Source organism: Peromyscus californicus, unplaced genomic scaffold (genome assembly GCF_007827085.1).
Source record: "Peromyscus californicus insignis strain IS unplaced genomic scaffold, ASM782708v3 Scaffold_4__1_contigs__length_199733344, whole genome shotgun sequence".
Taxonomy (NCBI): domain Eukaryota; kingdom Metazoa; phylum Chordata; class Mammalia; order Rodentia; family Cricetidae; genus Peromyscus; species Peromyscus californicus.
This window is the reverse complement of record NW_026294562.1, coordinates 186,949,142-187,021,230: the sequence shown is the minus strand read 5'-3', so window position 1 is coordinate 187,021,230 and position 72,089 is coordinate 186,949,142. Positions and strand designations below refer to the sequence as shown.

Below are 72,089 nucleotides of genomic sequence, written 5' to 3'. Positions count from 1 at the left end.
AATAACTATTTTCATCAGAAAAAGACAGAAGTATTTAGAGTCAGTAATGGACATAATATATTCATTCAGACATACATTTTGTAGAAGAAAGAATATTCTGTGACTCATGGAACCCTGGAAGGCAAAACAATTGATAGGCTCTAGTCTACAGAGCATTGTGCCTGGTATTGGGACTTGGTCAGGCCTGCCATGGGCCTATTCTGATCCTTTTCCCTTTCTTCTACTATTGGTTCATCTGGTTTCACATGTTTGTATCATCATAAATGGCTTTTTCAAAAGAAGTTTCTTGGTTCACATTAGTGACTAAATCCAACATGAGAATTTCATGCCTTGGGACAGATTCTCTTTGATCTTGGATGAGTCACACTGCCTTTGGCTGAAGAAGATTTAAAAAAATGTTTTTCACCTGTCTTGTGATTGTTAATGTGGGGCCTGAGATGCAAAGCCCGAGGGAAGAAATTATTGGATAATTCCACAGGGGAGTGAAGAGTCTTGTCAGGAAGAACTTGGGAGGTTTCAAGGGATAGCTCCAGTCACCAATAAAATTCTAAACAAACATGCACTCACATATGAGCTATGTATATTCATGCTGGATGCTTGGAGTTCACATTAACATGGTCATGAATGTCCAGTTACTTTGTTGATATGCTGTTCTCTTGGATTTTTATCTCTTCCTTCTACAGATTCCTATTCTTCTGTGCTCCTACTACAGCAGTGAGTGCTTACTCAGAATGAAATACCGATTAATTGAGAAAGGAAATGTGATGATTACTGGTTTTTTTCCTGCATATGCTGTCTATCCACTCAACAAAACAATTGATTGGCGGATGATTAAATTTAACAGAGATTATATGGTTGAGTATGTCTTTTTTCCATTTATTCATTATCTAAATTTGGCATTTATATATCTTGGGGGAAGTATGGATTCCAACATCATTATTCCTCTCTTCCATTCCTAGATCTCTTCTGTGGTGCTGTCTTCTTAGTGACTCATCTTGTGCTTTCAAGGGGGAAATGGGAATTTGGGTTTTATTCATTTTCTTTTCTACAGTAGACACTGGGAATATCCCCCATATTCTCAGCTAAGCCCCTAACTCCTCAGGATTTGGATGTTTTCAATATTAGCTCTACTGTAGATGGATTAGATAATAGAAGGATGATAGAGTATTTGGTGGGACTCTAGAAGTCTAGCTGTGATCCTGTGAGAAGAAATGAATGCTACTGAAGTTAGTTGTTGTGTGTGAGTGACAAGTGTTATCTGTATTTCCTGCTCAAAATTTGGGAGCAAGGATGTCAGAATTAGACACTGGGACCAACTTTCTGCTTTAGAAATGCCTTCATCTGTCTTAGATTCTTTGATCTGACTTCTAATAATTGTATTATCTGATAAATTAGATGCTTACATGTTAGTTCCATGAAAATGCAATGTGTACTTCTTTATTATTATGAATCTGTTTCCCTGTGCCGCTTAATGTGATGAGACCTTGGAATACTGCTTTTAGTTATTCTCAAAGATACAAGATTAAAACGTAGTGTCAGACAAGTCCAAATGAGTATCTTAGGTCCTGCTAAAAATAAGCATTCATGTGTGTTAGGGTTTAGAAGAAGTCAAGGATATTCTACCCAAGCTGTCATGATATCTGTGGGTAATTAGACAGTAAATGTCTGAAAATGAGAAGTGCAGCTTGCTCTCAAGTCTGAACTCAACAAAGGCAACATGGAAATACATATTCAAGAGTTAGACTGGAGGCAATGGGTGGAAAATCACCTAAAATAAACGTAGGACGGAAGATGAATAATTGTCAATAAGGCAATACTGTGTCTGCTGAAATGTGGCGGTGGAGAGCAGTGGAAGAGAAAATGTTCAAGCGTGGAATGTCATTTTACATGAAGGTTATTGTAATATTGTAATAGGTTAATTCTTCATTTGATACAATGAAGACACACGGAAAATTTTAAAAGATAAAATATTCTGTGGAAGAGTCTACTGGCTCCAGAGATCATTGCTTACTTCAAGTTAGGTTAAGAAGCTGTATGGTCTACCAGACATTTGACCTTGTATGCAGGAAGGAGATTTGTCTGCTTTACAGCAGATGGTGTCCCTGTTCCTCCCTGTTCCTCATCTTCTCTGTTCTCCAATCTCAGCAGCTCAGACAACACTGTGCATTAGCTTATACAGTCCCTCTTGAGCTTATACAGCAGCAACCCCATGCCTGCAAAGGGACTGTAATAATGTGAGTTCCCTGTGGCTGGGTTGTCTAATATGTAAATGAAGAGAATGTTGTGTAAGTTTGATTTTATATCTTATGATGTATTAAAATGAAACTAAAGTATATTTGCGATTACAGAAGTTATAAAAACCAACATGTTTGATTTAGACAACACAAATTCAAATTATACTTTGCATAGAAAGTGAGGCACATGCAAATATATACACTGCAAGGATCACAACTGTTTTCATGCTTTTGATAATCTTTTACACAGGTGTGGGAAAGTATGTATGTAATTAGAAAAGTTTATTGTTCTGGCCTTCTCCAGTTAAATTTTCTCATGTTCCAATGGTAGCACTATAAGTATATTTATCTTCATTGCCAGAACTACAAAAGATCATGAGTTGTGGGGCCAGCGTTATTTTCTATTTCTCTAGATTTTGTGTGGACTAATTTTCTAACTGGATTTTACTTTCTTGTTGAAAGATGGTGAGTAAAAATTTGATAGGTACAGAATTATGTCTAATAGGTTCAAAACATGTCTACCATCTGATTAAAGCAGATTAATCTACATAAGCACCATGTTATGCATGGTGGTTAATTTTCCTGCAAAGCAATAATGACAGACAGTTTCTTTCACTGTGTATGGGAATGCTTTTCCTAAATGATAACTCAGAAATATGGCTGACTTAGTATGTCCAAGCTGCATTGTATCCGTTGTGTGTGCATTTTTGTATTAATAACTTGAAACAATTCACGTACTAGATGAATATGAATAGTCAGAGTTTAAGTTTTTTTCTAGTATACTATGGATATTCACCATTTTTCAGTCTTTTTCAAATTGAAGGACATAAATATCTGATTACAGATTATTTGAAAATATTTTAGAATGTAAGGTTTATTTTAAATATTTTCAATATATCATCCTGAAGGTGTAAAAAACAGGAACTTTTCATTGTACAAATTCTATTTATCTTTTTTATTAAGGAATTTTTAATATATTTTTCATACCAACCACATATCCCCCTCTCTTCTCTCCACCCGCACTTTCAGCCTTCCACCTCTCTCCCTAGCCCCCAAATCGTCCTAAAACAAGGTAAGGCCTCCCATAGGGAGTCAGCAGAGCCTGGTGTAGGCAGTAGAGGCATGTCCTTGCCTCTCCCTTTGAAACAAGGCTGTGCATGTTCTCCCACCATAGGTAATATGCTCCAAAAAGGCAGCTCATCTGCCAGGGATGGTTCCTGACCCTATTGCCAAGGGGCCTGTTAAGCAGATCAAGCTACACAACTGTCTCACTTATGCAGAGGGCTTACTCCAGTACCATGGAGGCTTCCCAGCTGTTGTTTTAAAGTTCATGAGTTCCCACTAGTTTTGTTTGTTTGTCTCTGTAGGTTTCCCTATCATGATCTTGATGCACCTTGCTCCTAGAATTCCACTTTTCTCTCTCTTTGAATGGTCTCCTGGAGCTTGGTTCTGGATCTCGGCATCTACTTACATCAGCTACTGGATGAAGGCTCTAAGATGACACTTAGGGTATTACCTGTCTGTTTATCTTTTAATTTTGTTCGTCTTTGATCATGAATCCCTAATCTAAAATAACAGGGGGAAAAGCATGTTAACTATATTACAGCATTTTCCTTCCATAATGCTTCAGACTTTCAATGATTGTGTTTTCGCTGAAAATAAAAAGATTAGGTGAATATCAAGTTGTACACTGAGTTACCTTCATCTATTTTATTCAGAAGAATGAATATTTAATGAATCTCTTTTGCTATAGAGTGCAAATGATGTTAGGCTGGAAACACTTAGCAACCCACACAGGATGTTGAACCTTTCCTGCTTTTCCTACTGACCAATCTGTGAATTATGACACCATTGTCATACTTCATAAAATATTAATATTTATCAATTATCAAAACTGTATTTTTCAGTAACGGCATATCCTTTCTGTTTAATGCTCAATTATTTGCACTGATTTCTTTAAGCTTTGAATTGCCATAGTTCTCAGTAATGTTATACAAGCTCATAAAAATTTAAGCAAGTTTTGAATATATTTATCATCGTGACATCAATATCTATTTATGGGGTAGAGGATGATAATTCATCATGTGTAAAGATGTACAATGATTAAATTATGGAGTTTAATATATCCTCCTTTCAACTTTAATCATAATAATTATATGTTTTCTGGCAAACCATGAATCATGTGCTCTCCAAACCAAGTATGTTGCTGCATATTGTGGTGGTGCACACCTATAATCTGAGCATTTGTGTGACACAGACAGGTTTTCAAGGCAGGCATGGACTATATAGAAAGTTTAAGAAAACCAAAAGAAATATTTATATATTTAATAATAGCTTTCTTTTAGAAAAATCTTTCTTGATACTCTTAAGTGCAAGAAATACTTTGTTAGTAGACCAAATAAAACAACACAGTTTGTGAATAACTTTTAATAAGAAATATATTTAATAATTTTGGGTGAGGATATAAAATCCTATGTATTTGCCCACAGTGTATTTGTATCTTGGTTTCCATGAGAACAAAATGCCAAGCTCCACATCTGTGTGCTCACAGTGGAACAGAGAAACATTCTCCCATTTTTTTTGCATTGATGTGTACATAATGCATAGAAACATAAAGGAGTCCTTATTTACATCAACTGAGCTCTATAGAATTTTTAAAGCTTTTAAACAAATATGTTTTATGTTGAAATTGTCTTCTCAAGATTTTGAGCATCATAGCTCATTGGTTTGTATAAAATAAAGTTTCTGGGCCAGAATGCCCATATTTTGAAAGTATTTGAGTGCATTTTGAAAGTATTGTTTCATGTGGGTGTGTTATTGAAGGCTGCTGTATGCATAGTGGACAAGCAGTAATTTCTGTAAACACATCAGCTATCTAGAGGTTTAGAAATGCACTAGGTGTGTTCAATATAAAGATCGAGTTTACTTATGATGTTCTTTGACTTCAGAATTTCTCTATTTATGTTTTTTGATCCATATTACTTGTCTGTTTCTGAAAATGGGGAATTGAAGTCACTCACCATCTCTGTTTTGGGGTTGATCTGTGCTTTTAAATCTAATACTGTTTCATTAAGGTATTTGGGGACTCCTATGTTTAATGTGTACATGATTAGAACTGTACTGCCCCATTGTTAGATTTTTTTTCTTTAATGAGTAGAAAGTATGCTTCACTATTTCTTCTGAGTAGGATTTGTTTGATGCCTTAGTTGTCACACCTTAAGAAATATGCATGCTAAGTTTTTACTTGAATTTGCTTGGGATTCTTTTTCCTTCCTTTAACTCTAATTGAGGTCTATCATGGTTGTGAAATGTGTTTCTTGGAGACAGTAAAATCCTGGGTATTGTTTTCTGATTGAATCTATTTCTGTTGTCCATGAGATCATAAATATTGAGTTAATATTGGATGATATGTATTACTTCCTGTCATTTGTTGTTGTTGTTTTTAATTGTTCTATTAGATGTATATTATTCAGTGTTCTGGAATTGTTCATTGTTCCCAGCCATCTCAGATATATTTAGCCTTTTCTTTGGATCTAACTAATCCTTCCTGTTTCCTTTGCAGAACTGGTTTAGTGGTGATAATTTTCTTCCTCTTTTATCATGAAAAGTTTACCTTTCCCTCTTACTATGAGTGACAGTTTTGCTTTTTATATTAGTCTGCTGGAGCATTGGTGCTCATTTCATGACTTGTAGAGCATCCATTCTGGCTTTCTAGCCTCTACTGAAAGAATCTGCTGCTATTCTGATGGGTCTCCCTTTAAATGTGACTTCATCTTTTTCATTTGCAGCTTTCTGCATCTTTCTGTGGCTCTGTATACTAACTGTCACTACGATTTTATTACATTGTAAAGCTTTTTTGTGGTCCTCTACATTTGGAGTTCTGCAAAATCAAATAGATGCAAGATATACCTGTAGAACATTGCAACCAAAAGCTAAAGAATACACATTCTTCCTTGCAGTTCATAGGACTTTCTGCAAAATAGACCACATATTGCAATAAAAGCAAGTCTCTGAAATACAAAAAAATTAAAATCACATCCTGCATTCTATCAGTCCTCCATGGACTACATCAGAATAGAAACAACAAAAGAAAAGAGTGAAAAAATAAATTTATGGAAGTTAAGTTATGTAAAACTGAATCAATCTCACTTGAAGGAAGAAATAAAAAAGGAACTTGTAAAATTCTAAGAGTTGAGTGAAAATTGAATCACAAGACACCAAAACCTGTGGGAAAACTGAAAATGGTCATAAGAGGAACGTTTTGGGCACTGTGAACCCATATCAGAAATTATGAGAAATCACAAATTAATAACTTGATGAGATACCTGAAAGCCTTGAAAATATAAGAACAAGTAACAGTTCATAAAGGCAAGTGGGAAGAAATCATCAAAATCAGGTCAGAAATTAATGACCTACAAATGGAGAAATCAATACAAAGAATGAATGAAACTAAAGATAAAAGACTGACAAAACTTAAGCCAATTAACAAAATTATAAGCAATCAAAATTATTAAACTTTATAATAACTATATTATTTTATAATAATTATAATACTATCATAATAATAACCACAATTAATACAATTAGAGATGGATGGGAGACATTATAACAGACACTGAGGATATTTGGAGAATTATAAAGTGACATTTAAAAACTTATAGGTTTCTCTGAATTGGGTAAGATTTAAGAAATGGGTAAATTTCCAGATACACATATTTTCTACCAACATTAAATCAAGATGACATTATTAAGTTAAATAGACCCATAACATCCAGTGTGATCAAAATATTAATTACAAATCTAAGTAAAAAAAACCCTCAAGATCAGATGGAGTCAGTGCAAAATTGTACAAAGCTTTCAAAGATCTTACACTAATATATCAAAAAAGGAGAAGAAGGAACATACACTTTATGAAGGCAGTATTACTCTGATTTCAAAAACATATAAAGACCCTACCAAAAAATGGAAAATTAATCGGTTAATGTCTGAAGAACATAGACACAAATCAAATGCTTGAAAACTAAATTCCAGAACACACCAAAATAGTTATATGCCATAATGTTGTTGTCTCATCCAAGAATGTTAGGCTCGTTGAACATCCCTAAATTAATTAATGTAAGACACCATATGAACGGAGTAAAGTACAGGAAAAATTGATGAACTGATTAAAAGGATTAAAGGCTTCTGATAAAATCCAACACCATTTCATGATAAAAGTCCGGGAGAAAAGAGGGATACAGAGAATGTACCTTAGTACTATAAAAGCAACATATAGTAAACCCACAGCCATCATCAACAGGTATAAAAAATAACTGAAAATGTTTCAATAAACTTCTGAAAACGACAAGGATGTCCATCCTCACTACTTCTGTTTAACATAGAACTTGTATTCCTACCAAGAGAAATAAGGGAAATGATAGAATCAGAGAGGTTACAGATAGGAAAAGAATCAAAGCATCTTTACTTGCAGATGATGCAGTGAAATACAAGAAAAGATCCTGAAGACTGTCTCAGAAATCTATACATTTGATACAGACATTCGGTAGCACAGCAGGATACAAAAGCCTCACAGAAGATGTGATGGACAAATGCTAAACATACTGAGAAAGAAATCAGGAAACCAATCCCTCTCAGAATAACTCCCCAAATAAAGTATCAGTGGATAAGAGTAACCAAGGGGGTGAAAGACACATGCAATAAAATCTTTAAGACAATGAAAGATTTAAAATAGATACTGTTGTGTGGTATTCACTAGAGAAGGCTTCTCAGACACAGGTTTAAGCCAAATGAAGTCTTTATTAGCTGGGCAGGACTGCACCAGGTGTTTGGGATCACAGTGTAGCGCGAAGTCTTCTCCTGGTGAGCTGTTATGCACAAAAACCATGTTTTCCATTGACACACTTCAGTTAACAAGAACAGTTAGTCAGAAGCAGAACTACAGGAGCAAAAAAGCAAGATGAGTACATTTTGAGACTTTCTCGGAATTATGTGGGTTTGACATATTATGTCTTTGTTTTAGTTTTGGTAGGTGGTGCTGTCTACATGCTGAGATTTACAGTCTGAATGGCACTTCCATCATGGAGTCAGTTGTTTTTAGGACTGGGGCCCTGTTACAATACCAGATGATGAAAGACCTACTAAACTCATAGATTGCTAACATTAACTATTGTGAAATACACATCCTACCAAACCAATCTCCTGACTCAAGGAAAGCCTCATCAAATTTCCAGTGTCAGTTATCACAGAAATTGAAGAATAATTTTAATTTTCCTGTGGAAGCACAAAAGACTAAATATAGACAAAAACAATCCTGACCAACAACAACACTGCAGAAGGAGTCATAACCCCAGATTTCATGTTATATTTTAGAGCTACACCTATAAAAACAGAGTGGGCATGGCATAAAAACTGAATTATTGACCAATGGAATAGAATTGAGAATACATAAAAACATATAAATCCACACTCATAAAGTCACCTGATTTTTGTCAAAGAGAGAATACTACTATTGGTCAAAATATGGAAATTTTTTTAAGAAGTGCCAGCCATACTGAATCAATACTGAATAGGATAAGGAAAATTTATTCCTGTATTTCCACCTATGCAAACTTAAATTTCATGTATCAGTGACCTCAACATAAGACCCAACTATTACAGAGTATTACTATTGCTCTTGTTTACCGTCAAGAACTTAATGGTAAGGCTCCATTTCTGTAGAAAACATATTTGAGTCAATGAATATAGAAAAATCAAACTGGAGAGGAACAGGAAGCTGCAACATTGCTGGCTAGCTTTCATAATGCTAAAAGTTGCTGTGCACACTCCTAAAAACAAAGGAGGACACAGGACCACAGATTTGGGGAAAAGGGAAACTTATTCACTGCTGGTGGGATGGAAAACTGGTGCAACAATTGAGTTTCTACTTTGGTAACTCTTCCTTCACATAACATCTCCTCAATTCAACTGTTTGGGGATTCTTGTTACTGGGTGTTATAACTGTATTAGGGACTCTGATGTGATCCTTTGATTGAGGAAGAGTTTGCAAAGCACTTCCTTTTCTGCAGGGGTTCACTTGTCTAGGTACCTTCTAACTCAACTCCAAAGACTTTTTGAGACTACTGGAAAACTACTGTCAAGTCCTGTTTTGTTTCCTGTGACTTTTAATTCCACAAAAGTGAACAAAAGATGTCTAGATGTGTTTCCCATTTTTATGTTCATGTTTTTGACATGTTTTGAGTAGATTTTTACCATGGGATGAGAAACTAGGGATAAACTACAACTTTGTCTGTTATGGTCTAGTTGCCCCACAATCACATTGTGGGAAGAAAGTACTTGGTCCAGTTCACATAGATGACATTTCTTGCTCTTCCTTTTCTTCTTCTTTCTTCTTCTTCTTCTTTTCTTCTTCTTCTTTTCTTCTTCTTCTTCTCCTTCTTCTTCTTCTTCTTCTTCTTCTTCTTCTTCTTCTTCTTCTTCTTCTTCTTCTTCTTCTTCCTCTTCTTCTTCTTCTTCTTCTTCCTCTTCTTCTTCTTCTTCTTCATTTTTTTTTGAGACAGGGTTTCTCTGTGTAGTTTTGTTGCCTGTCCCGGATCTCACTCTGTAGACCAGACTGGCCTAGAACTCACAGAGATCTGCCTGGCTCTGTCTCCCTAGTGCTGAGATTAATGGCATGTGCCACTGCCTCCTGGCAATTCTTGCACTGCCGTGATGAAGCACAATATTCTATGTATGTGGGTGGCACTTTATGCTTTAATTTGTCCTACTGATGTATGGATAACATCATCTGAGTATATTATCCTTTTGGTTTCTTACCCTTTCTGCTTGGATTACCATTTCCATGCTTTTGCTGTCAGATTGTCTTTCACTGGTGGTGGGGTGGATATTTTTTTAGAAGGTGGCATTGGTGTAGATGCACATTTGTGTCAGTGTACATACACAAGTGTGTGCCAGAATGTGGGTGACAGCAGTCAACCTAAATTGTTTTCCTTGTGGACCCAGCCACATTCTGGGGACACAGTCTCACACTGTCAGAGAGTTTACTGAAATGGCTAAACAAATATGAGAACAAGATTTAGGGATCCAACCTACCCATAACTCCAAAACTGGAACTGAAAGTATTCACTACTGTGCCCTGAGTGAAGCATGAGGGATCAAACTCAGGTCCTCATGCTGGAATGGCAAGCCCTTTCCCTAGTGATCTCTATCCCAAGCCCTGTGTTCATACTGTTAGACAAAAAGTGTGATACACATTTACTATTTTATATTCCTAACTGACTTGCATTTATAATTTTATTTATCCTGTTCTAGTATTTCTTACAAATATTGCTCCCTTTCCATAATTATGTATTGATTCATATCATAACTATCTCAGTAGTTAGTTTTTATGGGTTTAAACTGTTACTGAACAGCCAGGGTTCCTCTGAATCATTCTGTACACACAGATGCCAGGCCTGCTCTGTTGTCTCATGAGTTTAAGAAGTTATTCATCTCCTTTTCTACAGAGCCTACCAACATGAAGAAAATAGCATTGCATATTTATGAATCACTAAAAGTATGGGAATGAACTTTGGCACACAAATCAAAAAATGATTTACAAAACACAACCGGAATGAAACAAAACTTTATGACTCTTATATTTTTGATGTGAAATGCCATAATATTCCCCCATGTGTGTGGACATTTGGTCATTACAGAGTGCAAGTTATTTTTCTTTCCTAGTGACTAATATTAAGAGAATGAGTAAATATATCAGAAGTTAACACTCTAGCATTCCAACTGTGAGAACTGAGTTTACTTCTGCAGATTGCAAATGGGGAGGAGGGAATTACAGGGAATTACAGGGAATTACACAAATTACAGAATTTGTGTAAACCTGTTGCTCCTTTGGTGAAATGAGCGACAAAGGCAGGAGAATTGCTGTCATCCCATGAGCTACAAAAAGACATAGTATTAAATAAGGTGCATGATGATGATGCACATATCAACTTGTTTTTGATCTAGCATCCATTTGTGTATACACACCACACAGAGTAATAAGTACACATATTACACAAACACTCATATAAAAATGAACTGTTACAGAAATGTCAACTGTTGTTCAGACATGTTGAATAACCTGATATCCTTGAATTAAGCAGTGTCTTATTAACTGGTGGCTTGACAAAGAAACATTTATTTCTTGTAGTTGAGCAGATTGCAAGTTGAATACCAGGATATTTGAAGATCTCATCCTAATTTTTGGTCAGAATTTAACACAGGAACAAAATAACTACATTAGTCCCTTTTGGAGCTCAAGTTATTGAGAGCCTGGGGTTCTACAACATCCTAAAGAAATGAAACAAAGGGCAATTTTAGTCATATGGAAACAATACAGTAGAAGCTTCTTAAAACACACATACATACAAATAAAAGGGGAGACACAATCACAACTAGACATTTCTTAACACAAAATGAAACTTATAGATCTGGGAATAGGTTAATTGAATTGTTGGCCAAATGTGTCCTATGGAAATGCGCAAACACCCCCGCTACTGCCAAGGCTATTGGTTGCTCTAAACAAAATTCTGAGAGGTGTACAATGGTATCTCAGAGTTGTTTTGATTTGCATTTCCCTGATGACTAAGGATGCTGAGCAGTTCCTTAAATATCTTTCAGCCATTTGTGATTCTTCTGTTGAGAATTCTCTGTTTAGCTCTGTAGCCCATTTTTAATTGGATTGTTCAGTATTTTGATGTCTAGTTTCTGGAATTCTTTATATATTTTGGAGTTCAGACCTCTGTCAGATGTGGGATTGGTGAAGATCTTTTCCCATTCTGTAGGATATCATATTTGTCTTATTGACCATGTCCTTTGCCCTATGAAAGCTTCTTGGTTTCAGGAGGTCCCATTTACTAATTGATACTCTCAGTGTCTGTGCTACTGTTGTTACATTTAGGAAGTGGTCTAGCGTGCCAATGCATTCAAGATTACTTTCTACTTTCTCTTCTATTATCAAGTTCAGTATAGCTGGATTTATGTTGAGGTATTTTATCCACTTGGACTTGAGTTTTGTGCATGGTGATAGATATGGATCTATTTGCAATCTTCTACATGTTGACATCCAGTTATAATGGCATCATTTGTTGAAGATGCTTTCTTATTTCCATTGTACAGTTTTGGCTTTTTGTCAAAAATCAGGTGTTCATAGGTGTGCAGATTAATGTCAGGATTTTCAATTCCATCCCATTGGTCTACATGTCAGATTTTCTTCCAGTACCAAGATGTTTTTATTACTATAGCTCTATAGTAAAACTTGAGGTCAGGGATGGTGATGCCTCCAGAGGTTGCTTTATTGTACAGGATTCTTTAAGCTATCCTGGGTTTTTTGTTTTTCCATATGAAGTTGAGTATTGTTCTTTCAAAGTCTGTGAAGAATTGTGTTGGGATTTTGATGGGGACTGCACTGAATCTGTAGATTGCTTTTGGTAAGATTGCCATTTTTACTGTTATTCCTACCTATCCATGAGCATGGGAGATCTTTCCATTTTTTGATATCTTCTTCAATTTCTTTCTTCAGAGACTTAAAGTCCTTGTCTTACAGGTCCTTCACTTGCTCAGTAAGTGTTACCCAAGGTACTTTATATTCCTTGTGGCTATTGTAAAGGGTGATGTTTCTCTGATTTCATTCTCAGCTCATTTATCATTTGTATATAGGAGGGCTACTGATGTTTTTTGAGTCAATCTTGTATCCTGGCACATTACTGAAGGTGTTTATGAGATGTAGGAGTTCCCTGGTAAGATTTTTTTGTCACTTATGTATACTATCATATCATCTGCAAATAGTGAATGTCTGACTCCTTCCTTTCCAATTTGTATCCCCTTGATCTCCTTTTGTTGTCTTATTGCTCTAGCTAGAACTTCAAGTATTATATTAAATAAATATGAGGAGAGTGGACAGCCTTGTCTTGTTCCTGATTTTAGTGGAATTGCTTTGAGTTTCTCTCCATTTAATTAGATGTTGGCTGTCGTTTTGCTGAGAATTGCCTTCATTTTGTTTAGGTATGTTTTTTTTGTATTCTTGATCTCCCCAGGACCTTTATGATGAAGGCTTGTTGGATTTTGTCAAAGGATTTTTCAGTATCTAGTGAGATGATCATGTGTATTTTTTCTTTCAGTTTGTTTATATCGTGTATTTCATTAATAGGTTTTTGTATGTTGAACCATCCTTGCATCCCTGGAATGAAGCCTACATGGTCATGGTAGATTATTTTTTTAATATATTCTTGAATTCAGTTTGCCAATATTTTAAAAATGTGTATTTTTGCATCAATGTTCATGAGGGAGATTGGTGTGTAATTCAATTGCTTTGTTTCATCTTTATGTGTTTTGGATATCAGGGTAACTGTAGCCTCATAAAAGGGTTTGGTAACATTCCTTCTGTTTCTATTATGTGGAAAAATTTGAAGACTATTGGCACTAGCTCTTCTTTAAAATTCTTGTAGAATTCAGCACTGAAACTATCTGGTCCTGGCCTCTTTTTGATTAGATGACTTTTAATGACCGTTTCTATTTCCTTAGTGGTTATTAGTCTATTTAAATTGTTTATCGGGTCTTGATTTAACTTTGGTATGTGGTACCTATGCAGAAAATTGTCCATTTCTTTTATATTTTCCGATTTTGTGGAGTACAGGTTTTTGAAGTGACCTGATGATTCTCTGGATTTCTTTGTTGTCTGTTGTTATGTCTCCCTTTTCATTTCTGAATTTGTTAATTTGGGTGTTCTTTTTCTCTCTGCCTCAAGAGGTTTGGATAAGGGCTAGTCTGTCTTGATTTTCTCAAACAACCAACTCTTTGCTTCATTGACTCTTTGTACTGTTCTCTTTGTTTCTATTTTATTGATTTGGCCCTCAATTTTATTATTTCCTGGCATTTATTCTTCCTGGGTGAATTTGCTTCTTTTTGTTCTGGAACTTTCACATGTGCTGTTAAATTGCTAGTGTGAGATTTCTCCATCTTCTTATTTGTGGGCATTTACTGCTATGAATTTTCTTCTTAGCACCTCTTTTGTAGTGTCCCATAAGTTGGGCTATGTTGTACATTCATTTAAGTTGAATTCTAGAGAATCTTTAACTTCTTTATTTCTTCCTTGTCCCAGTGGTGATTCACTTGGGCATAATTCAGTTTCTATGTTATTGTAGGATTTGTGTAATTTTTGTTTTTGAAATCTAACTTTAAGCCATGATGGTCAGATAAAATACAGGAGGTTATTCCAATTTTTTTCATCTGTTGAGATTTTCTTTTTGTCCAAGCATGTGGTCAAGTTTCCATGGGGTGCTGAGAAGAAGACATATTCTTTTTTCTTAGGGTGGCATGTTCTGTAGATATCTATTAAGTCCATTTGAGTCATAACATCTTTTAGTTCACTCATTTCTCTGTCAAGTTTCTGTCTGACAGACCTGTCCATTGGTGACAGTAGGGTGTTGAAGTCTGTAGCTAGAGTTTTCCTGCCTGGCCCATAGTCAGGACAAATGTCTGACACCCGCCAGACCCACAGCCATTCAGACCCAACCAAATAAACACAGAGACTTATATTGGTTACAAACTGTATGGCCGTGGCAGGCTTCTTGCTAACTGTTCTTACAGCTTAAATTAATCCATTTCTATTAATCTATACCTTGCCACGTGGCTTGTGGCTTACCAGTACTTTACATCTTCCTTGTCCTGATGGCGGCTGGCAGTGTCTCCCTCACCCAGCTTCCTGTTCTCTCAATTCTCCTCTCTGTTAGTCCCGCCTATACTTCCTTCCTGGCCACTGACCAATCAGTGATTTATTCATTGACCAATCAGCAACACATTTGACATACAGACCATCCCACAGCAGAAGTCTCTCACTATTAGTGTGTGGGATTTGATGTGTGATTTAAACTTTATTGATGTTTCTTTTACAAATGTGCATGCCCTTGTATTTGGGGCTTAAATGTTCAGATGAACTTCCATAATAAATAAATAAATTTGGGGCATAAATAAAACTTCATCTTGGTGGATTTTTCTTGTGATTAATATGTAATGTCCTTACCGATCTCTTTTGATTGATTTTAGTTTAAAGTCTATTTTGTTAAATATTAGCATAACTACATCAGCTTGCTTCTTAAGTCCATTTGATTGGACAGTGTTTTCCCAGGCTTTTACTCTGAGATAATGTCTGTCGTTGAAGTTGAGATGTGTTTCTTGTATGCAGAAAGATGGATCCTGTTTTCATATCCATTCTGCTAGCCTGTGTCTTTTTATAGCTGAATTGAGTCATTTGATATTAAGGAATATCAATGACCAGTGATTGTTAATTCCTGTTATTTTTTGGTGGTGGTATTGTGTGTTTCCCTTTTTTGGTATTTGTTAGTGTGCGATTATCTATTACCTGCTGTGGGATGGTTAGTATGTCAAGTGTGTTGCTGATTGGTCAATAAATAAATCACTGATTGGCCAGTGGCTAGGCAGGAAGTAGAGGCGGGACAAGGAAGAGAATAAAGCTGGCAAGAGAAAGGCTGAGTCAGAGAGACACTGCCAGCTGCCCTCATGACAAGCAGCATGTGAAGATGCCCGTAAGCCACGAGCCATGTGGCAAGGTATAGATTTATAGAAATGGGTTAATTAAGTTATAAGAACAGTTAGCAAGAAGCCTGCCACAGCCATACAGTTTGTAAGCAATATAAGTCTCTGTGTTTACTTGGTCAGGTCTGAGCGGCTGTGGGACTTGCAGGAGAGAGAGATTTGTCCTGACTGTGGGCCAGGCAGGAAAACTCTAGCTACAATTACCTATGTTTTCATGTGTGTATCTAACTTCTTTAGGTTGGATTTTTCCTTCTAGTGCTTTTTGTAAAGATGGATTTGGGAATAGGTATTGTTTAAATCTGATTTTATTATGGAATATTTTGTTTAATCTGTCTATGGAGGGTTAGGAGGGCTTGTAGGTTACAGGATCTGGTGGGGGATGGATGTAGACCATCCTGCCTGCAAGAAACTTTCCTGCAGGCCTGAAACTGGGGCTGCAATGGGTGGTGGTGTGGGGTGCGGTGTTGTGCCCCTAGGCTCAAAGCCTACAGGCTGGGCTATGAGGACAAAGACTTATTTATCTCTTAGTCCAATTGGTGCTGGCAGACTCTGTCTCAGGGCTACAAAGTATTCTTAAGGGCGGGCCCCAAGCTCAGTAGTAGATGGGGAAAAAAGTAAAAGCTCAATGGAGTTTTTTGGAGGTTAATTTTTTTCAACCTTATAAGTCTTTTGTGCGCATATTATAGTTTCTAACATTTTTATACTCATTCAGCTTTACTAGACCATGAGATGTTTTAGAAAGGCAAAGTAACACAGATTCACAGAGTTAAACAATTACAACACAAACAAAAGTAAAATACCTTAATATATTATTCTACAACATTTCCCCATTTTTTTAAATAAAAAGAAAGGTCTTAGATTTAACATAGTATAACTAAATAAAACAAAAAGTTATCAAGTAAGAATTATGTTTACAATATTCAGTCCATTTACATTTAGCAAATTCAGAGAAAGCACTCCACCATCCATCCATCTTAGTGACTCCAAAGATTTACACATAATCTACTTTTATCATAACTAAGGAAAACTGCAACTGTAACTATCTAGTCTTCAACTCCATCAAAGTCCCCAGAAAGACATAACATCATTTAAGTAAACAAAAGTGCATTGCAAACAACTTCCAAACAGCCTAGACATGACAGAGACATCTTACTGCCTGAACAGTCACCCAACGTTCTTCTGCAACACTGGAGCATCCATCTTCAGCCTACAAGCATAGAGTATAGGCATACTTTTCAGTGAAGCAAGAAAGTTGAAGGACCGAGTTTCTAATGTTTTCTTTTTATGGTTTCTGTGTATTAAAACATGTGTGTGCCTCTGCTTCCTTATGTGTTCTTTTTTCTTTAGCACTTATTCTTCTCTTTGTTTGTTTTGTATGATACTGGCTTGTTTATTTTTATTTTAACTTATTTTTATTGTTTTGATATGCCTGCTTGTTTTCTAAAAAGAGAGAAAAGGGTGTGGATTTCTGTGGGAGAGGATGTGGGGAGACATGGGAGGAGTTATTCAGGGGTGTGGTAATTAGAATATAATGTATGAAAAAATCTATTTTCAATACTAGAAAAAGAAACAACACTCCCATTCAAATTCTAAAAAATGCTGGGAAGATATTTAAACATGTACTTTTGGAAACAGAATCAGTCAAACTGTAAAACCCACTGCCCTAAACTTACACCCATACCAGGAGTTTTGTGGTGTGAGTCTTCATCCTAAACATTGTTCTACTGTCTCTGCAGGTTTAAGTTGAGGAACTACCAATGTATTTTGGCCATGATGTTTGCCATTGAGGAGATCAACAGCAATCCCTATTTTTTACCAAACATGTCACTGGGATTCATTATCCAGAATGTCCCTGATGGTCAAAGATACACTCTGGTCAACCTCATAGGTACATTTTCAGGCCCTGGTTATGCCACCCCTAACTACAGATGTGCAAGAGAGGGCATGTCAGCTGACATTCTTACAGGACAATCATGGGCAGAATCAGAATACATAGGGACACTGCTGGATCTTTACAAATATCCACAGGTGAGAGAGGGTGATTAGATAGGACATGATGTCAGTTCTACTTGGTGACATTTTGGGCAGCTGTGGGGAAAAACAAGGAAAATTAAATCACTCTGAATGGGTAGGGAAATGATGCAGACAGATGGTGATGCATCTATATATTTCTAGCTTAGAATGGAGGGAAATGAAAGGGTGGAGTAGTGACAGCACACTATTGAACCTCTGAATATTTTCTGGACTTCTTGGAAAACACATAGGAAGGCAGGTTTGACCTTCAATGCATTGTTGTCCTACAGTCTTCAAACCATTGCTGTAGAATGGAGTTGATTTTCATGACCATGTTCTTCTTTCTGATTGTTTCTCTCTACAGCTTACTTTTGGGCGTTTTGATACTACCCTCAGTGAACAAAGAAAGTTTTCTTCCCTGTACCAAGCGGCCCCCAAGTACACATCTCTGAAACTTGGCATTGTATCACTGATGCTTCATTTCCACTGGAACTGGGTTGGGCTGTTCATCATAGATGATGACAAAGGTGCCCAGATTCTGTCAGATTTGAGAAGTGAGATGGAGAAAAATGGAGTGTGCATAGCATTTGTGGAAATGATCCTAGCCAACAGGGGTTCATTTCTGACCACATCCTGGAAAAATCAGGTGCAGATCCTGGAATCATCAGCGAATGTGATTATTATTTATGGGGACACTGATTCCCTATTAAGCTTAATAGTAAATATTAAGAAGATATTACTCACATGGAAAGTCTGGGTCCTGAACTCACACTGGGATCATACCCAATTTGATATCTAATTGCTGTTAGATTTATTGCATGGGGCCCTTATTTTTTCACACCATCAGGAGGAGATCATTAATTTTACAGATTTTATTCAGACAGCCAATCCTTTCAAATACCCACAAGACATTTATCTTCATGTATTGTGGCACTCATTCTTCAATTGCTCATATTTGAGGAAAGATTGTAAAATTGTGGATAACTGTCTGCCTAATGCCTCCTTGGGATTCTTGCCAGGGAACATATATGACATGACAATGAGTGAAGAGAGTTACAATGTCTAAAAAGCAGTGTATGCTGTGGCCCACAGTGTGCATGAAATGATGCTCAATCAAGTACAATTTCAGTCTCATGGAAAAGAGAAAGAGATGAAATTCTTCCCCTGGCAGGTAACGCTAATGTTGTGTATTATAACATCAGCAATATCAAACACCTAGAGTAATAAATGTCATCAAACTAGACAATATGTATTTTAAATTATTTTGTGAAAAATCTACAAGAGAGACTGTGCAAGGAGGAGACTGTTTTAAGTTTTTATGTAGTTGTATTGCAAAGAGTCATACAATGTTTCCAGGAAAACTTTTCAACATAAAAAGTCCATTTATCCCAGAGATTTCACACAACAGAAAAGTCAGAGACAGAGATGGTCTCAATGGATATGAAAACTTCTAAGATGCTTATTTTATGTAAATTATCACTCATAAAATCATTCATTTTACATAGTGAATCTCTAACTTTTTTCAGAACTTAGTTGGGTATGACTGTATTTTCAACAAAGGGGAAGTTTTCTCTATGCACACCATGAGTGCTTGGTTCTAAGTTTTCTAATGGAACTGATTCAAATGTTTTAGAAGCACAATAATGCTTCCATTATCCTAGGGTATCATTTGTTTGATGTGATTGGTACCTATATTAAAGGTGCTTTTCACAATAGGGATTAAAATCAATAAGAGATGTTTCCTGATTCTTCCTCTGTTGTACTTCTCTGGAGATTATGTAATAACAGCATGCATCTCTTTTAGCTTCATCCTTTCCTAAGGAAAACACAGTTCATCAATCATGCTGGAGACTTTGTGGTTCTGGATCAGAAAAGGCATTCACATGTACAATATGACATTCTCAATTTTTGGAATTTCCCAAAAGGTCTTGGGATAATAGCAAAAGTAGGAACATTTTCTCCAAATGCTCCAGAGGGCCAGAAATTGTCCTTATCTTCTCACATGATACAGTGGGCCACAGGGTTAACAGAGGTGGGTTTCATCTTCCTTCAGTATTTTGACCTGTATGTAAATTTCAAAAACTCTATTTCTGTGTGTCATGACCCTTAACTGCTCACACAGGGCCCATTTATTGACACATAATGACCACCAATATAAAGAATTGTCTTCATACCTAATTTTGCTGGATGAACTATTTATTTTCCAGTCTGCTCATTTATTTAATGCCATAAAGTATCTGTTTCATGGTTATTTCTCTCATTGTTATGAGTCACATGACAGATTTATTTTGATCCCATCTTGGAAGGTTTCCGTCAGTGATCAATGGGTGTTTTGCTTTTTGAGCACTGTCAATGTAGAAAAACATGATTTGAATGTGTAGATGTATTAGTTGTTGATTTTGCTGTTGCAAAAAAAAACTACCTGTTGAAAAATATAGGATCATTATTCTTGTTTCACAGTTTGAAGGTATATTCAGTCACTTCAGGAAGCCATGTTTTTAGGGCGTAGAGGTAGCTATTCACATTGCATCAACAGTCAGGATGCAGAGATAGCTGAATGTTACTCTGATCGTCCTTTCTTCCATTTCATTCATTCAGGGACCAGGGCCATTAACTCGGATCCACCTACTTTAGAGAGGATTTTTGACCACAAGTATCATAACCTGGAAAACCTTTGCAATAATCCTCATTTATTTGTTTCCATAGTGGTTCTAAGACCTATGAAGTTCACAAGATGAACCATTACTATGGAAGACGAATATATATGCCTTTGTATCCAGGAGTCAAGAGACAGTAGATTTTTAGTGTCACCAAGACATGCTACCTTGGACCTGAATTTTTACCTCTATACTTTGCTTCATTATCTTTCAACAATTTTCCAGCAAAGTTGTGTTATTAAGGCCAAGTACTCACCACATGGACCTTTGAATGACTCATTCTACTAGTAGAAACAATTCAACTATCTGCATTTAGACAATAGAAACAAATTAATGATTCCATATTTGAAAACACTCTGCCTATTACATATTCCACAAAAACCTGAATATTTGCTTCCATTCATTTTATTTTTCTTAGATTCCTCAGTCTGTATGCAGTGAAAGCTGTGATCCCGGATTCAGTAAAACTCACCAGGAGGGCAAAGCTGCCTGTTGCTTTGACTGTACCCCTTGTCCAGAGAATGAAATTTCCAATGAGACAGGTAAATGCCAATCATTTCATTGATAAATAGACAGATACATAGATACATAGATACATAGATAGATAGGAAAAAATCTAAATCCATTGCATGTGAGTATAATTGTGTCATTATGTGGAATAAGAAGATAAATCACACAGATTTATCTTGCTAACATTTTTATGAATAATTACTTTTTATAATTCCTGGAATATTTTAATTGAATAAACACTATTTAGAAAATACTTGTGGACTTACATTATTTACCTCTATAATAGGGACTCTTTAAATTTTATTTTTTTATAATTGGAATCCTTTCACACTATATATGTACATAGATCTAGTTGTTTTAGCAAATATATTGAGGTGGACAAATGAGGGAACACTTCATCATTACCTTGAATGTGTATGACTTATACACACTGGACATGTACAAGGTTCATATGCTTGTTGCATTTGCACAAAGGTGGAGCACTTCACCCACCATAGGCAAATTCCATAGGACTACATGTTAATAACTGGACTTGAAAAGATAATGAAGGCCAAGGATGAGAAGAACATACAAATATCAGACAGGTGAAAATTCAATATGCTACTCACTCAAAAACTGTAATCTAAATCTTTTCCATGAAGGAGCATGTTTAATACTTATGAAGTAATTTGCATAGCTTGCATATTACATGCCTTTCTTTAAAAAGAGATGGAGTTCTGCATATGAAGCTTTTATTATGACCTAGGACATTAAGAGCAAAATAAATACTCCAAATACAGAAGAGAAGGAGTAACAGTGGAGGAGCGAGACTTGAAAGTACAGTGTAAAAGTATAACTTCAGAAACTAATGATGTGGATTTGAGAGATGGCTCCAATGTTCAGAGCACTGGCTACTCTTCCAAGGATCCAGGTTCAGGTTCCAGGACACATATGGTGGCTCACAGTCTTCTGTAACTCCAGTTATGCCCTATAATGGTCGCTTCAGGGCCGGGATGCTCATGGTTTCTAGATCTGTAGGAGACACACACACACATGAATTAAAAATAGATTTTTATTTTCAAATAAATAAAATGAGCATAGCTTTTTAAGAAGAAGTGGAAGAAAAACAAGTGTATTTTCAAGAGATTTAATGCTTCTAAAAATTGAATTAATTCTTTAATTCATTAACAATATCAACAAAAGTAAAAATAAAGTCTACACAACAGGACTGAGGCACATAAGAACCCACAGGTGGTAGCATGTACAGGGCCTGCCCAGGGTAAATCCAGATGGGATCAAAGCATACAGATGAAGAAGTGGACATGAGCTCCCACTCCTTACCAAGACCATTTCTGCAATTGATGCCCACTTGTAAAGGAATACTAAGTTTTCCCAATGAACTATCACTGGGTATAGTAATAACCCTTAAGGATAGGACTGTTGCCCAGGGGTAGATGGCCAACACGAAATGACCTCAGATGTATTTTTGTATCATTTGCTTTCTTTGACCTCAGTTTTGTTTGTTTTGTTTTTATTGGACTTTTCCTTCATAGTATATTTTGCAACTTCATGTTTTATAGTTTGAGTGTGTATATGTGTGTGTGTGTGAGAGAGAGAGAGAGACAGAGACAGACAGACAGACAAAGACAGAGAGACAGAGAGACAGAGAAAAGAAGACAGAGAGGAAGAGACAGAGAAATAGACAGAGAGAGATCTTAATTTTTTGGCTTGGTTTTTTGAGTTCTGTTTCACTTCAAAGAGAAAGAAACTGTGGACTTGTATGTTCATGGAGGTCAGGAGGATCTGGGAGAAATAGACGAAGGGAAAATCAAGATCAGAATGTATTATATAGCAAGTATGAATGGAAATGTGATGATATAAAGACAGTTAAATATATATTGAAAACAAAATGGTATGTTGAAATATTTAATGAAATATGAGAGAAAAGTCCATAGCATGCAATAATCTAAGAAAACTGACAAGATGTCAGGAACCAAGTGTTAAAATACTGTTCCATGGATACTTTAGAATATATGAGCAGTTCTTATTTACTCATTACATAGACAGTGTTGTACAGAATTATGAGAACAGTCTCACTCGTGAAGTGCTTCAAGGCCCTAATAATTTAAAAATACTAATTCACTCAGGATCCTTCAAAGAATGAGGAAATACAGAACACCGTGGACTTTATGAATATAGGTACATTTGGGATACATCTAAAAGAATATCGCTGTAAGAATACGATATCAAAGCACATTCTCTCTATCACACTGAATTCCCATGTCCTCTTAAGAATGGAGATGTATTGATGAAGAGGCAATCTCAGAGTCAAATTAGGTTCATGCAATGTATATCAATGCTCTAATGATTATAAAACAGATACCACAGTGTCACTATGGTGAGGATACCTTCTGAGTAACAACAGAGAAAGCACTGGGGCTGTTTAATTTCTGTCAGCATGAAGCAGAAGGCAAATGGAGTTTAATCCTTCTATATTTGTATCTGATAACATTTCAATGTTCTGGAGCAGAGAAGAAAGTGGTTTAGGATAAAAGGGAAAACCTGAGTATGCACTCATGATCACCTGCATTTCTGCCAGATGTGGACCAGTGTGTGAAGTGTCCAGAAACTCACTATGCAAATACAAAGAAGAGCTACTGCCTACAGAAAAGTGTGACATTTCTGGCCTATGATGACCCGTTGGGGAAGACACTCACCTTCATGTCCATGGGTTTCTCATCACTCACAGCTGTTGTTCTTGGGGTGTTTCTGAAGCACAGAGACACTCCCATTGTCAAGGCCAATAACCGGGATCTCAGTTACACCCTGCTCATCACTCTGACCCTCTGTTTTCTCTGTCCCTTGCTTTACATTGGCCATCCTAGCAGAGTCACCTGTATCCTGCAGCAGAACACATTTGGACTTCTGTTCACTGTGACTCTTTCCACTGTGCTGGCCAAAACTCTCACTGTACTTATAGCCTTCAAGATCACTGCTCCAGGGAGAATGAGGAGGTGGCTACTCATAGCAAGGGCCCCTAATTTCATCATTCCCATCTGCACCCTGCTGCAAGTTGTTCTTTCTGGAATCTGGCTTGCAACCTCTCCTCCATTTATTGACAAAGATGTTCATTCAGAACATGGGCACATCATCATCACTTGCAACAAAGGCTCAGCTATTGCCTTCTACTGCATCCTTGGATACCTGGGAAACACTGGCTCTAGGGAGTTATCTTATGGCTTTTTTGTCCAGGAATCTGCCTGACACATTCAATGAAGCCAAGTTCCTGGCTTTCAGCATGCTGGTGTTCTGCAGTGTCTGGGTCAGCTTCCTCCCTGTCTACCACAGCACCAAGGGGCAGATCATGGTGTCTATGGAAGTCCTTTCTATCTTGGCTTCCAATGCATCACTCTTAGGCATCATCTTTGCCCCCAAGTGCTACATCATATTATTAAGACCAGAAAGGAACTCACTTCATCACATTAGGGAGAAAACATATGCTAGGAGGAAATACCTTGAAACTTAGCTACCATGTTTTTAAATTAAAGAGTTTTGAAACATGATTGTTCTTCACTATCTGAACACTCACATATGAAGTTGTAATTTGGTATTTGATCCCGTAGGCTGTTATTTCTTTAGGTGATCATATTAGACTACATTAATTCTGTATCCATCTTTTTGTCACATTGAAATACAAGTGGCATGTTGAGTCCTCCTCTTGCATTCACTATTGCTTTTGTGTTTTGGTTTCATTTGGTGATGAAATCTAAATTTGTGAATTCTTCCACTTGGATCATTCACATATTTTATTAATTTGAATACAAGATTCCAAAAAATATTTACTCTATCAACTGTGGTTGCTCACAAACATATTCAAATCATGTATGTAAATATTCTTCAACGTTTTGTTTTGACATTCAATACAGCAAATTTGTGTCAATATAATGTTTTGTTTCTGAAGCCATTAAGACATTTCACCAATTTATCATGCTTTCTTATGGTATACGATTATATTCCAAAGAAATCCAAATTCTTTACATGCTATGTAAACTTCATGATTCTGCTATACCAGATTACTACATACTAACTTAGGACCTCATTTTATAACCCAACTACAAACATCAACCAGAACAGCCAATTTGCAGTCATTGTGTATAGGCACACTTTGAATTATGGTGATGTATATAAAATGTGCAGCTATAACTACTCCTATGGTGATGTTTTATTTGTATTAAAATGTTATTTGTGTGTTAATAAATGAAGTTGCCCGGGGGTCAGAGTTATTAGCAAGCCATAGGAAAGCAGGGCAGTGGTGGCGTATGCTTGTAATCCCAGCACTTGGTAAGCAGAGCTGGGTAAGTCTCTGTGTGTTCAGGGATACAGCCAGTACTGGATACACATGTCTTTAATCTCAATACCAATCATAGAAAACCTGGAGGTCTATACAGACAGGCCGTGATGAGGCAGTCATGTGGTTGGGTTTACAACCAATGAGAAGGCAGAACAGGAACTCTATATAAAGACTTTAACACAGGGGTAGCTCTGGTTCGGAGAGGTAGGACCACCGCAGGAGGAAGGGGAAGGTTTTAGCTCTTAGCTCTGACCTCTTGGCTTTCTTCTTTGCATTGGTTCTGTGTTTCTTATTTAATAAGAAGGTTGGTTACATCTACATACTCCCACTATGTTTTCATTTCTTGTTTTGACTCTAAATATTTAAGCAGCCTTTATCTCCTCAATTCTCCACTGATCATCACCTTTTATTAAATTGGTGCATATTCCTTCAACTTTACACCATGGAATTGGAAAGGCTTTCAATCCAGAAGGGCATTATCAGCCACAAAAGTGGAGGCTTCTCTGTACCTAGGACTTCAGATGAAATCAGCAGAAGATCCTGTGCCCCAGTGACTGTCTGTGTATTGGGTGAATGTGAACCAAGGTGTTGGCATCATGTCTGAGAAAGTCAGACCAGTCAGGAAGACTAGTTCAAGAAGTTTAAATTAGAAGCCATAAAGGCTAAGGAATAGCTCATACAGGGTCTCCAAAAGTGTATGCTATTATTGTCTTACCTGTCTCTAAAGGCCCAGGACTCTTCCCATGATGCACTCCCATCATTATTGGGAAATCTGATTTTTTATCTTCAAAATTCAGCTACCTGGTCCCTTCAAATAGTAGCTTATAGATGTTATAAACTGTCTGCATGAGGGTCATGGCCGCTAGTTCTGCATTCCAGATCTTCCACTTAGAAGGTGCAACTCATCAGAGCAGTCACACGTGTTACTGGCTAGAAGGATCATGGACCTGGGGAAGGTGAATAGGGTGGTATCAGTACATAGACCTTTATATTCACCCACATGAAACCCCCTCAATTTGGATACATGGAGAACTGAAAATGTTGTAGCCACACTCACCAGGTTGAAGTGATCCAGATAGGATTCAGATGTGTTCCAAAGCCCCTTTCAAAAATTATGTGACTTCATTACCCTCTACCTTCCCAGTCTCTGTGTGTACTCCTGGATAAACACACTTGTCAACGTTCACAGTTTGGACCCACAAATGAGAGAGAACATAGACACTTGTTTTTCTGTTTCTGGTTTTATTTATTCGGTGCAATTTTTTTTAATCCATCTAACTTCCTGTAGACATCAAAATTTCATTTTTCTTTATAATTGAATGACTTTCCACTGTGCATGTGTGGCATGTTTTCATTGTCCATTTTCATGCTGATGAAGATCTAGGCTGATTTTAATTTCTAGCTGTTGGGAATAGAGAAGAATGATGAGGATGTGTAAGTCTCTCTGGAATTATACAGTGTCCATGAGGTACATGTGAAGATGTCATTTCACTCAATTATGTGGAAGTTTTATCTTTATCTTTTAGACAAACTACAAACTGAATCCCATTGCTGTTAGCACTAAACCAACAGTGAATAAAAGTTCCCTTCCCCCACACTCTTAATATCCTTTGTTGTTATTGTTTCCTTATGGGTAGACACTCTGACAGGAGTGAGATGGAGTTTCATAGATTTATTTTTCAGTTCTTTCCTGTGTAAGAGTGTTGTACACTTTTTAAAGTATTTATTTACCTCTTTACTTGTCCTTTGAGAAATTTTTGTTCAGTTCCATATCCAATGGCTTATGTTCTTGTCATGTAGCTTCTTGTGTCCTTTCTAGAGTCCTGATATTAACATTCTGACAGATGTACAGCTGGCAAAGCTTTTCTCAAAAACTTCAGGATGCCACTGAAGATCAGCAGCAACAAACACAGGACTCCATCTGCAACTGTCCTTTCTACACAGAGCTGTTTTAATTTTGCATTGCTTCATATCTTTCTTTTTTTTTTACTTATTCCCTATACGGCTAGAATCCTAGTCAGAAAATCCTTATGTATATATTATTTGAAATACAAGTTTCAGGTGTCTTCAGTTGAAGTACTTTACCCAGCTGGATTTGATTTTTCTGCCCAGTAAGAGATAGGGGTCTAGTTTGTTACTTTACCTTTGTCTGTCTCATGGCACTACTTGTTAAAGATACTGTCTTTTCTCAAATGAGTGTCTTTATCCTCTTTGTCAAAAATCAGGAGTCTAACTTTCATATATGTCCACTTCTTTATTTATTATATCTACTTTGTCCACTATGATCTTTTGTTTATTAGGGTTCTGCAGTGTAACTTGTGAGCATGGATATTCATTCATCCATATTGATTCTATTTGATCAAGATGACTTAGGCTATTGGGAGACTTTTGTGTTTCCAAATGAATTACAAGACAGCTTTTTTTATTAAAAAATAGCACTGCAGTTTTTATTGAGCTACAGGATCCATGGTTCCCTTTAGAAAGCATGTTCATGTTCACAATATTAATGTTTTGCACCAATGAGGATTGGAGGTACTTCCATCTTCTAATGTCTTCAATTTATTATGTCAGTGTTATAGAGCTTCATTGTAGATAATTTGAAATATTTGAGGAACTTCATTCAAAAGTTATTTTGGAACCTATGGGATATGAGATTTCTCCCTTTTTTTGACTCAGTGTGTTATTCATTGTTATAGAGGAAGGTTTTTGACTTTTTATATAATCATTGTAACCTGCCACAACCTGAAACTGCTGTGGAATATTCCTTTATGCTGTGTGAATATATTTCATTGTAACTGGTCTAATAAAGAAACTGATTGGCTAATATCTGGACAGAAACATATCACCACCATGTTGAAAAGGTGAGGTGGGCCAAGCCAACAGCCAAGGCTGCTGCTTCTGTTCTAACCACTCTGCAGTTTAAAGCAATAGATTAACAATAAGACAGAATCAGATATAATAGTTTACAATGTGTATAAAATATACATAGCCTTGAAAGAGGCAAAAAAGTTGATATATACAGTTATATAAACAAATACATAGTTTTAAAAAATAAACTCTTTAAAGAGATAGTAAAATTAATATAAAAACTAAGCCAAGTAAAGATGAATATTACACAGAGAATCTGGATTGTGATGTCTTTGGAATTTGTAACTGCAGAAAAACATTTGATCATAAAAGATGTTGAGTTAAACCAATATGTATATTTTAAAGATATCTTGACTTCAAAATTTGGATGTAAGGATGTGTTGCCTTAGAAAGGAGGCTCTGCTTTTGTTTCCACAGAAAGCCAGAGGTTATGGATTTGTTCCAGATTAAGACACATCAGGTTTGACCAGCCAAGACCCCCTGAAAGGTCTCCGATGACACCATGGCCCAGATGATCCAACATCCAGAATGATTTGAAGGCAATGGGCTCAGACAATACAGCCTCATGGACTATTCCATAATCCTAAAATTTTCTTTGTGTCCCCATAAGATACAGCACCCCACTCCAGCAGGAAGTAGTAAGAGAAACTACACCCAAATTCCCAAATTATATGTAATTTTACTTTGTTAAGGTTAAAACCTTCCTTTTTGAAAAAAAAGGGGGGGGGAGAAGTGCTGTGGGATGGTCTGTATAGCAAATGTGTTGCCTGATTGGTCAATAAATAAAACACTGATTGCCCAGTGGCAGGAAGTAGAGGCGGGACTAACAGAGAGGAGAAAAGAAAGAACAGGAAGGCAGAAGGAGTCACTGCCAGGCACCACCAGGTCAAGCAGCATGTGAAGATGCCTGTAAGCCACGAGTCATGTGGCAAGGTATAGATTTATAGAAATGGATTAGTTTAAGATATAAGAACAGTTACCAAGAAGCCTGCCACTGCCATACAGTTTGTAAGAAATATAAGTCTCTGTGTTTACTTGGTTGGGTCTGAGTGGCTGTGGGACTGGCAGGTGAGAGAGAGAGATTTGTCCTGACTGTGGGCCAGGCAGGAAAACTCTAGCTACATACAGGACACATTGGAATGTGATCATTAAATTAGCAATGCAAGATGGTCCTTCAGGTTCCTACTTCAAAAAAGAAACAGCCAGACATTCTACAGAACACAGAGAGAAGTGACTGAGAGACTCTAAGTCTATGGACTAAAGATGGATGCCCCAGGATTACAGAGGAACTTTGGATGACTGTCCAGGCAGGCAGCTGTCTCTGTCATTTCCAGAATTTTGGAAGTTGCTTACAATGCATTTCCTGTTTACTTAGGTAATGTTCTATCCTTCTGGGATCTTTGATGTAGATGAAGACTAGATAGTTATAATTTTCCTATGTTATGATAAAAGATAAATTAGATATGAAACTTCAGACTCACAAATATAGGAGAGATGATAGAATTTTTTAATATTGCAAAATATTAATAGACTAGATATTGTTACTGCAATTGTTGCTTGATAACTGTTCTACTATATGTAATTTTACTATGTTAAAGTTAAAATCTTCCTTTGATTAGACAGAAAAGGGGAAGTGCTATGGAATGTAATTCTGTATACTGTGAATATTTGTTGTTCTGATTGGTTCATAAATGAAATGCTGATTGGCCAGTATCCAGTCAGGAAGTATAGCTGGGATAAGCAGAAGAGGAAAATTCTGGGAAAGGATGGTTGAGTCAGGATTTGCCAGTCAGACACAGAGGAAGCAAGATGACAAGGCAGAACTGAGAAAAGGTACAAGGCACATGGCTAAACATATGTAGAATTATGGGTTAATTTAAGTGTAAGAGATAGTCAGTAATAAGCCTGAGCCATGGCCATACACTGTGTAAAAAATATAAGCCTGTGCATGTTTATTTGGGCCTGAGTGGCTGTGAGACAGGGCAGGAAACAGGAAAATTTCTGACTATAAACTGATAATTCCCTTGGACTATTTTCTTAATTAATTAATTTTTCTACTAATAAAAAGAGAAAGTTTGTAATGACATGAAGAGTGAACAGGCAATCCATAGAACAGACAGGGTTTCCAACACATGCATAATGGATACAGATACAAAATACAGAATATCTAAAAATCAACCTAAAAAGCAGACTGTTCAGAATATTAAATAACAACATGTCAAGGATAAGATTTGGCACACAGTTTGCAGTTGATGTGTTATGAGTAGTGGTGATCTGAACAAAGCTTCAGGGCCTTCCTCTTCTCAATTTATATCTCTGTCTCTTTTCATCTAGTGTTCCAGTATTTAGTTTAGAAAGCATGGTAACCATAGTAACAAAACATCAGTAAGGTAAACCTATAGAATTAAAAAATCTATGATTTAACAATTGGAGAGAGATTATCTGTTTTCCCAATCACTCAGTATTTGTTACTGCTTTCTGGGCTGTGTAATCTGAATTCAACACAAGCTGAAAAGTGAAAAGCATGAGGCCTTCTGCCTATTTCCTGAACCCCTTCCCGAACTGCCCCATCTCACAAGCTTCCTAGTCCTGGAAGACATTCCAAATCCCCAGGTGTGGTGATATTCTATTTGTGCAGAAATGTGTTTTTCTTTTTTAGCCCATCCAGCCCAGAGCTCCCATCTGGACCAGAGGAGAGAGACTGGATTCATAGTCATGGAGGCCTGCCCTTAGGTCCCATCCCTGGGCCCCATCCATTCCTGAGCAAGACCCACCCAACACCACCCCAGTTGCCGGCCACATGGCAGGGCTCCTGCAAGAAGGTTGCCCTTCTCCAAGACCCCCCAGTGGACCCTGTGATCTACACGCCCTGCCCTACACCCATCTACATGAGATCACCACCACTCCCTGAGCCTATGAGACCAGCCCCCAGCTACCATCTTGCTGAGAGCTCCCATCTGACCCAGAGTGCTCCCATCAAGCCCAGGGAGATGCCATCAGGCCCAGGGAGCTTCTATCCAGCCCAAACAGCTCCCACCTGGCCCATAGAGCTCCCGTCCAGCACAGAGACCTCCCATCCATCAAAGAGAAAGAGAGAGCTCTCATTGGACAAAGAACCATCATTGGATCAAGAGCAAACTCAGGAGACAGGGAATCTGCCAGCCCTGATTAGACTAAGAGTGGCTTTCTGAGAAGTAGAATCTGCCACCTCTCAGTGGACCAACAGAGGCTTCCTGAAACACTGAATCTGTCATCTCTGATTGGAACAAGAGCCCTGATCAGACCAAAAACGAATCTGGGAGTCACAGAATCAACTAGCTTGGGTTGACCCAAGAGCAAACCGCTGAGACAAAGAAGCTGCCTGCTCCAATCAGACCAAGAGCTAAGATTAGACCCAGAAGGGCCTCCTGAGACACAGACACAATAAACACAGAGTGGACCAACAGTAACTCGCTCAGACACAGGCACCCCTTATACCTATTAGATGAGGAGATGGCCAGACATCAAGGCAGAAGTACATACAACAACATAAAGAGCAGTACAGCATCACTAGAACCTAGCCTTCCTCCAACAGCCAGACCTGAACATCACAAGATGGAAGAAGCAGAAGAAAGCAACCTTAAGAACAGCATCATGAAGACTCTTGGGCTATTTAAATTAATGTCACATTTTAAGGTTTTCAATAAACGTTTGAACACTTAATTAATCAACATCTGCTTTACAAATGGACAATGCATGCCATATGATACCATAGCTTCTTTAAATCTCCTTAAATCAAACATTTCCACTGGAGTCCAGTTAGCTCATACACACCCTTGAACATTAGGGAGTTTCAGTAAGGTTACTGGAGAGAGTAAGATTGGTTGTTTGAAAACAGGCTGTTTCTTTGTAACCATATAATTCAATCATGAGATAGGTTCACCTTTTGATTATTATGTCTAGGTCTGAATTTCAATATAATCATTTAAAGTGGTTTTTCTAAAGCTTTTATCTTGTCAGTCTAATTGACCAACATTTTTAATGTTAGAATACAAATGGGCAAACAAATAATATTCATAATTGTTGCTACATATATCCCATCAACATTAATTATTCTCTCATTTATTTGTTCCCTTTTCAGACTGTGTAATGTGTTATCAAACAGAGACTAAATTCCTACCATTGTACAAATGTTTCCCATTTTTTAAAGTGGAAGAAAAAATTCTCTTTTAACTATTTTTTCCCTTTAAAATATCTTCATTGACTTACTAAGTCTGTTGGCTGCAAAGAACAGTAGAACTCTGGGGGAATTTCAAGGTAGCTACTTAGTGTGGTGGCAGTCCAAGATGGGAATCTAGACAGAGCCTTGTAGCTGGAGTTTTTTCCAGCCCCACTCGGGGCCTCAGCTTCTCAGGTCCCAGTAAACACACAGTGACATATATTACTATAAACTGTATGGCCCTGGCAAGCTTCTTTTTATCTAGTTCTTATATTTTAAATTAACCCATTTCTATTAATCTGTAAGTTGGCACATGGCTTGTGGCTTACCGGTCTCTTACAAATTGCCACTCATGGCTGTGGCGGCTAGCAGTGTCCCCTCACTCAATCTTTCACTTCCCAGCATTCTCCTCTCTTTCTTTCCCGCCTATACTATACTTCCTGCCTGGCTACTGAAAAAAATCAGCATTTTATTTATCGATCAATAAGAGCAACACATTCACAGCCAACAGAAAGACATCTTCAGCACTTTCCCTTTTCTTTTTTTCAAAAAGCAAGGTTTTAATATTAACATAGTAAAATTACATATTTCAAAACAGTTATCAAGCAAGAATAACAGTTATAATATCTAGTCTATTTGTATTTTGCAAAATTAAATAGGATATCTTTTTTTTGGAGCTGAGGATCGAACCCATGGCCTTCCACTTGCTAGGCAAGTGCTCTACCACTGACCTAAATCCCCAACCTGTTTATGTCTTTCCTCAGGACGATGAGGTTCCTCTTTGGATTCCTGAGCGCTGTGTGCACCCTGTGGCTGCTGCTGAAGCCCAACATGGCAGAGACCTATTGGGCCTTCATGAAAAACTCTCCCCTTCTAATGCCAATGGGGATTGAGAGCCCAGTATAGCCAGCTTTAACAAGCATTAATGAAAGCCTAGGACCTGTAGCCACGTGGTTGGATTCTCCAGAAGGTAATGTATGGTAACTGCTTTTTCAAGTATGTTTGAGAACGTGTCACCCAGACACCTTGGAGATTAAGGATAACCCTTTAGGTCACTGACCTCCATTTGTTAACAGTAGCATGCCAGCTAAGCTTTTTCATTTTCACAATACTCTTCAAGCTGGTGTAGTACCTACTTTTCAGGAGTGGCTCTGTGCAATATTTATTGGCCTCCAGAAATTCATTTAGCCCCCTTTGAAGATACCTTAAAATTTATGAGCCTGAGTGTAGTCATTATGAGACCATTAGTTATTGCTCCTTGTGAGCTGCCTGTTTTTTCTTTATGGTTCTTAGTTGTTCTTTTGCAGAGCTGCCAGCTTAAGACCTGCTGGGATAAAAAAAAATGGGCCTTGGTGGTTCGTGTTCCTGGAGTTGTATCCATGCCAGTGGATGCCCACACACTCCAGAAGAGAACTTAACATTACTGCTGCCATTGTTGCTGTAATAGCAGTGGTGGCCACCACTGCTACTGTTTCTGGGATTACCATTTAATAATTGATTACTACACCTAGCACAGTGGAGACCCTGGCAGCAAAAGTAGCTTCCACAGTTAGTTAATCTTTCATTCTATTGGACATGATAAATTTAATTCAGTAGTTATATACATTTCGATTGGCTTTGAAAATTATAAATATATAAACTCAAGTACCATTTTCTATTGGGATGCCATCTTACAAGGACTCCAGTTTGCAGTAAGGCTCATTAAGGAAGGGAATGGCTCAGTTGCCTTTATCCTACTGGCTATGGGTGGGTTAGGGCTTCTGTTGGTCTTTTCTGTGTCAAACACACAGATGGCAAGCCCAGTGCCACTTTCAGATCTTTGGCAGCAGGTAACTCTGCAGCTCACACAAGATTGAGCCTGTATGATAATGAGTATTCAGAGATGGATAATTCCTGGGGGGCACTCACCAACCTAAGTCAGAGTGCCTGTGTGACCTGGGCAGGCGTCTCCATGGTGGGTAAGGTGACCTGCTGATGTCCCACACAACCTAAGTCAGAAGCTCATTTTTTAGTAAAAGGGGGACCTGTAGGGCCCTGGTCCCCTTTTTGGGTTACTGTTTCCTGTCTTGCTGACCTTGACCTTGATATCCTCCCTATACTACTTCCCTGCCGGGTTCCCCAGTCCTGAATGCTTAAGGGAAGGTCCTTGTCTGTGTATCCTGCATAATGGATATTAACACCTTAGATACAAGATTGTAAAACATCAGTAGCAAACTTTGGCTCTCTGGAGTTCTCCCATTGTGCTGTAAGCCTATATTTAAGACCTCTACCCTCTTTTAATAAATGGCATTTGGCATAAAAAATTAATATTAATAATTTTTAAAGAAAATAGAAGTTTTTAATCAAAAAAAATATATATCCGATCTAGCCTATATTTTTGAGTCTATGGTTCCATATCTAACTTAGCTTTCATCATAACTAAGGAAATTATAACTATCTAGTCTTCAACTCCATCAAAGTGCTCAGAAGGATGCAATATTAGCTGAGAAACAAAGGAAAGATGCAAGTAAACTTTGGGAGTCACATGAGAGTAGACAGCGACAGATGGCAGCCTGGATAGCCATCCAAATTTTTCTGTATAATTGGGACATCTGTCTTCAGCCCACATGCTTAGAGTCTCTCAGTCACTTCTCTCTGTGTCCTGGAGAATATCTGGCAGTTTCCTCTGGGAATCAGGAACCTGAAGGACAATTTTGCCAAGCAAAGTTCAATGGTCACCTTCCTATGGGTCCTGCATGTCCAGTCAATCAAGCAGTCCAGACAAGAACAGTTTCTTGTCCAAATGGCTATTTTTGCCAAGAAGAAGTCAAAATCCATATAGAGTGTATTCGGTGCCCATCCTCCTCTCTGAAGTAAATTGGTGCTGCCAGGTGTAGACATGTCTCCTTGTCCAGAAAGTCTAAATTTTAAAAAATATTTTAAATGCCATATTCCGTAGGTCTTTGAAGTGTTTGAAGATTACTTATCTATCTGAAATATATCTATGTATACCTAGAACACATGACTATAAGTTTGACAATTATAGAAGACTTATTGTTAAGCTGTATTTAATTATCCATTACAATTTAAATGAGTTGTGTAAGTATAATACCTTAAATAACTTCAATGAGAGTAGAAATATACACAGTATAACAAAATTAACGTTAAATTTGTCAATAAACTAAAGTCCCTAGCAATGTAAAATATTTCAAGCAAGTTGTTGCTCTTCAAAAGTAGGTTCAACGATCTACCCTTTTTCCTATCATATCTACTTCCTATCTCCCTTTTTCTTTTAGAAAGGTATCGACTTTGACCACCCAACGGGAGAAAAGAAAGCCAAGAAGACTGCTCTGGTCCAGGTGTGATGAAGATCCAGCTGTGGGCAGCTCCAGCCTGAGCAGTGCAGCACAGGCCTGAGCCAGAGGGCCTGTGAGGCCACAAGCAACTTTTATTGAATTCTTGCCACAATTATTGGAGCACCAATTGCAGACCAATTGCTAAACAGTCTTATTAATAAAAACTTGGAGCCAGAAATTAGGGTTAAAGCCTGAGAGAGATCAGAGGAATAGGAAGCCACAGGTAACTTCACCTCACCAACTCTGCAGCTTCCAAAGCGAGCTACTTCCTGACTACCCACACCTATATGCCTTTATGTTCTGTTCTCTCATTTGCTCTCACAGTTCAGATACATTACTTTCTGTCTGTCTAAACAGACCTCCAGACCTCTATGGTCAGTCCTGGGATTAAAGACATGTATCACCATGCAAGGCTCTGTTTCCCAGTGTGTCCTTGAACTCACAGAGAACCAGACAGATCTCTTCCTCCCAAGTGATAAGATTAAAGGCATGTGCTACCTTTTCTGACTTCTATATAATGGCTGGCTTTTTCCTGTGATCTCCTGACAAGTTTTATTGGGGGACACAGTTTATTGGGGGGACACAATACATCACCACAGTGGACCCAATGTTCGAGGAATAAAGTGTATCATGACAATATGTTGATTCAGTGATTCATAGTGGATAAAAGAATATTGCAGAAGGTCAAAGTTCAGATTCAAACAGGAAACGATTTCTTCATTGACATAAAGTTAATCATAAAAAATCAACAGAATCACTATTTTCATCAGAAAAAGACAGAAGTATTTAGAGTCAGTAATGGACATAATATATTCATTCAGACATACATTTTGTAGAAGAAAGAATATTCTGTGACTCATGGAACCCTGGAAGGCAAAACAATTGATAGGCTCTAGTCTTCAGAGCATTGTGCCTGGTATTGTGACTTGGTCAGGCCTGCCATGGGCCTATTGTGATCCTTTTCCCTTTCATCTAGTATTGCTTCATCTGGTTTCACATGTTTGTATCATCATAAATGGCTGTCTCAAAAGAAGTTTCTTGGTTCACATTAGTGACTAAATCCAACAAGAGAATTTCATGCCTTGGGACAGGTTGTCTTTCATCTTGGATGAAGTCACACTGCCTGTGGCTGAAGAAGATTTAAAAAATGTTTTTCACCTGTCTTGTGATTGTTAATGTGGGGCCTGAGATGCAAAGCCTGAGGGAAGAAATTATTGGATAATTCCACAGGGGAGTGAAGAGTCTTGTCAGGAAGAACTTGGGATGATTCAAGGGATAGCTCGAATCACCAATAAAATTCTAAACAAACATGCACTCACATATGAGCTATGTATATTCATGCTGGATGCTTGGAGTTCACATTAACATGGTCATGAATGTCCAGTTACTTTGTTGATATGCTGTTCTCTTGGATTTTTATCTCTTGCTTTCTACAGATTCCTATTCTTCTGTGCTCCTACTACAGCAGTGAGTGCTTACTCAGAATGAAATACCGATTAATTGAGAAAGGAAATGTGATGATTACTGGTTTTTTTCCTGCATATGCTGTCTATCCACTCAACAAAACAATTGATTGGCGGATGATTAAATTTAACAGAGATTTTATGGTTGAGTATGTCTTTTTTCCATTTATTCATTATCTAAATTTGGCATTCATATATCTTGGGGAAAGTATGGATTCCAACATCTTTATTTCTCTCTTCCATTCCTAGATCTCTTCTGTGGTGCTGTCTTCTTAGTGACTCATCTTGTGCTTTCAAGGGAGAAATGGGAATTTGGGTTATTCATTTTCTTTTCTACAGTAGACACTGGGAATATCCCCCATATTCTCAGCTAAGCCCCTAACTCCTCAGGATTTGGATGTTTTCAATATTAGCTCTACTGTAGATGGATTAGATAACAGAAGAATGATAGAGTATTTGGTGGGACTCTAGAAGTCTAGCTGTGATCCTGTGAGAAGAAATGAATGCTACTGAAGTTAGTGATCTGCGATTTTGTTGTGTGTGAGTGACAAGTGTTATCTGTATTTCCTGCTCAAAATTTGGGAGCAAGGATGTCAGAATTAGACACTGGGACCAATTTTCTGCTTTAGAAATGCCTTCATCTATCTCAGATTCTTTTATCTGACTTCTAATAATTGTGTTATCTGATAAATTAGATGCTTACATGTTAGTTCCATGAAAATGCAATGTATACTTCTTCATTATTATGAATCTGTTTCCCTGTGCCGCTTAATGTGATGAGACCTTGGAATACTGCTTTTAGTTATTCTCAAAGATACAAGATTAAAACGTAGTGTCAGACAAGTCCAAATGAGTATCTTAGGTCCTGCTAAAAATAAGCATTCATGTGTGTTAGGGTTTAGAAGAAGTCAAGGATATTCTACCCAAGCTGTCATGATATCTGTGGGTGATTACACAGTAAGTGTCTGAAAATGAGAAGTGCAGCTTGCTCTCAAGGCTGAACTCAACAAAGGCAACATGGAAATACATATTCAAGAGTTAGATTGGAGGCAATGGGTGGAAAATCACCTAAAATAAACATAGGAAGGAAGATGAATAATTGTCAATATGGCAATACTGTGTCTGCTGAAATGTGGCTGTGAAGAGCATTGAGAGAGAAAATGTTCAAGTGTGGAATGTCATTTTACATGAAGGTTGTTGTAATATTGTAATAGGTTAATTCTTAATTTGATACAATGAAGGCAACAAGGAAAATTTTAAAAGATAAAATATTCTGTGGAAGAGTCTACTGGCTCCAGAGATCATTGCTTACTTCAAGTTAGGATAAGAAGCTGTAGGGTCTACCAGACATTTGACCTTGTATGCAGGAAGGAGATTTGTCTGCTTTACAGCAGATGGTGTCCCTGTTCCTCCCTGTTCCTCATCTTCTTCTCTGTTCTCCAATCTCAGCAGCTCAGACAACACTGTGCATCAGCTTATACAGTCCCTCTTGAGCTTATGCCTGCAAAGGGACTGTAATAATGTGAGTTCCCTGTGGCTGGGTTGTCTAATATGTAAATGAAGAGAATGTTGTGTAAGTTTGATTTTATATCTTATGATGTATTAAAATGAAACTAAAGTATATTTGCGATTACAAAAGTTATAAAAACCAACATGTTTGATTTAGACAACACATTTTCAAATTATACTTTGCATAGAGAGTGAGGCACATGCAAATATATACACTGCAAGGATCACAACTCTTTTCATGCTTTTGATAATCTTTTTACACAGGTGTGGGAAAGTATGTATGTAATTAGAAAAGCGTATTATTCTGGCCTTCTCCAGTTATTTCCTCATGTTCCAATGGTAGCACTATAATTATATTTATCTTCATTGCCATAACTACAAAAGATCATGAGTTGTGGGGCCAGCATTATTTTCTATTTCTCTAGATTTTGTGTGGTCTAATTTTCTAACTGGATTTTACTTTCTTGTTGAAAGATGGTGAGTAAAAATTTGATAGGTACAGAATTATGTCTAATAGGTACAAAATATGTCTACCATCTGATTAAAGCAGATTAATCTACATAAGCACCATGTTATGCATGGTGGTTAATTTTCCTGCAAAGCAATAATGACAGACAGTTTCTTTCACTGTGTATGGGAGTGCTTTTCCTTAATGCTAACTCAGAAATATGGCTGACTTAGTATGTCCAAGCTGCATTGTATCCGTTGTGTGTGCATTTTTGTATTAATAACTTGAAACAATTCACGTACTAGATGAATATGAATAGTCAGAGTTTAAGTTTTTTTCTAGTATACTATGGATATTCACCATTTTTCAGTCTTTTTCAAATTGAAGGACATAAATATCTGATTACAGATTATTTGAAAATATTTTAGAATGTAAGGTTTATTTTAAATATTTTCAATATATCATCCTGAAGGTGTAAAAAACAAGAACTTTTCATTGTACAAAATCTATTTATCTATTTAATTAAGGAATTTTTAATATATTTTGCATACCGACCACAGATCCCCCTCTCTTCTCCACCCGCACTTTCAGCCTTCCACCTCTCTCCCTAGCCCCCAAATCCTCCTCCAACAAGGTAAGGCCTCCCATAGGGAGTCAGCAGAGCCTGGTGTAGGCAGTAGAGGCATGTCCTTGCCTCTCCCTTTGAAACAAGGCTGTGCACAGTATCCCACCATAGGTAGTATGCTCCAAAAAGGCAGCTCATGTGCCAGGGATGGATCCTGATCCTACTGCCAAGGGGCCTGTTAAGCAGATCAAGCTACACAACTGTCTCACTTAGGCAGAGGGCTTACTCCAGTACCATGGAGGCTTCACAGCTGTTGTTTTAAAGTTCATGAGTTCCCACTAGTTTTGTTTGTTTGTCTCTGTAGGTTTCCCTATCATGATCTTGATGCACCTTGCTCCTAGAATTCCACTTTTCTCTCTCTTTGAATGGTCTCCTGGAGCTTGGTTCTGGATCTCGGCATCTACTTACATCAGCTACTGGATGAAGGCTCTAAGATGACACTTAGGGTATTACCTGTCTGTTTATCTTTTAATTTTGTTCATCTTTGATCATGAATCCCTAATCGAAAATAACAGGGGGAAAGGCATACTAACTATATTACAGCATTTTCATTCTATAATAATTCAGATTTTCAATGATTGTGTTTTCTCTGAAAATAAAAAGATTAGGTGAATATCAAGTTGTACACTGAGTTACCTTCATCCATTTTATTCAGAAGAATGAATATTTAATGAATCTCTTTTGCTATAGAGTGCAAATGATGTGAGGCTGGAAACACTTAACAATCCACACAGGATGTTGATCCTTTCCTGCTTTTCCTACTGACCAATCTGTGAATTATGACACCATTGTCATACTTCATAAACTATTAATATTTATCAATTATCAAAACTGTATTTTTCAGTAACGGCATATCCTTTCTGTTTAATGCTCAATTATTTGCACTCATTTCTTTAAGCTTTGAATTGCCATAGTTCTCAGTAATCTTATACAAGCTCATAAATTTTTAAGAAAGTTTTGAATATATTTATCATCGTGACATCAATATCTATTTATGGGGTAGAGGATGATAATTCATCATGTGTAAAGATGTACAATGATTAAATTATGAAGTTTAATATATCCTCCTTTCAACTTTAATCATAATAATTATATGTTTTCTGGCAAACCATGAACCATGTGCTCTCCAAACCAAGTATGTTGCTGGATATTGTGGTGGTGCACACCTATAATCTGAGCATTTGTGTGACACAGACAGGTTTTCAAGGCAGGCTTGGACTATATAGAAAGTTTAAGAAAACCCAAAGAAATATTTATATATTTAATAATAGCTTTCTTTTAGAAAAATCTTTCTTGATACTCTTAAGTGCAAGAAATACTTTGTAAGTAGACCAAATAAAACAACAGTTTGTGAATACCTTTCATAAAAAAATATATTTAATAATTTTGGGTGAGGATATAAAATCCTATGTAGTTGCCCACAGTGTATTTGCATCTTGGTTTCCATGAGAACAAAATGCCAAGCTCCACATCTGTGTGCTCACAGTGGAACAGAGAAACATTCTCCCATTTTTTTGCATTGATGTGTACATAATGCATAGAAACATAAAGGAGTCCTTATTTACATCATCTGAGCTCTATAGAATTTTTAAAGCTTTTAAACAAATATGTTTTGTGTTGAAACTGTCTTCTCAAGATTTTGAGCATCATAGCCCATTGGTTTGTATAAAATAAAGTTTCTGGGCCAGAATGCCCATATTTTGAAAGTATTTGAGTGCATTTTGAAAGTATTGTTTCATGTGGGTGTGTTATTGAAGGCTGCAATATGCATAGTGGACAAGCAGTAATTTCTGTAAACACATCAGCTATCTAGAGGTTTAGAAATGCACTAGGTGTGTTCAATATAAAGATGGAGTTGACTTATGATGTTCTTTGACTTCAGAATTTCTCTATTTATGTTTTTTGATCCATATTACTTGTCTGTTGCTGAAAATGGGGAATTGAATTCACTCACCATCTCTGTTTTGGGGTTGATCTGTGCTTTTGAATCTAATACTGTTTCATTAAGGTATTTGGGGACTCCTGTGTTTAATGTGTACATGATTAGAACTGTACTGCCCAGTTGTTAGATTTTTTTTTCTTTAAAGAGTAGAAAGTATGCTTCACTATTTCTTCTGAGTAGGATTTGTTTGGTGCCTTAGTTGTCACACCTTAAGAAATATGCATGCTAAGTTTTTACTTGCATTTGCTTGGGATTCTTTATCCATCCTTTAACTCTAATTGAGGCCTATCATGGTTGTGAAATGTGTTTCTTGGAGACAGAAAAATTCGGGATATTGTTTTCTTTGAATCTATTTGTGTTGTCCATGAGATCATAAATATTAAGAGTTAATATTGGATGATATGTATTACTTCCTGTCATTTGTTGTTGTTGTTGTTGTTTTTAATTGTTCTATTAGATGTATATTATTCAGTGTTTTGGAATTTTTCATTGTTCCCAGCCATCTCAAATATATTTAGCCTTTTCTTTGGATCTAAGTAATCCTTCCTGTTTCCTTTGCAGAACTGGTTTAGTGGTGATAATTTCCTTCAACCTCTTTTATCATGAAAAATTTACCTTTCCCGCCGGGCGGTGGTGGCGCACGCCTTTAATCCCAGCACTCGGGAGGCAGAGCCAGGTGGATCTCTGTGAGTTCGAGGCCAGCCTGGGCTACCAAGTGAGTCCCAGGAAAGGCGCAAAGCTACACAGAGAAACCCTGTCTTGAAAAACAAAAAAAAAAAAAAATTTACCTTTCCCTCTTACTATGAGTGACAGTTTTGCTTTTTATATTAGTCTGCTGGAGCATTGGTGCTGATTTCATGACTTGTAGAACATCCATCCCTTCTGGCTTTCTAGCCTCTACTGAAAGAATCTGCTGCTATTCTGATGGGTCTCCCTTTAAATGTGACTTCATCTTTTTCATTTGCAGCTTTCTGCATCCTTCTGTGGCTCTGTATACTAACTGTCACTACTATTTTATTACATTGTAAAGCTTTTTTGTGGTCCTCTACATTTGGAGTTCTGCAAAATCAAATAGATGCAAGATATGCCTGTAGAACATTGCAACCAAAAGCTAAAGAATACACATTCTTCCTTGCAGTTCATAGGACTTTCTGCAAAATAGACCACATATTACAATAAAAGCAAGTCTCTGAAATACAGAAAAATTAAAATCACATCCTGCATTCTGTCAGTCATCCATGATAGAAACAACAAAAGAGTGAAAAAATAAATTTATGGAAGTTAAGTTATGTAAAACTGAATCACTCTCACTTGAAGGAAGAAATAAAAAAGGAACTTGTAAAATTCTAAGAGTTGAGTGAAAATTGAATCACAAGACACCAAAACCTGTGGGAAAACTGAAAATGGTCATAAGAGGAAAGTTTTGGGCACTCTGAACCCATATCAGAAATTTTGAGAAATCACAAATTAATAACTTGATGAGATACCTGAACGCCTTGAAAATATAAGAACAAATAACAGTTCATAAAGGCAAGTGGAAAGAAATCATCAAAATCAGGTCAGAAATTAATGACTTACAAAAGGAAAAATCAATACAAAGAATGAATGAAACTAGAGATAAAAGACTGACAAAACTTGAGCCAATTAACAAAATTATAAGCAATCAAAATTATTAAACTTTATAATAACTATATTATTTTATATTTTATAATAATTATAATACTATCATAATAATAACCAAAATTAATACAATTAGAGATGGATGGAAGACATTATAACAGACACTGAGGATATTTGGAGAATTGTAAAGAGACATTTAAAAACATATATGTTCCTCTGAATTGGGTAAGATTTAAGAAATGGGTAAATTTCCAGATACACATATTTTCTACCAACATTAAATCAAGATGACATTATTAAGTTAAATAGACCCATAACATCCAGTGTGATCAAAACATTAATTAAAAATCTAAGTTAAAAAAACCCTCAAGATCAGATGGAGTCAGTGCAAAATTGTACAAAGCTTTCAAAGAAGATCTTACACTAATATATCAAAAAAGGAGAAGAAGGAACATACACTTTATGAAGGCAGTATTACTCTGATTTCAAAAACATATAAAGACCCTACCAAAAAAATGGAAAATTAATAGGTTAATGTCTGAAGAACACAGACACAAATCAAATGCTTGAAAACTAAATTCCAGAACACACCAAAATGGTTATATGCCGTAATCTTGTTGTCTCATCCAAGAATGTTAGGCTGGTTGAACATCCCTAAATTAATTAATGTAAGACACCATATGAACAGACTAAAGTACAGGAAAAATTGATGAACTGATTAAAAGGATTAAAGGCCTCTGATAAAATCCAACACCATTTCATGATAAAAGTCCAGGAGAAAAGAGGGATACAGAGAATGTACCTTAGTGCTATAAAAGCAACATATAGTAAACCCACAGCCATCATCAACAGGTATAAAAAATAACTGAATATGTTTCAATAAACTTCTGAAAAAGACAAGGATGTCCATCCTCACCACTTCTGTTTAACATAGAACTTGTGTTCCTACCAAGAGAAATAAGGGAAGTGATAGAATCAGAGAGGTTACAGATAGGAAAAGAATCAAAGCATCTTTACTTGCAAATGATGTATTGAAATACAAGAAAAGATCCTGAAGACTGTTTCAGAAATCTATACATTTAATATAGACATTCGGTAGCACAGCAGGATACAAAAGCCTCACAGAAGATGTGATGGACAAATGCTAAACATACTGAGAAAGAAATCAAGAAACCAATCTCTCTCAGAATAACTCCCCAAATAAAGTATCAGTGGATAAGAGTAACCAAGGGGGTGAAAGATAGATGCAATAAAATCTTTAAGACAATGAAAGATTTAAAATAGATACTGTTGTGTGGTATTCACTAGAGAAGGCTTCTCAGACACAGGTTTAAGCCAAATGAAGTCTTTATTAGCTGGACAGGACTGCACCAGGTGTTTGGGATCACAGTGTAGTCTGAAGTCTTCTCCTGGTGAGCTGTTAAGCACAAAAACCATGTTTTTCATTGACACACTTCAGTTAACAAGAACAGTTAGTCAGAAGCAGAACTACAGGAGCAAAAAAGCAAGATGAGTACATTTGGAGACTTTCTCAGAACTATGTGGGTTTGACATATTACGTCTTTGTTTTAGTTTTGGTAGGTGGTGCTGTCTACATGCTGAGATTTACAGTCTGAATGGCACTTCCATCATGGAGTCAGTTGTTTTTAGGACTGGGGCCCTGTTACAATACCAGATGATGAAAGACCTACTAAACTCATAGATTGGTAACATTAACTATTGTGAAATACCCATCCTACCAAACCCATCTCCTGATTCAAGGAAAGACTCATCAAATTTCCAGTGTCAGTTATCACAGAAATTGAAGAATAATTTTAATTTTCCTGTGGAAGCACAAAAGACTAAATATAGACAAAAACAATCCTGACCAACAACAACACTGCAGAAGGAGTCATAACCCCAGATTTCATGTTATATTTTAGAGCTACACCTATAAAAACAGAGTCAGCATGGCATAAAAACTGACTTATTGACCAATGGAATAGAATTGAGAATACATAAAAACATATAAATCCACACTCATACGGTCACCTCATTTTTGTCAAAGAGAGAATACTACTATTGGTCAAAATATGGAAATTTTTTTAAGAAGTGCCAGCCATACTGAATCAATACTGAGTAGGATAAGGAAAATTTATTCCTGTATTTCCACCTATGCAAACTTAAATTTCATGTATCAATGACCTCAACATAAGACCCAACTATTACAGAGTATTACTATTGCTCTTGTTTACCATCAAGAACTTAATGGTAAGGCCCCATTTCTTAAGAAAACATATTTGAGTCAATGAATATAGAAAAATCAAACTGGAGAGGAACAGGAAGGTGAAACATTACTGGCTAGCTTTCATAATGCTAAAAGTTGCTGTGCACACTCCTAAAAACAAAGGAGGACACAGGACCACAGATTTGGGGAAAAGGGAAACTTATTCACTGCTGGTGGGATGGAAAACTGATGCAACAATTGAGTTTCTACTTTGGTAACTCTTCCTTCACATAACATCTCCTCAATTCAACTGTTTGGGGATTCTTGTTACTGGGTGTTATAACTGTGTTAGGGACTCTGATATGATCCTTTGATTGAGGAAGAGTTTGCAAAGCACTTCCTTTTCTGCAGGGGTTCACTTGTCTAGGTACCTTCTAACTCAACTCCAAAGACTTTTTGAGATTACTGGAAAACCATTGTCAAGTCCTGTTTTGTTTCCTGTGACTTTTAATTCCACAAAAGTGAACAAAAGATGTCTAGATGTGTTTCCCAATTTTATGTTCATGTTTTTGACATGTTTTGAGTAGATTTTTACCATGGGATGAGAAACTAGGGATAAACTTCAACTTCGTCTGTTATGGTCTAGTTGCCCCACAATCACATTGTGGGAAGAAAGTACTTGGTCCAGTTCACATAGATGACATTTCTTGCTCTTCCTTTTCTTCTTCTTCTTCTTCTTCTTCTTCTTCTTCTTCTTCTTCTTCTTCTTCTTCTTCTTCTTCTTTCTCTTCTTTTTCTTCTTCTTCTTCATTTTTTTTGAGACAGGGTTTCTCTCTGTAGTTTTGTTGCATGTCCAGGATCTCACTCTGTAGACCAGACTGGCCTAGAACTCACAGAGATCTGCCTGGGTCTGTCTCCCTAGTGCTGAGATTAATGGCATGTGCCACTGCCTCTGGCAATTCTTGCACTGCCGTGATGAAGCACAATATTCTATGTATGTGGGTGGCACTTTATGCTTTAATTTGTCCTACTGATGTATGGATAACATCATCTGAGTATATTATCCTTTTGGTTTCTTACCCTTTCTGCTTGAATTACCATTTCCATGCTTTTGCTGTCAGATTGTCTTTCACTGGTGGTGGGGTGGATATTTTTTTAGAAGGTGGCATTGGTGTAGATGCACATTTATGTCAGTGTACATACACAAGTGTATGCCAGAATGTGGGTGATAGCAGTCAACCTAAGTTGTTTTCCTTGTGGACCCAGCCACATTCTGGGGACACAGTCTCACACTATCATAGAGTTTACTGAAATGGCTAAACAAATATGAGAGCAAGATTTAGGGATCCACCCTACCCATAACTCCAAAACTGGAACTGAAAGTATTCACTACTGTGCCTTGAGTGAAGCATGAGGGATCAAACTCAGGTCCTCATGCTGGAATGGCAAGCCCTTTCCCTAGTGATCTCTCTCCCAAGCCCTGTGTTCATACTGTTAGACAAAAAGTGTGATACACATTTACTATTTTATATTCCTAACTGACTTGCATTTATAATTTTATTTATCCTGTTCTGGTATTTCTTACAAATATTGCTGCCTTTCCATAATTATGCATTTATTAATATCATAACTACCTCAGTAGTTAGTTTTTATGGGTTTAAATTGTTACCAAACAGCCAGGGTTCCTCTGAATCATTCTGTACACACAGATGCAGGCCTGCTCTGTTGTCTCATGAGTTTAAGAAGTTATTCATCTCCTTTTCTACAGAGTCTACCAACATGAAGAAAATAACAATGCATATTTATGAATCACTAAAAGTATGGGAATGAACTTTGGCAAACAAATCAAAGAATCATTTACAAAACACAACCCCAATGAAACAAAACTTTATGACTCATATTTTTGATGTGAAATGCCATAATATTCCCCCATGTGTGTGGACATTTGGTCATTACAGAGTGCAAGTTATTTTTCTGTCCTAGTGACTAATATTAAGAGAATGAGTAAATAGATCAGAAGTTAACACTTTAGCATTCCAACTGTGAGAACTGAGTTTACTTCTGCAGATTGCAAATGGGGAGGAGGGAATTACAGTGAATTTGTGTAAACCTGTTGCTCTTTTGGTGAAATGAGTGACAGAGGCAGGAGAATTGCTTTCATACCATGAGCTACAAAAAGATATAGTATTAAATAAGGTGCATGATGATGATGCCCATATCAAGTTGTTTTTAGTCTAGCATCCATTTGTGTACACACACCACACAGAGTAATAAGTACACATATTACACAAACACTCATATAAAAATGAACTGTTACAGAAATGTCAACTGTTGTTCAGACATGTTGAATAACCTGATGTTCTTGAATTAAGCAGTGTCTTAGTAACTGGTGGCTTGACAAAGAAACATTTATTTCTTGTAGTTGAGCAGATTGCAAGTTGAATACCAGGATATTTGAAGATCTCATCCTAATTTTTGGTCAGAATTTAACACAGGAACAAAGCAACTACATTAATCCCTCTTGGAGCTCAAGTTATTGAGAGCCTGTGGTTCTACAACATCCTAAAGAAATGAAACAAAGGGCCATTTTAGTCATATGGAAACAATACAGTAGAAGCTTCTTAAAACACACATACATACAAATAAAAGGGGAGACACAGTCACAACTAGACATTTCTTAACACAAAATGAAATTTATAGATCTGGGAATAGGTTAATTGAATTGTTGGCCAAATGTGCCCTATGGAAATGCCCAAACACCCCAGCTACTGCCAAGGCTATTGGTTGCTCTAAACAAAATTCTGAAAGGTGTACAATGGCATCTCAGAGTTGTTTTGATTTGCATTTCCCTGATGACTAAGGATGCTGAGCAGTTCCTTAAATATCTTTCAGCCATTTGTGATTCTTCTGTTGAGAATTCTCTGTTTAGCTCTGTAGCCCATTTTTAATTGGATTGTTCAGTATTTTGATGTCTAGTTTCTTGAATTCTTTATATACTTTGGAGTTCAGCCCTCTGTCAGATGTGGGATTGGTGAAGATCTTTTCCCATTCTGTAGGATATCATATTTGTCTTATTGACCATGTCCTTTGCCCTATGAAAGCTTCTTGGTTTCAAGAGGTCCCATTTACTAATTGTTGCTCTCAGTGTCTGTGCTACTGATGTTACATTTAGGAAGTGATCTAGTGTGCCAATGCATTCAAGATTACTTCTTACTTTCTCTTCTATTATCAAGCTCTGTATAGCTGGATTTATGTTGAGGTATTTCATCCACTTGGACTTGAGTTTTGTGCACGGTGATAGATATGGATCTATTTGCAATCTTCTACATGTTGACATCCAGTTATAATGGCATCATTTGTTGAAGATGCTTTCTTATTTCGATTGTACAGCTTTGGCTTTTTGTCAAAAATCAGGTGTTCGTAGGTGTGCAGAATAGTGTAAGGGTTTTCAATTCCATTCCATTGGTCTACATGTCAGATTTTATGCCAGTACCAAGATGTTTTTATTACTGTAGCTCTATAGTAGAGCTTGAGGTCGGGGATGGTGATGCCTTCAGAGGTTGCTTTATTGTACAGGATTCTTTAAGCTATCCTGGGTTTTTTGTTTTTCCATATGAAGTTGAGTATTGTTCTTTCCAGGTCTGTGAAGAATTGTGTTGGGATTTTGATGGGGACTGCACTAAATCTGTAGATTGCTTTTGGTAAGATTGCCATTTTTACTATGTTATTCCTACCTGTCCATGAGCATGGGAGATCTTTCCATTTTTTGATATCTTCTTCAGTTTCTTTCTTCAGAGACTTGAAGTCCTTGTCTTACAGGTCCTTCACTTGCTCAGTAAGTGTTACCCAAGGTACTTTATATTACTTGTGGCTATTGTAAAGTATGGTGTTTCACTGATTTCTTTCTCAGCTCATTTATCATTTGTATACAGGAGGGCTACTGATTTTTTTGAGTCAATATTGTATCCTGCCACATTACTGAAGGTGTTTATGAGATGTAGGAGTTCCCTGGTAAGATTTTTTTGTCACTTATGTATACTATCATATCATCTGCAAATAGTGAAAGTTTGACTTCTTCCTTTCCAATTTGTATCCCCTTGATCTCCTTTTGTTGTCTTATTGCTCTAGCTAGAACTTCAAGTACTATATTAAATAAATATGAGGAGAATGGGCAGCCTTGTCTTGTTCCTGATTTTAGTGGAATCGCTTTGAGTTTCTCTCCATTTAATTTGATGTTGGCTGTCGGTTTGCTGAGAATTGCCTTCATTATGTTTAGGTATTTTTTTGTATTCTTGATCTCCCCAGGACCTTTATGATGAAGGCTTGTTGGATTTTGTCAAAGGGTTTTTCAGTATCTAGTGAGATGATCATGTGTATTTTTTCTTTCAGTTTGTTTATATCGTGTATTTCATTGACAGATTTTCGTATGTTGAACCATCCTTGCATCCCTGGAATGAAGCCTACATGGTCATGGTAGATTATTTTTTTAATATATTCTTGAATTCAGTTTGCCAATATTTTAAAAAATCAGTATTTTTGCATCAATGTTCATGAGGGAGATTGGTGTGTAATTCTCTTGCTTTGTTGCATCTTTATTTGTTTTGGGTATCAGGGTAACTGTAGTCTCACAAAAAGAGTTGATAACATTCCTTCTGTTTCTATTGTGTGGAAAAATTTGAAGAATATTGGCATTAGCTCTTCGTTAAAATTCTGGTAGAATTCAGCACTGAAACTGTCCAATCCTGGCCTCTTTTTGATTAGACGACTTTTAATGACCGTTTCTATTTCCTTAGGGGTTATTCGTCTATTTAAATTGTTTATCGGGTCTTGATTTAACTTTGGTATGTGGTACCTATCCAGAAAATTGTCCATTTCTTTTATATTTTCCAATTTTGTGGAGTACAGGTTTTTGAAGTGACCTGATGATTCTCTGGATTTCTTTGTTGTCTGTTGTTATGTCTCCCTTTTCAGTTCTGAATTTGTTAATTTGGGTGTTCTTTTTCTCTCTGCCTCAAGAGGTTTGGATAAGGGCTAGTCTGTCTTGATTTTCTCAAAGAACCAACTCTTTGCCTCATTGATTCTTTGTACTGTTCTCTTTGTTTCTATTTTATTGATTTGGCCCTCAATTTTATTATTTCCTGGCATTTATTCCTCCTGGGTGAATTTTCTTCTTTTTGTTCTGGAGCTTTCACATGTGCTGTTAAATTGCTAGTGTGAGATTTCTCCATCTTCTTATTTGTGGGCATTTAGTGCTATGAATTTTCTTCTTAGCACTTCTTTTGTAGTGTCCCATAAGTTGGGCTATGTTGTACATTCATTTAAGTTGAATTCTAGAGACTCTTTAATTTATTTATTTCTTCCTTGTCCCAGTGGTGATTCACTTGGGCATAATTCAGTTTCCATGTAATTGTAGAATTTGTGTAATTTTTGTTGTTGAAATCTAATTTTAAGGCATGGTGGTCAGATAAAATACAGGAGGTTATTCCAATTTTTTTATCTGTTGAGATTTTCTTTTTGTCCAAGCATGTGGTCAATTTTAGAGAAGTTTCCATGGGATGCTGAGAAGAAGGCATATTCTTTTTTCTTAGGGTGGCATGTTCTGTAGATATCTATTAAGTCCATTTGAGTCATAACATCTCTTAGGTCACTCATTTCTCTGTCAAGTTTCTGTCTGGCAGACCTGTCCATTGGTGACAGTAGGGTGTTGAAGTCTCTCACTATTAGTGTGTGGGATTTGATGTGTGATTTAAACTTTATTGATGTTTCTTTTACAAATGAGCATGCCCTTGTATTTGGGGCATTAATGTTCAGATGAACTTTCATAATAAATAAATAAATTTGGGGCACAAATAAAACTTCATCTTGGTGGATTTTTCTTGTGATAAATATGTAATGTCCTTACCGATCTCTTTTGATCGATTTTAGTTTAAAGTCTATTTTGTTAAATATTAGGATAACTACACCAGCTTGCTTCTTTAGTCCATTTGATTGGACAGTCTTTTCCCAGGCTTTTACTCTGAGATAATGTCTCCCGTTGAAATTGAGATGTGTTTCTTGTATGCAGAAAGATGGATCCTGTTTTCGTATCCATTCTGCTAGCCTGTGTCTTTTTATAGCTGAATTGAGTCCATTGATATTAAGGAATATCAATGACCAGTGATTGTTAATTCCTGTTATTTTTTGATGGTGGTATTGTGTGTTTCCTTTTTTTGGTATTTGTTAGTGTGCGATTATCTATTACCTGCTGTGGGATGGTTAGCATGTCAAGTGTTTTGCTGATTGGTCAATAAATAAATCACTGATTGGCTAGTGACTAGGCAGGAAGTATAGGCGGGATAAGGAAGAGAATAAAGCTGGGAAGTGGAAGCCTGACTCAGAGAGACACTGCCAGCTGCCATCATGACAAGCAGCATGTGAAGATGCCGGTAAGCCAAGAGCCACGTGGCAAGGTATAGATTTATAGAAATGGGTTAATTTAAGTTAAAAGCACAGTTAGCCAGAAGCCTGCCACAGCCATACAGTTTGTAAGCAATATAAGTCTCTGTGTTTACTTGGTCGGGTTTGAGCGGCTGTGGGACTGGCAGGTGAGAGAGATTTGTCCTGACTGTGGGCCAGGCAGGAAAACTCTAGCTACAATTACCTATGTTTTCATGTGTGTATCTAACTTCTTTAGGTTGGATTTTTCCTTCTAGTGCTTTTTGTAAAGATGGATTTGGGAATAGGTATTGTTTAAATCTGATTTTATTATGGAATATTTTGTTTAATCTGTCTATGGAGGGTTAGGAGGGCTTGTAGGTTACAGGATCTGGTAGGGGATGGTGGTAGTCCATCCTGCCTGCAAAAGACTTGCCTGCAGGCCTGAAACTGGGGCTGCAATGAGTGGTGTTGTGTGGGTGCAGTATTGTGCCCCTAGGCTCAAAGCCTACAGGCTGGGCTATGAGGACAAAGACTTATCTCTTAGTCCAATTGGTGCTGGCAGACTCTGTCTCAGGGCTACAAAGTATTCTTAAGGGCAGACCTCAAGCTCAGTAGTAGATGGGAAAAAATAAAAGCTCAATGGAGTTTTTTGCAGGTTAATTTTTTTCAACCTTATTGTCTTTTGTGTACATATTATAGTTTCTGACTTTTTTATAGTTATTCAGCTTTACTAGACCATGAGATGTTTTAGACATGCAAAGTAACACAGATTCACAGAGTTAAAGAACTGCAACACAAACAAAATTAAAATACCTTAATATATTATTCTACAACATTTCCCCATTTTTCTCTAAATAAAAAGAAAGGTTTTAGATTTAACATAGTAAAACTAAGTAAAACAAAAAGTTATCAAGTAAGAATTATGTTTACAATATTCAGTCCATTTACATTTAGCAAATTCAGAGAAAGCACTCCACCATCCACCCATCTTAGTGACTCCAAAGATTTACACATAATCTACTTTCTATCATAACTAAGGAAAACTGCAACTGTAACTATCTAGTCTTCACCTCCATCAAAGACCCCAGAAAGACATAACATTATTTAAGTAAACAACAGTGCATTGCAAACAACTTCCAAAAAGCCTGGACATGACAGAGACATCTTACTGCCTGAACAGTCACCCGAAGTTCTTCTGCAACACTGGAGCATCCATCTTCAGCCTACAGGCCTAGAGTACAGGCATCATTTCAGTGAAGCAGGAAATTTCAAGCACCGAGTTTCTAATGTTTTCTTTTTAAGGTTTCTGTGTATTAAAACATGTGTGTGCCTCTGCTTCCCTATGTGTTCTTTTTTCTTTAGCACTTATTCTTCTCTTTGTTTCTTTTGTATGATACTGGCTTGTTTATTTTTATTTTAACTTATTTTTATTATTTTGATATGCCTGCTTGTTTTCTAAAGAGAGAGAAAAGGGTGTGGATTTCTGTGGGAGAGGATGTGGGGAGACCTAGGAGGATCTTTTCGGGGGGACTGTAATTAGAATATAATGTATGAAAAAATCTATTTTCAATACTAGAAAAAGAAACAACACTCCCATTCAAATTCTAGAAAATGCTGTGAAGATACTTAAACATGGACTTTTGGAAACAGAATCATTCAAACTGTAAAACCTACTGCCCTAAACTTACATACATACCCCTTGTTGTGTGGTGTGAGTCTTCATCCTAAATATTGTTCTACTGTCTCTGCAGGTTTAAGTCGAGGAACTACCAATGTATTTTGGCCATGATGTTTGCCATTGAGGAGATCAACAGCGATCCCTATTTTTTACCAAACATGTCACTGGGATTCATTATCCAGAATGTGCCTGACGGTCAAAGATATACTCTGGCCAACCTTATAGGTACATTTTCAGGCCCTGGCTATGCCATCACTAACTACAGATGTGCAAGAGAGGGCATGTCAGCTGCTGTTCTTACGGGACCATCATGGGCAGTATCAGAATACATAGGGACACTGCTGGATCTTTACAAATATCCACAGGTGAGAGAGGGTGATTAGATAGGACATGAAGCCAGCTCTACTTGGTGACATTTTCGGTAGCTGTGGGGAAAAACAAGGAAACTTAAATCACTCTGAATGCATAGGGAAATGATGCAGACAGATGGTGATGCATCTACATATTTCTAGCTTAGAATGGAGGGAAGGGAAAGGGTGGAGTAGTGACAGCACACTATTGAACCTCTGAATATTTTCTGGACTTCTTGGAAAACACATAGGAAGGCAGGTTTGACCTTCAATGCAGTTTGTCCTACAGGCTTCAAACCATTGCTGTAGAATGGAGTTGATTTTCATGACCATGTTCTTCTTTCTGATTGTTTCTCTCTACAGCTTACTTTTGGGCCTTTTGATACTACCCTCAGTGAACAAAGAAAGTTTTCTTCCCTGTACCAAATGGCCCCCAAGGACACATCTCTGAAACTTGGCATTGTATCACTGATGCTTCATTTTCACTGGAACTGGGTAGGGCTGTTCATCATAGATGATGACAAAGGTGCCCAGATTCTGTCAGATTTGAGAAGTGAGATGGAGAAAAATGGAGTCTGCATAGCATTTGTGGAAATGATCGTAGCCAACAGGGGTTCATTTCTGACCACATCCTGGAAAAATCAGGTGCAAATCCTGGAATCATCAGCAAATGTGATTATTATTTATGGGGACACTGATTCCCTATTAAGCTTAATAGTAAATATTAAGAAGATATTACTCACATGGAAAGTCTGGGTCCTGAACTCACACTGGGATCATACCCAATTTGATAACTATTTGCTGTTAGATTCATTGCATGGAGCCCTTATGTTTTCACACCATAAGGAGGAGATGATTAATTTTACAGATTTTATTCAGACAGCTAATCCTTTCAAATACCCACAAGACACTTATCTTCATGTATTGTGGCAGTCATTCTTCAATTGCTCATTTTTGAGGAAAGATTGTAAAATTGTGGATAACTGTCTTTCTAATGCCTCCTTGGGATTCTTGCCAGGGAACATATTTGACATGACCATGAGTGAAGAGAGTTACCATGTGTACAATGCAGTGTATGCTGTGGCCCACAGTGTGCATGAAATGATGCTCAATCAAGTACAATTTCAGTCTCATGGAAAAGAGAAAGAGATGAAATTCTTCCCCTGGCAGGTAATGCTACTGTTGTGTATTATAACATCAGCAATATCAAACACCTAGAGTTATAAATGTAATCAAACTACATATGTATTTTAGATTATTTTGTGAAAACTCTACAAGAGAGACTTGCAATTGGGGACTGTTTTAAGTCCCTATGTAGTTGTATTGCAAAGAGTCATACAATGTTTCCAGGGAAAATTTTCAACATAAAAAGCCCATTTATCCCAGAGATTTCACACAACAGAAAAGTCAGAGACAGAGATGGTCTCAATGGATATGAAAACTTCTAAGATGCTTATTTTATGTATATTACCACTCGTAAAATCATTCATTTTAAAAGTGAAACTCTAACTTTTTTCAAAACTTAGTTAGGTATGACTGTATTTTCAACAAAGGGGAAGTTTTCTCTATGCACAGACTGAGTGCTTGGGTCTAAGTTTTCTAATGGAACTGATTCGAATGTTTTAGAAGCACAATAATGCTTCCATTATCCTAGGGTATCATTTGTTTGATGTGATTGGTACCTATATTAAAGGTGCTTTTCACAATAGGGATTAAAATCAATGAGAGATGTTTCCTGATTCTTCCTCTGTTGTACTTCTCTGGAGATTATGTAAGATAACAGCATGCATCTCTTTTAGCTTCACCCTTTCCTAAGGAAAACACAGCTCATCAATCATGCTGGAGACCTTGTGGTTCTGGATCAGAAAAGGCAATCTCTTGTACAATATGACATTCTCAATTTTTGGAATTTCCCAAAAGGTCTTGGGATAAAAGCAAAAGTAGGAACATTTTCTCCAAATGCTCCAGAGGGCCAGAAATGGTCCTTATCTTCTCACATGATACAGTGGGCCACAGGGTTAACAGAGGTGGGTTTCATCTTCCTTCAGTATTTTGACCTGTATGTAAATTTCAAAAACTCTATTTCTGTGTGTCATGACCCTTAACTGCTCACACAGGGCCCATTTATTGACACATAATGACCACCAATATAAAGAATTGTCTTCGTACCTAATTTTGCTGGATGAACTATTTATTTTCCAATCAGGTCATTTATTTAATGTCATAAAGTATCTGTTTCATGGTTATTTCTCTCATTGTTATGAGTCACTTGACAAATTTATTTTGATCCCATCTTGGAAGGTTTCAGTCAGTGATCCGTTGGTCTTTTGCTTTTTGACCCCTGTCAATGTAGAAAAACATGATTTGAATGTGTAGATGTATTAGTTGTTGATTTTGCTGTTGCAAATAAAAAAGTACCTAATGAGAAATATAGGATCATTTTTCTTGGCTCACAGTTTGAAGGTATATTCAATCACTTCAGGAAGCCATGTTTTTAGGGCATAGAGGTAGCTATTCACATTGCATCAACAGTCAGGTTGCAGAGATAGCTGAATGTTACTCTTATCATCCTTTCCTCCTTTACATTCATTCAGGGACCAGGGCCAATAACTCGGGGCCACCTACTTTAGAGAGGATTTTTGACCACAAGTAACATAATCTGGAAAATCTTTTACAATAATCCTCATTTATTTGTTTCCATAGTGGTTCTAAGACCTATGAAGTTCACAAGATGAGCCATTACTATGGAAGACAAATATGTATACCTTTGTATCCAGGAGTCAAGAGACAGTAGATTTTTAGTGTCACCAAGACATGCTACCAAGGACCTGAATTTTTACCTCTATACTTTGCCTCATTATCTTTCAACAATTTTCCAGCAAAGTTGTGTTATTAAGGCCAAGTACTGACCACATGGACCTTTGAATGACTCATTCTACTAGTAGAAACAAATCAACTATCTGCATTTAGAGACAATAGAATCAAATTATCTATTCAATATTTGAAAACACTCTGCCTATTACATATTCCATAAAAACCTGAATATTTGCTTCCATTCATTTTATTTTTCTTAGATTCCTCAGTCTGTATGCAGTGAAAGCTGTGATCCCGGATTCAGAAAAATTCACCAGGAGGGGAAAGCTGCCTGTTGCTTTGACTGTACCCCTTGCCCAGAGAATGAAGTTTCCAATGAGACAGGTAAATGCCAATCATTTCATAGATAGATAGATAGATAGATAGATAGATAGATAGATAGATAGATAGATAGGAAAAAATCTAAATCCATTGCATGTGAGTATAATTGTGTCATTATGTGGAATAAGAAGATAAATCATACACAGATTTATCTTGCTAACACTTTTAGGAATAATTATGGTTTTTTATTCCTGGAATATTTTAATTGAATATACATTATTTGGAAAATACTTGTGCACTTACAGTATTTACCTCTATAATAGGGACTCTTTAAATTTTATTTTTTTATAATTGGAATCCTTTCACACTATATATGTACATAGTTCTTTTAGCAAATATATTGAGGTTGACAAGATGGAACACCTCATCATTACCTTGAATATGTATGACTTATACACACTGGACATGTACAAGGTTCATATGATCCTCCCATTTACACAAAGGAGGAGCACTTCACCTGCCATAGCCAAATTCCATAGGGCTACATGATAATAACTGGACTTGAAAAGATAATGAAGGCCAAGGATGAGAATAACATACAAATATCAGATAGGTGAATATTCAATATGCTACTCACTCAAAAACTGTAGGGTAATCTAAATCTATTCCATAAAGGAACATGTTTAATACTTATGAAGTAATTTTCATAGCTTGCATATTACATGCCTCTCTTTAAAAAGAAATGGGTTTCTGCATATGAAGCTTTTATTATGACCTAGGACATTAAGAGCAAAATAAATACTTCAAATATAGAAGAGAAGGAGTAACAGTGGAGGAGAGAGACTTGAAAGTACAGTGTAAAAGTTTAACTTCACAAGCTAATGATGTGGGCTTGAGAGAAGGCTCCAAAGTTCAGAGCACTGGCTACTCTTCCAAGGATCCAGTTTCAGATTCCAGAACACAAATGGTGGCTCACAGTCTTCTGTAACTCCAGTTATGCCCTATACTGGTCGCTTCAGGGCCAGGATGCTCACGGTTTCTAGACCTGTAGAAGACACACACACATGAATTAATAACACATTTATTTATTATTGTTGGACCCCAACGTTTAGAGTCTCAAGTGGGCGCCCCAAGAACCCAGATGCCAGTCCAGTTGATTCAACAGCACGAGGAATTTATTGGCTTCTGTACAGAAGGGCAAACTCTGCTCCCAAGAGCAAGAGTCACATCTTACTGCAGCCCCATAAGGGCTTTTAAAGGAAAACCCCACAAAACCCACAAGATTACAATTCCTACACAATTTCATGGCCTGATCACAGGGTGATCACAGAGGGAGTACAGTTAAGTAAACCTCAAGGGGGTTAAAGGGTGGAAGTGGAGTTTACACACAGGTCACGGTGGTCCTTCCTGGAACACCTGCAACTATCCCAGTCACAGTTGAGCACATCTCTTAACAGAAATCTTTTTACATTGTTATATTGTTACAGGGGTGATTGAGTAGTGGCTGAGTCAGGTTGCCCTGGGAACTAGATTTTCAGTTTCTCATTTCCTGGTGCTTGAAGTTTCTCTCTTCCTGAGGCTTGGGGGTGTAAGCCTGAAGGGCTAGGGTCTTTCATTCCCCCATTTTCTTTTTGGCATATTTTAATGTTAAAATTATGATATTACATTAACTCATGGCCTGTAATGGCCATGCATAGTCCATGTATAATTAGCCATCTTGTCTCTATGTCAGGGAGTTTTCTTTTGACCCCGCATTTCAGCCTTTTCTGAACAAGGAATGTGGGACAATATATTCTCTTCTGGAACTGCTTCGAGCTGGCATCGGGGCGCTGCCGTCAGGGCCCCCACCCAAAAAAAAGGCTGAAAAGCTGGTCAAAGACTGGGCAGGGGGCATTTGTCAGTAGCATGTAGCTGCCTGACCCCATAGGGACAGGAAAGAATCATGTTAGCTGGGCTGGTCCATGTTAGCCTTTAGCAAGTCCAGAGCCCACAGTCATCTGGAGCAGTGGAGTCAGCAACTGAAACTTGGAGGTGTCTGCCAGCCAAGTAAAAATCTGTTGAGAGAAATTTAAACTAGGAACAGAAGTTAAAATTTATGAACTTATTTGGAATCCTTAGGTCCATACCCTTAGTAATGGGAAAGGTAGTAGTCCCAAGATCAGAAGAGAGGAAAAATACCATCTTTAGGAATACTTATCTGGGGTCCTTTTGACCTCTGTGAAGTGGGTCTAGGTTTTTATGACTCTTTTGATCCTTTGAGGCCTACTTACAAAATGACATACAAGTTTTAGATACATTGGTATTACCGATCTGTACTGAAATCCATATTGTAGACAAAGCAGGTAATGGGTATGTAAAACAGCAGAAGTGAACTCACACCTTTGAGTCCCAACAGGAACTACAGATTTGGGCATTTTTTTTCTGTCCAGAAAGCCAGGTATAAATTGTACAGAGATTTTTGTCCTGGTGAGAAGCACTTTTAGGTTTACATTTAGACATATTTAGATGACATCTAAAACAAATCCAAAATGTTGGGCTTATGACTGAACAGTAAGTAGTCATTGCTCTACCAGCTCATCAGGACTCTTAAATGTGAAGCTCTGAACCATAGAATAGAGAGTAATCTTAAACATATCTTATTTTAGACTCATATCTGAACCTTTATGACTTATTTAAACTTTTATATCTTAGAACATTTTTAAAAGTGAGCTAACAAGCTAGCTATGGCCTTGCAGAAGGATCTGGTTGTCTGATGCTGCCATGCTGACAAAGTTAGAGCTAGCCTAGCCATCAGTACTGTTAGAGATATGAGAAGGATAAACTATATCTGAGTATAGACCAAGAAGCTTCCAATCCTATAAATTACAGGGATCAATCCCTACCCAGGTCTCCATAGCGTTGGAGGCACCAGTCAGAACAGCATCAATCTTCTTCTGCCATCAGGCCCATAAGGCAGAGTATTTTTCCTGTGGAATAGGGACACAGAAGACTGACCTTGATCAGGCAAAAGGGTGCATTCAATTCCAGTGTCCTACTACTTGTCCACAGTCTGGGCTGGGTCCTGGCGGCAGGCGTTGCATTGGGGCATCTTGCCCTGTGGTCAGCGTTGTCATAATCCAGGCAGAGATGTTGTGGTGCCTCGTATGTAATCTTCTTCGGAGACCTTGGGTCACTGCTAGGATCTGGAAGCCTGTCTGATATAATAAACTTTTAGATCAACATTTAAATGCCATATTCTACAGATCTCTGAAGTATGAGGGCCGTCTAGGTGTCTGAATAGACAAACTTTGTTTCTAATTACTTGTTTCAAGCTCAACCCTAAAAACATATGCAAGGGACTGAGTAAATGAGTAAACTTATCCCTGTAATATTACATCAGTACTTATTTATCCTGACTACAATTAAAAAGAAACTGGATTACTCATGACTGACTATTAAAAACAGTGCTTTTAAGTTGAAGCTCTTTTAGCATCAAATACAGGTTCAGTAAAGAAGCCAAAACAAAATATCAATATATGTATCAGCTTATCCAAATAACTTAAGTTTAACAAACTTAGCAAATACAAGGAGGCTAGACAACATTCTTAAGCCTGAATGTACCTTGGGTAAGGAGAAACATGTAAGTCATTGGTTTTTAACTATAAAAACTGTTCTCGAAAGATTAAGATTTCTCAAATGTCTTCTGTAACAACAATAAAGTACCTTTTTATTTTAAAGGGGAGAAAACATGGCATCCTCTTACTCTGAAACCAAGCTCCAGAGTACAAACAATCCCAAAGTTTAATATCTGGGACTCATTTATAATCTTTTTGGTTCTTTTACTTAGAGGCTTGGATGATTTTTTGACCCTACTTTTGGCAGCACATACATAGCCTGTCTGCTCTATTTTATTATGGCTGGTGCTTTCCGGTGATCATCACCTGACACTGGTAATTTTAAAACTGCTAAGGTGCATCACTGCAACCAGACTTTTTAGAACTTTAGTACTGCCATATATTTGCAAACCTCATCTGTTTCCTATGATCCTTTTATGTTCTTAAAATCATTATCATTTTACAGGGGTAAATCTTAAATTACAAAGTTTAGCTGCCAGAGCAAGGTATATTTCTGTGTATAAAAGCACTGATGTGTAGCTTTAATATTTATCAAATATCTTAAACATATGTTGTTATCTATTTAAATTTTTTAGAAACTTGTTGAACACTTGGTAAAGACGTAAGTACTTAGGATATATATATAGATATTGATATAGATATAGATATAGATATCTATATATATATATTTAAAAGCAATAATTACTTGCACACATACATACAGTTGAATCCAAGTTACATACATGCATACATACATACAGTTAAAGCTTGCTTACATTTTTAAGTCATATACCTGTCCATATACATACATAAGCAGTTTGCAGAATCATTAGCCATTTTTAAGATGGAAACCAACCAGAATTAACTTTCAAATTCAGTATTTGCAGGTATAAGAACAGTTTACTGACCTTTTGCATCATAGCCTCATATAGGGAGTGACATTCCAATCTTGGAGCCAGATCCTGATCAGGTTTTAGCTCCAGGGCAGGTCTTGGGAGTCCCATCCAACAGGATGGGAGATTCCATGCCCTGGCTGGGCCCACAGACCTGTCAGCTGTGACCCTGGAAGGGCAGTTAGTTCTCCATCAGCTCCCACATTCTGAGCTCCTCAAGGCTCCAGCTGGCTCCCAGCCAGCTCTGCCCTGTTGTTCACAGGCTGCCTAGCCCTCTCACTGGTGCCCTGGGTCCCCAAAGCAGCAGTTTGTGCAGCCCCTGCCTGCACTCTGGTCAGAGAGAGGGCAAGGAAGCAATTGGGGAGTTTGGTTAGTCCCTTCAGTATTGAGTTTGGCAGCACCCCCCCTCCCCCCCCCCCCCCCCCCCCCCCCGCAGCAGAGGGGAAAATCTTGTGATGCCCCAGTGTCTCTTCCCTCCCCCACCCTATCAAGGCCAAGGCAGCTGCTTGGTGAAAGGGAGAGATCCCAGCAGGGAGAGTGGTCTTGGCTGAGAGAGTTCACCTCTGGAGCCATTTTGGAGGATTTTTTTTTCTGTGCAGCCGGGCAGATCAGCTCAAGGGGGGGGGGGGTGCTGATTTTATCATTAGTCTCCCTGGACCTCTGGAAGGACTGGGGGTTTTTCATGCTGGATTTCCTTAAGAGGGTAAAGGGAGGAAGTGGGAAACAGTCAGAGGGCAGCCTGGGCTGAAGGGACAAGGGGAGTGAGGGGAGTTTGAGAAGGAAGAGGTGGGGGTCTGAGCCCCAGCATTGCTGAGGCAGGCAAAGCAGTGAGGAATGGCTTCATCCAGGCACCTGCGAAATGACATCAATCAACATTAAATGTCCCATCTCCCGGCCAGCCGACCTCAAAGGCCAGCCGTTCTGAGGAACAGAAGGTGATCCATTTTTTTTTCTTGACTTCCAGAGAGGCCTTGTGAGCCCGGGCGAGGACATCTTTCCAGTTATCTAAAGTCAGACTTACAGGGGTAATTAGTTGTTGCCTCATATGGAGAGAGAAAGGTAGAGGCAAAACACAGACTCCAAAATAAACCACAGAGGACAAGGACAGACACAGTCCATGCAGGTGGTTGATTTGGCTCCACAGGCCCAAACCGAAAACACAAATTCAAATGGGAGTGGCCACGAACAGCCTTGCTCCCCCAAGGAAGGAGAGACTCTTCTCCTTCTTCAGATCACTCTGGAAGAGAATTCCAGAGTGGGGACTGGTGGACCCTTGAACATGTCTGCTCTCCAAAACAAGTCCCAGATACAAGTCCTATACACTTCTGCAGCACTGAATACAAATGCCAAATCAACCAGACAAAAGACAAGGACATAACAACATAAAACATAGATCGAGCTTGTTTTTACCTCCAACTGGCTGAGTGGGGGTCTGGGGGTCACCAAATCTTGGGGGGACCTCCAATTGTTGAACCCCAAAGTTTAGGGTCTCAAGTGGGTGCCCAAAGAACCCAGACAGCAGTCCAATTGATGCAACAGAATGAGGAATTTATTGGCTTCTCTGCAGAAGGGCAAGCTCTGCTCCCGAGAGCAAGAGTTGCATCTTACTGCAGCCCCATAAGGGCTTTTAAAGGAAAAACCCACAAAACCCACAAGGTTACAATTCCTACACAATTTCATGGCCTGATCACAGGGTGATCACAGAGGGGGTACAGTTACATAAACCTCAAGGGGGGTATCAGGGCAGGAGTGGAGTTTACACACAGGTCACGGTGGTCCTTCCTGGAACACTTGCAACTATCCCAGTCACAGTTGAGCACATCTCTTAACAGCAATCTTTTTACATTGTTATATTGTTACAGTGGTGATTGAGCAGTGGGTGAGTCAGGTTGCCCTGGGAACTAGATTTTCAGTTTCTCATTTCCTGGTGCTTGAAGTTTCTCTCTTCCTGAGGATAGGGGGTGTAAGCCTGAAGGGCTAGGGTCTTTCATTTTCAAATAAATGAAATGAACATAGCTATTTAAGCTGAAGAAATGGAAGAAAAACAAATATATTGACAAAGAGATTTAATGCTTCTAAAATTTTGAATTAATTCTTTAATTCATTAACAATATCAACAAAGTAAAAATATAGTCTACACAACAGGACTGAGGCACATAAGAACCCACAGGGACTATGGTTGCATGTACAGGGTAAATCCAGGTGGGATCAAAGCATACAGATGAAGAAGTGGACATGAGCTACCACTCCTTACCAACACCATTTCTGCAATTGATGCCCACTTGTAAAGGAATAATAAGTTTTCCCAATGAACTATCACTGGGTATAGTAATAAACCTTAAGGATAGGACTGTTGCCCAGGGGTAGATGGCCAACATGAAATGACCTCAGATGTATCTTTGTATCATTTGCTTTCTTTGACCTCAGTTTTGTTTGTTTTCTTTTTATTGAACGTTTCCTTTATAGTATATTTTGCAACGTCATGTTTTATAGTTTGAGTGTGTGTATGTGTGTGTGTGTGTGAGAGAGAGAGACAGAGGCAGACAGACAGACAGAGACAGAGACAGAGAGACAGACAGAGACAGAAAGACAGAGAGGAAGAAACAGAGAAAGAGACAGAGAGAGATCTTAATTGTTTGGCTTGGTTTTCTTGGGTTTTGTTTCACTTTAAAGAGAAAGAAACTGTGGACTTACATGTTCATGGAGGTCCGGAGGATTTGGGAGAAATAGACGAGGGGAAAATCAAGATCAGAATGTATTATATACCAAGTATGAATGGAAATGTGATGATATAAAGACAGTTAAATGTATATGGAAAACAAAAAGGTTCATAGAAATATGTAATGGAATGTGAGAGAAAGATCAATAGCGTGCAATAATCTAAGAAATTTAATGTCAGGAACCAAGTGTTCAAATACTATCCCATGGATACTTTAGAATATATGAGCAGTTCTTATTTATTCATTACATAAAGAGTGTTGTACAGAATTATGAGAAGAGTGTCACTCCTGAAGTGCTTCAAAGCCCTAATAATTTAAAAATACTAATTCACTCAGGATCCTTCAAAGAATGAGAATTTGAGTTTTTCATAGAGGATTTCATTGAGAAAACCATTGAGGATTTCATAGAGAATACCATGGACTTTATGAATATAGGCACATTTAGGATACATATAAAAGAATTTCGCTGTAAGAATAGGATATCAAAGCACATTATCTCTATCACACTGCATTCCCATGTCCTCTTAAGAATGGAGATGTATTGATGAAGAGGCAATTTCAGAGCCAAATTAGGTTCATGCAATGTATATCAATGTTCTATGACTTATAAAACAGATACCACAGTGTCACTAAGGTGAGGATACCATATGAGTAACAACAGAGAAAGCACTGGGGCTGTTTAATTTCTGTCAGCATGAAGCAGAAGGCAAATGGAGTTTAATCCTTTTATATTTGTATCTGATAACATTTAAATGCTCTGGAGCAGAGAAGAAAGTGGTTTAGGATAAAAGGGAAAACCTGAGTATGCACTCATGATCACCTGCATTTCTGCCAGATGTGGACCAGTGTGTGAAGTGTCCAGAAACTCACTATGCAAATACAAAGAAGAGCTACTGCCTACAGAAAAGGGTGACATTTCTGGCCTATGATGATCCCTTAGGGAAGACACTCACCTTCATGTCCCTGGGCTTTTCCTCACTCACAGTTGTTGTTCTTGGGGTGTTTCTGAAGCACAGAGACACTCCCATTGTCAAGGCCAATAACCAGGATCTCAGTTACACACTGCTCATCACTCTGACCCTCTGTTTTCTCTGTCCCTTGCTTTACATTGGCCATCCTAGCAGAGTCACCTGTATCCTGCAGCAGAACACATTTGGACTTCTGTTCACTGTGACTCTTTCCACTGTGCTGGCCAAAACTCTCACTGTACTTACAGCCTTCAAGATCACTGCTCCAGGGAGAATGAGGAGGTGGCTGCTGATAGCAAGGGTCCCGAATTTCATCATTCCCATCTGCACCCTGCTGCAAGTTGTTCTTTCTGGAATCTGGCTGGCAACCTCTCCTCCATTTATTGACAAAGATGTTCATTCAGAACACGGGCACATCATCATCACTTGCAACAAAGGCTCAGCTATGGCCTTCTACTGCATCCTTGGATACCTGGGAACACTGGCTCTAGGGAGTTACCTTATGGCTTTTTTGTCCAGGAATCTGCCTGACACATTCAATGAAGCCAAGTTCCTGGCTTTCAGCATGCTGGTGTTCTGCAGTGTCTGGGTCAGCTTCCTCCCTGTCTACCACAGCACCAAAGGGAAGGTCATGGTGGCTATGGAAGTCCTTTCTATCTTGGCTTCCAATGCATCACTCTTAGGCATCATCTTTGCCCCCAAGTGCTACATCATATTATTAAGACCAGAAAGGAACTCACTTCATCACATTAGGGAGAAAACATATGCTAGGAGGAAATACCTTGAAACCTAGCTACCGTGTTTTTAAATTAAAGAGTTTTGAAGCATGATTGTTCTTCACTATCTGAACACTCACATATGAAGTTGTAATTTGGTTTTTGATCCCATAAGCTGTTATTTCTTTAGGTGATCATATTAGACTACATTAATTCTGTATCCATCTTTTTGTCACATTGAAATACAAGCGGCATGTTGAGTCCTCCTCTTGCATTCACTATTGCTTTTGTGTTTTGCTTTCATTTGGTGATGAAATATAAATTTGTGAATTCTTCCACTTGGATCATTCACGTATTTTATTAATTTGACAACAGGATTCCAAAAGTATTAACTCTATCAACTGTGGTTGCTCACAAACATATTCAAGCCAAGTATGTAAATATTCTTCAACGTTTTGTTTTGACATTCAATACAGCAAATTTGTGTCAATATAATGTTTTGTTTCTGAAGCCATTAAGACACATCAGGAATTTATCATGCTTTCTTATGGTATATGATTATATTCCAAAGAAATCCAAATAATTTACATGCTATGTAAACTTCATGATTCTACTATACCAGATTACTACATACTAACTTAGGACCTCATTTTATAACCCAACTCAAACATCAACCAGAACAGCCAATTTGCATTCAATGTGTGGAGTCCCTCTTTGAATTATGGCGATGTATATAAAATGTGCAGCTATAACTACTCTCACTTTGTTTTCATTTCTTGTTTGACTCTAAATATTTAAGGAGCCTTTATCTCCTCAATTCTCCACTGATCATCACCTTTTATTAAATTGGTGCATATTCCTTCAACTCACACCATGGACTTGGAAAGGCTTTCAATCCAGAAGGGCATTATCAGCCACAAAGGTAGAGACTTCTCTGTACCTAGGACTTTAGATGAAATCAGCAGAAGATCCTGTGCCCCAGTGCCTGTCTGTGTATTGGGTGTATGTGAACCAAGGTGTTGGCATCATGTCTGAGAAAGTGAGACCAGTCAGGAAGACTAGTTCAAGAAGTTTAAATTAGAAGCCATAAAGGCAAGAAATACCTCATACACGGTCTCCAAAAGTGTATGCTATTATTGCCTTACCTGTCTCAAAAGGCCCAGGACTCTTCCCATGATGCACTCCCATCATTAATGGGGAATCTGACATTATATCTTCGAAACTCAGCTACCTGGTCCCTTCAAATAGTACTTTATAGATGTTCTAAACTGTCTGCATGAGGGTCATGGCCGCTAGTTACGCTTCCTTATCATAGAAGTTGCCACACATATGAACCCAGACAGTGAGGATTCTGCAGAAAGTCCAGGGCTGGCAGTCCTCAGCTGGCACCATCTGGTCACCAGATGTTCTGCACTCCAGATCTTCCACTTAGAAGGTGCAACTCATCAGAGCAGTCACACCTGTTACTGGCTAGAAGGATCATGGCCCTGGGGAAGGTGAGTAGGGTGGTATCAGTACATAGACCTTTATATTCACCCACATAAGACCCCCTCAATTTGGATACATAGAGAATTGAAAATGTTGCAGCCACCACTCACCAGGGTGATGTGATCCAGATAGGATTCAGATGTGTTCCAAAGCCCCTTTCAAAACTCATGTGACTTCATTACCCCTCTACCTTCCTACTCTCTGTGTGTACTCCTGGATAAACACACTTGTCAATGTTCACAGATTGTACCCACAAAAGAGAGAGAACGCAAGGCACTTTTTTCTCTGTTTCTGGTTTTATTTATTCGGTGCAATTTTTTTCGAATCCATCTAATTTCCTGTAGACGTGAAAAGTTCATTTTTTTTTATAATTGAATGACTTTCCACTGTGCATGTGTGGCATGTTTTCATTGTCCATTCTCATTCTGATGAAGATCTAGGCTGATTTTAATTCCTAGCTATTGGGAATAGAGAAGAATGATGAGGATGTGTAAGTCTCTCTGTGGAATTATACAGTGTCCATGAGGTACATGTGAAGATGTCATTTCACTCAATTATGTGGAAGTTTTATCTTTATCTTTTGGACAAACTAAAACCTGAATCCCAATGCTGTTAGCACTAAACCAACAGTGAATAAAAGTTCCCTTCCCCCACACTCTTAATATCCTTTGTTGTTATTGTTTCCTTATGGGTAGACACTCTGACAGGAGTGAGATGGAGTTTCATAGATTTATTTTTCATTTCTTTCCTGTGTAAGAGTGTTGTACACTTTTTAAAGTATTTATTTACCTCTGTACTTGTCCTTTGAGAATTTTTTGTTCAGTTCCATACCCAATGACTTATGTTCTTGTCATGTAGCTTCTTGTGTCCTTTGTAGAGTCCTGATATTAACATTCTGACAGATGTACAGCTGGCAAAGCTTTTCTCAAACCCTTCAGGATGCCACTGAAGATCAGCAGCAACAAACACTGGACTCCATCCACAACTGTCCTTTCTACACAGAGCTGTTTTAATTTTGCATTGTTTCATATCTTTCTTTTTTTTTTTTACTTATTCCCTATATGGCTAGAATCCTAGTCAGAAAATCCTTATGTATATATTATTTGAAATACAAGTTTCAGGTGTCTTCAGTTGAAGTAATTTTCCCAGCTGGATTTGATTTTTCTACCCAGTAAGAGATAGGGGTCTACTTTGTTACTTTACCTTTGTCTGTCTCATGGCACTACTTGTTAAAGATACTGTCTTTTCTCAAATGAGTGTCTTTTTCCTCTTTGTCAAAAATCAGGAGTCTAACTTTCATCTATGTCCACTTCTTTATTTATTATATCTACTTTGTCCACTATGATCATTTGTTTATTAGAGTTCTGCACTGTAACTTGTGAGCATGGATATTCATTCATCCATATTGATTCTTTTTGATCAAGATGACTTAGGCTATTGGGGACTTTTGTGTTTCCAAATGAATTTCAAGACAGCTTTTTTTATTAAAAAATAGCACTGCAGTTTTTATTGATCTACAGGATCCATGGTTCCCTTTAGAAAGCATTTTCATGTTCACAATATTAATGTTTTACACCAATGAGGATTGGAGGTACTTCCACCTTCTAATGTCTTCAATTTATTATGTCAGTGTTATAGAACTTCATTGTAGATAATTGCAAATATTTGAGAAACTTCATTCAAAAGTTATTTTGGAACCTGTGGGATATGAGATTTCTCCTTTTTTTTGGACTCAGTGTGTTATTCACTGTTATAGAGGAAGGTTTTTGACTTTTTATATAATCATTGTAACCTGCCACTACCTGAAACTGCTGTGGAATATTCCTTTATGCTGTGTGAAATTATTTCATTGTAAGTGGTCTAATAAAGAAACTGATTGGCTAATATCTGGACAGAAACATATCACCACCATGTTGAAAAGCTGAGGTGGGCCAAGCCAACAGCCAAGGCTGCTGCTTCTGTTCTAACCACTCTGCAGTTTAAAGCAATAGATTCACAATAAGACAGAATCAGATATAATAGTTTACAATGTGTGTAAAATATACATAGGCTTGAAAGAGACAAAAAAGGTGATATATACAGTTATATAAACAAACACATAGTTTTAAAAAATAAACTCTTTAAAGAGATAGTAAAATTAATATAAAAAATAAGCCAAGTAAAGATGAATATTACACAGAGAATCTGGATTGTGATGTCTTTGGAATTTGTAACTGCAGAAAAACATTTGATCATAAAAGATGTTGAGTTAAACCAATATGTATATTTTAAAGATACCTTGACTTCAAAATTTGGATGTAAGGATGTGCTGCCTTGGAAAGGAGGCTCTGCTTTTGTTTCCACAGAAAGCAAGAGGCTATGGATTTGTTCCAAATTAAGATACATCATATTTGACCAGCCAAGACCCCCTGAAAGGTCTCTGATGACACCATGGCCCAGATGATCCAACATCCAGAATGATTTGAAGGCAACGGGCTCAGACAATACAGCCTCATGGACTATTCCATAATCCTAAAATTTTCTTTGTGTCCCCATAAGATACAGCACCCCACTCCAGCAGGAAGTAGTAAGAGAAGCTACACCCAAATTCCCAAATTATATGTAATTTTACTTTGGTAAGGTTAAAACCTTACTTTTTGAAAAAAAAAGGTGGGGGGAGAAGTGCTGTGGGATGTTCTATATGGCAAATGTGTTGCCGGATTGGTCAATAAATAAAACACTGATTGCCCAGTGGCTAGGCAGGAAGTATAGGCGGGACTAACAGAGAGGAGAAAAGAAAGAACAGGAAGGTGGGAGGAGTCACTGCCAGGCACCACCCTGACAAGCAGCATGTGAAGATGCATGTAAGCCACGAGTCATGTGGCAAGGTATAGATTTATAGAAATGGATTAGTTTAAGATATAAGAACAGTTACCAAGAAGCCTGCCACTGCCATACAGTTTGTAAGCAATATAAATCTCTGTGTTTACTTGGTTGGGTCTGAGCGGCTGTGGAACTGACGGGTGAGAGAGAGAGAATTGTCCTGACTATGGGCCAGGCAGGAAAACTCTAGCTACATACAGGACACATTGGAATGTGATCATTAAATTAGCAATGCAAGATGGTCCTTCAGGTTCCTACTTCAAAAAAGAAACAGCCAGACATTCTACAGAACACAGAGAGAAGTGACTGAGAGACTCTAAGTCTATGGACTAAAGATGGATGCCCCAGGATTACAGAGGAACTTTGGATGACTGTCCAGGCAGGCAGCTGTCTCTGTCATTTCCAGAATTTTGGAAGTTGCTTACAATGCATTTCCTGTTTACTTAGGTAATGTTCTATCCTTCTGGGATCTTTGATGTAGATGAAGACTAGATAGTTATAATTTTCCTATGTTATGATAAAAGATAAATTAGATATGAAACTTTAGACTCACAAATATAAGATAGATGATAGAATTTTTAATATTGCAAAATATTAATAGACTAGATATTGTTACTGCAATTGTTGCTTGATAACTGTTCTACTATATGTAATTTTACTATGTTAAAGTTAAAATCTTCCTTTGATTAGACAGAAAAGGGCAAGTGCTATGGAATGTCATTCTGTATACTGTGAATATTTGTTGTTCTGATTGGTTCATAAATGAAATGCTGATTGGCCAGTATCCAGTCAGGAAGTATAGCTGGGATAAGCAGATGAGGAAAATTCTGGGAAAGGATGGTTGAGTCAGGATTTGCCAGTCAGACACAGAGGAAGCAAGATGACAAGGCAGAACTGAGAAAAGGTGCAAGGCACATGGCTAAACATATGTAGAATTATGGGTTAATTTAAGTGTAAGAGATAGTCAGTAATAAGCCTGAGCCATGGCCATACACTGTGTAAAAAATACAAGCCTGTGTATGTTTATTTGGGCCTGAGTGGTTGTGAGACAGGGCAGGAAACAGGAAAATATCTGACTACTAACTGATAATTCCCTTGGACTATTTTCTTAATTAATTAATTTTTCTACTAATAAAAAGAGAAAGTTTGTAATGACATGAAGAGTGAACAGGCAATCCATAGAACAGACAGGATTTCCAACACATGCATAATGGATACAGATACAAAATACAGAATATCTAAAAGTCAACCTAAAAGGCAGATTGTTCAGAATATTAAATAACAACATGTCAAGGATAAGATTTGGCACACAGTTTGCAGTTGATGTGTTATGAGTAGTGGTGATCTGAACAAAGCTTCAGGGCCTTCCTCTTCTCAATTTATGTCTCTGTCTCTTTTCATCTAGTGTTCCGGTATTTAGTTTAGAAAGCATGGTAACCATAGTAACAAAACATCAGTAAGATAAACCTATAGAATTAAAAAATCTGTGATTTAACAATTGGAGAGAGATTATCTGTTTTTCCAATCACTCAGTATTTGTTACTGCTTTCTGAGCTGTGTAATCTGAATTCAACACAAGCTGAAAAGTGAAAAGTATGAGGCCTTCTGCCTATTTCCTGAACCCCTTCCCGAACTGCCCCATCTCACAAGCTTCCTAGACCTGGAAGACATTCCAAACTCCCAGGTGTGGTGATATTCTATTTGTGCAGCAATGTGTTTTTCTT

At 37.5% G+C, this 72,089-nt stretch overlaps 1 protein-coding gene and 1 pseudogene across 1 annotated transcript; both read left to right on the top strand.

Annotated features, from left to right (window-relative positions):
- The first annotated feature begins 645 nt into the window (after positions 1 to 645).
- LOC128095105 (vomeronasal type-2 receptor 116-like) lies at positions 646 to 24,506 on the top strand (annotated as a pseudogene).
- A 12,623-nt stretch (positions 24,507 to 37,129) lies between these two features.
- LOC128094962 (vomeronasal type-2 receptor 116-like) lies at positions 37,130 to 66,092 on the top strand. Its single transcript, XM_052713585.1, has 6 exons — positions 37,130 to 37,344; positions 53,714 to 54,005; positions 54,354 to 55,160; positions 55,790 to 56,017; positions 57,065 to 57,188; positions 65,167 to 66,092. The coding sequence occupies exons 1-6, from the start codon at positions 37,130 to 37,132 to the stop codon at positions 66,090 to 66,092; spliced, it is 2,592 nt and encodes an 863-aa protein (XP_052569545.1).
- The last annotated feature ends 5,997 nt before the right edge of the window (positions 66,093 to 72,089 follow it).

Coding starts and splice junctions, on each gene's coding strand:
- LOC128094962 (XM_052713585.1), top strand. CDS start 37,130: ATGCTGTTCTCTTGGATTTTTATCTCTTGCTTTCTACAGATTCCTATT. Junction 54,006..54,353: donor ATCTTTACAAATATCCACAG/GTGAGAGAGGGT, acceptor TTCTCTCTACAG/CTTACTTTTGGGCCTTTTGA. Junction 55,161..55,789: donor TGAAATTCTTCCCCTGGCAG/GTAATGCTACTG, acceptor CATCTCTTTTAG/CTTCACCCTTTCCTAAGGAA.